The 51,825-nt window shown below is 53.0% G+C and overlaps 4 protein-coding genes and 2 non-coding genes across 6 annotated transcripts; 2 read left to right on the top strand and 4 right to left on the bottom strand.

Annotated features, from left to right (window-relative positions):
- The first annotated feature begins 12,794 nt into the window (after positions 1-12,794).
- Positions 12,795-20,281, top strand: DIPK1B (divergent protein kinase domain 1B). The gene is made up of 5 exons (XM_074161197.1): positions 12,795-12,857; positions 16,003-16,137; positions 18,246-18,353; positions 18,461-18,637; positions 19,469-20,281. Exons 1-5 carry the CDS (start codon positions 12,795-12,797, stop codon positions 20,279-20,281), a joined length of 1,296 nt encoding a protein of 431 aa, XP_074017298.1.
- A 5,800-nt stretch (positions 20,282-26,081) lies between these two features.
- Positions 26,082-26,215, bottom strand: LOC141473811 (small nucleolar RNA SNORA17). Its single transcript, XR_012463602.1, has one exon. It is a non-coding gene; the product is annotated as a small nucleolar RNA SNORA17 (small nucleolar RNA).
- A 579-nt stretch (positions 26,216-26,794) lies between these two features.
- On the bottom strand, positions 26,795-26,927 carry LOC141473810 (small nucleolar RNA SNORA17). The gene has a single exon (XR_012463601.1). It is a non-coding gene; the product is annotated as a small nucleolar RNA SNORA17 (small nucleolar RNA).
- Positions 26,928-28,412: 1,485 nt separating this feature from the next.
- MRPS2 (mitochondrial ribosomal protein S2) lies at positions 28,413-30,309 on the bottom strand. The gene is made up of 4 exons (XM_074161194.1): positions 30,213-30,309; positions 30,058-30,114; positions 29,689-29,818; positions 28,413-29,313 (listed from the first exon to the last, which is right to left on the bottom strand). The coding sequence occupies exons 1-4, from the start codon at positions 30,238-30,240 to the stop codon at positions 28,770-28,772; spliced, it is 759 nt and encodes a 252-aa protein (XP_074017295.1). The 5' UTR covers positions 30,241-30,309; the 3' UTR covers positions 28,413-28,769.
- A 10-nt stretch (positions 30,310-30,319) lies between these two features.
- On the top strand, positions 30,320-33,179 carry PIERCE1 (piercer of microtubule wall 1). Its single transcript, XM_074161195.1, has 3 exons — positions 30,320-30,522; positions 30,625-30,703; positions 31,623-33,179. The coding sequence occupies exons 1-3, from the start codon at positions 30,410-30,412 to the stop codon at positions 31,806-31,808; spliced, it is 378 nt and encodes a 125-aa protein (XP_074017296.1). The 5' UTR covers positions 30,320-30,409; the 3' UTR covers positions 31,809-33,179.
- Positions 33,180-37,855: 4,676 nt separating this feature from the next.
- On the bottom strand, positions 37,856-43,035 carry PPP1R26 (protein phosphatase 1 regulatory subunit 26). The gene has a single exon (XM_074161243.1). It carries the CDS (start codon positions 43,033-43,035, stop codon positions 39,001-39,003), a length of 4,035 nt encoding a protein of 1,344 aa, XP_074017344.1. The 3' UTR covers positions 37,856-39,000.
- Between the last annotated feature and the right edge of the window lie 8,790 nt (positions 43,036-51,825).

Genomic DNA, 51,825 nt, shown 5'->3' with positions numbered 1-51,825 from the left:
TTGGGGTCCCCTCATGGTGCTGCGTGGGTCTGGGTCCCCTCATGGCATGGTGAGGAGGACTGTATGGTCCCTTGTGGGGACCCTAAACGTTTGGGGTCCCCTCATGGTGCTGCGTGGGTGTGGGTCCCCTCATGGCGTGGTGAGGAGGACTGTGGGGTCCCGCAGGGGGACCCTGAGGGCTTGGGCTCCCCTCATGGTGTTGTGTGGGTCTGGCTCCCCTTATGGTGTGGTGGGAGGATGTGGGGTCCCGCAGGGGGACCCCTGAGGGCTTGGGGTCCCCTCATGGTCCTGCGTGGGTCTGGGTCCCCTCATGGCATAGTGAGGAGGGCGTTTGGTTCCCTCATGATGCCATGAGGGAGCTTTGAGTCCCTCAAAGTGCCATATTGGGTCTTTGGGGGTCCCTCATGGTGCCATGTGGGGGGTTTCACTCCCTTCATGGTGCCATGTCAGGTCTTTGGGGTCCTCTCATGATGCTATGTGGGTCTGGGTCCTCTCGTGGTGTGGTGGAAGGACCGTGGGGTCCCTCATAGGGACCCTGAGGGCTTGGGGTCCCCTCATGGCGTGATGAGAGGACCTTGGGGTCCCTCATGGGGGCCTTTGGGTCTGTCAGGAAAATTCGCAACTGACCAAGGTGAGCATCGGTCAGTTTCCAATTTTTGTGACAGATCCCCGCTCCCCAGGTCTCCTTGCCCCTCCTCTCACCCTCGTTCTCCGCTGGTGCTTGATGTTGGTTTTCTACCGGCACAAACGAGCTGAGCGGGATGGAGCGTTCCCTGCTGGCGCTGGGGTTAGGTCAGGATCAGGCCCAACGGCTTTGTGGGCGCGAAGCTGGCAGGGGGAATGAAAGCGTGTCTGCTGGAACCGACACGAACCCTTTCACTGGCCTCAGCAGGTTTTTGCAACACTTTTTATAGCAAAACCCCAGTCCCGCGCGTGGTGGTGACTTTACTGGGGTAAGATGTGACCCCGGCGCTGAGGTCCCAAGCATCCTCTTGGTATCCACAGCTTTGCAGCTCCTGGAAAACACAAGGAAAAGCGACGATCCCTTGCCATATAACCCTTGTTCCCTCGGCTCTCCCTAGACAGGGGTGGCGGCTGTTCCCAAATGAGGTGTCACCAAAACTGGGTGGAGGGGGAGGTCTCACCGCATTTTCACGACCCCTCAGCAACTTTAATGGTTGAAGCAGGAGAAAAACTCCTTCTCTCCGCCAGAGAGCTCAAGGCTGGCGCTCCCTATGGCTGCCAGGCAATGACATCTCAGCGTCGGTCTCATGATTGCTGCTAATGCCACAAAGAACCCTTATTGTATTAGCATCTCGACGCAGCATTAGACTAATCCCTCCGGCCCGCGTCGTGCAGGCTGTTCCGAGAGCCTTGCTCCAGCGCCCTGCCAGCCAGCATATGCCGGGGAAGTCAACGAGACCTTTTCAGCTTGAACATACGCTTGGCCCGGAGCGATTCTGCATTATCCTCGTGACTCTGGCTTTTGTTGACAGGGGGAGAAAGTCGCCGGTGATCTGTCACTGGGGCATCGTGCGAGCTGATCCGCTCCGCTCCCCGATGCCGGCTGATGTTAGGGAACTGAAATGTGAATTCCAGCACAGCCACGGGCGCTGCTGGCAAACGGCATGAGGAGACATGGCGTGGTGGGGATGGCGGTTGTGCGTTGGCTTCACGCGGGGGCTCCTAAAGGAGCTGGGCTGTAATTCCCTTCTCCCCACCCTCTCCAGCAGATTATCTGGAGTAATGCAAATGCAACGTTTAATATTAGTCTGTAGCTCAAGGAAAGGGAGTGATTTCTGATGCCAGATTAGAAGCCAGACATGGGCCTGCCTGCGAGCGAGCAGAGCTGTCACGCTGGGTTATTTCACAAGGCAAGCGGTTCTGCTGCCAGATGACGACAGCCTGTGCATTAACATCACCATAACAAAACTGCCTGATGGAAGAGGGCCCGTCGGCCCCAGCGCGCTGCGGGACGCCACCGCCATCGCATCATCACCCCTGAAAGGCGGCCGTTTTGGGCAGAGGCAAAGGCAGCCCCCTCCTTGCCCTCCCAAGCTCCAGAAGCCGGAACGAAGCAGTTCCAATTTTTTTGTTTTGTTTTGTTTTTAAAATACCCAGCTTACTGGATTGCGCTGCGTGTTTTGCATATTTAAACTACTGGCTGAATTATTTAGAGGTGTTGCGAGTGTCGCCTGCAGGTAGTCTCGCTGAGCGGAGTCCGGAGACGGCAGCAGGAGCGAGCACCCGGCACTGGATTCCCTGCCCCGTTGAGGGTGCGTGGGGCATCCCAGGGACCTCAAAAACCTGCCTTGAAAAAACACCTCCAAAAGGTAAAAAGGGCACTAATGGCAAAGCCCGGTGAGCAGAAGGGTCCGCACAGCGTTGCTGGTGGCAGGATTTCTGTGGGTGGGTCCGTGAAAAGTCATAAAGCCCAGAATGTAACCTTTGGCCTTAGATTTCTGATGTCTTATAATAACCTGGCTGTGTTTTTTTATCTTTTTATTTTCCTTAATTTATTGCTTCCCTTGGAAACAACATGTGACCTCACTTTTGATGACTAGCTTCTGACTGGAAAAGGAGCGGAGCTGGAGGAGAACATCTCCCACACGTGCGGGGAGAAGGTGAGCGGAGGAGGGAAGAGAGGGAAAGAGAGACGCGTCCGTCGCCGTGCAGGGCTGAGCTGGGTGTGGGGGCTCCAGGGTGCTTGGGAAGGCCCCCCCAGAGCTGTGGGCTGTGCTGAGGGGGGGTCAGGTCTGTCTCCCTCCCCACTGCCTCGCCGTGTCTCTGCCCTTGACTTTGGCAGCTCTACCCGGTGGCTTCTTTCCCTTCACCTCCTGCCAAGGGACATGTGTTGAAAGCAGCAGCTGGGTTTGGTGACATTAAAAGCAGGGAGGGAGGAGGAAGCAACCAGCCAAGCTTCTTCATTTTTGGCCATGTTGAGGCACGCATGTGCGTGGCGTGTGAGCCCTCCCAGGAAAGGCTGATAGTGCCGGCAGCAGGAAGTCCCGGGTTGCTCAAGCTCCGAGACAGCAGCCCCTGCTGCTGGGTGCTGCAAAGCAGCCTCGATTGTCAGTGACTCGGGGACAATAAGATGATCCATGCATCTGATATAACTTCTTCCAGACCTCTGTCAGTCTATCCATCCATCCACTGATCCATCCTCTTCCCTCTTTACCTGTCTCAACTAGCAGCTGGCTTTCAGGATGCCTCGGACCCTGGTGTCACCTCTGTGTAGCTCGGGGTACGTAAAACAGCCCAGCACCACGACACAGCTGTAGTTATGCTGCTGTAGCTTGATCACACACAGGGCTACAGACCAGTAACCTGGACCATCTTTGCATCGGTAAGCGAGGCTGCCCTGCGGGCTGGAGGGTGGCATCACTGGAATCTCCTCCTGAAGGCACAGACAGCGGAGAGGTCTGGCCTGGGCTGTGCTGTATCTGCTGCTCGGCAGGACGAGGATGGTGGCTGAGAGGGGTTTGTGCAAAGGATGTGGGTGAATCCTCTTTCCACCTCACTTTTTTCAGCCCAAAAAGGGCACCAGGGCGAAGCCCTCCCTGCCCTCCTCATGTGGCTGCTGTGGAAGCCCTTGCCGCCTGCCCCACGGAAAAGCCCACGGTGGCACGGGCAGAGCTTCAGGCTGACCCCAGATGCCGCGGTGGCTCCTGCTGCCCCGTGGTCCCTTCGGTTGCCGTGCTTGTCAGTAATAACACGTCAGCGCTCTCGTGACAGGGGAGCAAACCCTCGGGAGGAACCCGGCTGTTGACTCAGCGCGGTTTGAAGGCGGGCGCTGCCGGTGCCCGCGGGACTGCGTAGCAACAGGGTTGCACAAAAACCAGAAGCATGAGATTGCTGAACTGCCCCGGTGCCGGGGTTCTGCGTGTGTAGCCTCCACCGGTCACTGGAAAGAGAAAGATCTGGGAGTTTGACTCAGGGAACACGTAATTAAGACAGAAACACGTAATTAAGACAGAAACACGTTGCAGAAGCTATCAGATAATTGGAGCTTTCCTCCCTGTAACCTTTGCTCACCTACAAATAGCTATTGAGAAAGTAACTGCCTTATCTGCTCGGATGTTCACTCCAGCCAGCGATGGTTTTATGGTCCCATTTGTGGGGGGCTGGAGCACTTTTCAGGTCTCAGGCCCCCACCAGCCCCCACAGAACACCCCTCTGCCTGCCGGTGCTGGGGGACACCCAGCCCTGCAGCTCCTGACACACCTACAACCATTCCTCAGCTGTGCTTTTTAAAGACCTGCTTTCTCTGAGCTTGCCTTGCCTCTGCTTCGAAACAAACCCCCAACCAATTATTTAAATCCACGTAAGAGACAAGGCTGGTTTGGCACCGTGCTTATCCGCATGAGGAACGCCACACGAGCGGTGTGCCAGGGCACTGCTCCTCCGGCTGTCGGTGGGTCTGGAAATCGGTGTTTGCAGAGTCAATGCCCCACCAGTTAAGGATCACTGCTGGGGCTTAAACCCCACCATACCCCCCCCCAGCACTCAGTTTTATTTATTTATTTATTTATTTATTTATTTATTTATTTATTCTCCTGGCAGACTTTGCCAAAAGCAGGAGGCAGCGAAAATAATGAGGCTGCAAGATCTTACTGTTGCATTTGCATTTGTACAGGTGGGCTGGAAATCCCCCTGCGCCTGATGTTCTCTGCAAGACATGGCACCATCCGTCCCATGCCGGACCCTGAGTGAAAACGAGAGCGAACCGAGCACAGGACCCAGCCTGGGAAACAGCATCTCCTCTGGCTGCAGCTCTCCAGCTCCTCCGGGCCCAAGGCTCTCATGTTGGAATTGCTTTCTTTTCTTTTTTTTTTTTTTTTTTTTTTTTTTTTCCCAGTTGCAATGGGATTAGGCTTTTTCTCAAATGTCATGCCTAAATAAAGGAAATCAAATTGTTCCTAATGGATTTTGTGCTGGTGGAAGGGGCTGCGTGGCTGACCTGGAGACCGATGGAGTGAGGAGGGAAGGCAAAGCCGTTAGCCAAGGGCTTCTCCTGAAGGGCAGCCTGGGGCTGAAGAGGGGTTTGCTGTATCTCCCATGTCACAGACTCTCACCTCAGGGAGCCACCAGCCAGCAGCAGCAGAACTTGCCCCATCTCGGGTGGATTGGGGTGATGGTGCTGAGCTCTGTGTGTGTGTTCTCAGGGCCGTGACTGTCAGGTGCTTATGGCCAGCCTGTGTCTGAGCGTGCTGGCCACCAGTGCAACCTGCTTCTGCGGCAGCGAGCTCCTCATCCCCCTCTTTCCTGCTCCCTCTGATGCCTTCACTGTGGACGTGTAGCTGTAATTACAGCGAAGATGAAGATCCTGTGTCCCCAGAGAGCCGCAGTAATTACCAGTGCCCGGTGGCCCATGAGAGGTGGAGCGGCGGGAGGCTGGGGCTTTGGGAGTCGAGACAAGATGCGCCCCAGAGGGGAAAGGGAAGCTGATCTCCATCGGGATCTCCATCCCTGCCTCCGAAAGGGCATTTTCCTTATTCCAAAGCATCACTTGGTACCTGCCTGGTGCAGGCCCTGTTAGCAGGAGCCGTGCTCTCTCCCGTGCTCCCTGCAGCGAGCAGCGTGCTCAGTGTGGCGTTCCCAGGTTGCCAGACCTGCTGATGCGGTGCCAGCGGCCCCGGGATGCAGCAGTTCCAAAGGGCCTTTGGGCTAAACTCTGCAAGTGCAATAAAATACCAGCTCAGCTTGTGTGTCACAGGCTGTTTCCCCAAGCCGAGCTCAGCCCACCCGGGAGCCTGCGGCACTTCCACGGCCTGAGCTTGCCCCGGGGCCAGCACACATCGCTCCCAGTCACCTTTGAAGGCCATCCCATTCTCCTCCTCCTGAGCTCATCTCCAGCTCCCTTCTCCGGCTCTCCAAGGGAAAATGGGCTCCAGCACCTGCACCGACACTTGCTGGGGCTGAGCGCGGGAGCTGTGTGAGAAGAAAACTGGGTGTTGCCGCCGTAGAGCGATGGAAATGTACTGATAGGGCTGGGGCAGGGCAGAGGGAGCAGTGCAGCCTGGGGCGCCTTCAGCACAAAGATCGTTTTTCTCTTGCGAACAGCTCCAGTCTTGCCACAGGAATGAATTCTCCCTTTGCCTACACCAGCAGCACCTACAGCGGGCTGAGCTCAAACAGGGGGCTGGGCCGCTGGACAAGGGGCCGGGATCCATCAAACCCCGGCCGGTAGGCAACTGGATTTAGCAGAAGCACTTCGTGAAACCAGTACCAAGCATTTTGGGCGCGTGAAATTAGTACCCAGTACTTTGGGCATATGAAATCAGCACCCGGCTCTTCCTGGGGTTCCTGCGTGGGAACAGAGGGTCTGGGAGATTTGGGGTGCTGGGTGGGATGCTGGGATACCTGGAATTGGACACCACCAACTCCCCAGCTGGTCCCCTCTCGTTGCACAGCCTAGCCAGGGCTGCCAGGGTGTTGCAACCGGCTCAGGATCTCCTCCAAGTGCCAGAGTCCAGCACAAGGTGATTTCTTGTCCTGGCAGGCCTCCCTGGCTGCTGGAAATAAAACCTGTGCACCTCAGCGGGCTAAGATCCACATGGGGAATATGTCTCCATGAAACAAACAGTTTTTCTCTCTCTGTTTCCCCTGTTATTGATTAAAGCCTCTTAATGACTCCAGCTAAAAAAAAAAATAATCTTGTAGTTGCCGCCTGTCACGGAAGATCAATGGAGCAGCATCAGCGAGAGATATAGAGGCAAACTGTCCCGGGCGAGTTCCCTGCAAAAGCCATCTCTGGGAGCAGCACCGCCGCCTGCTCAATCAATAGTTCATCATGACCTCTCCCTCTTGCTTGCTTTTTTTCCCCTCGAGCTCGCTGGGCAGCAAAGGCTGCTCCAAGCTTTCACAAGGACTAGATTATAACTATCCTGATTGATCTGATATGTAAAGAATAAAGGGGCCTCTTAAGCCAGCTGTCTGCACTGGAAAAACTCAAGTGGCTGCGCGGACAGGGTCAGGCCCTCATTAATTCCTGGATGCTCGGGATCCCGCTCACGCGACGCGTGAAACCTGTACCGCAGCGCCGGAGGGAGTCAATTAGTCATGACAAATCCAATCCGACTTGTCCCCGGAGCTTTCCCAGGCAGCTGCCCGTGCTGCTGGGGCTGTTTCCCGAGTCCCTCACCATCGCAGCCGCCATGCCCTGTCCCTCCCGGCTCCCTTTTCGTCATACCTCCTTGCTTCCCCTATTTCCCTTTCTCCAGAAATCGCGGTGTGTTGGGGAGGGGGGGGGAAGCCCTTTGCTGCTTCCCACGTGCCCACCAGCACACGGTGCCCTAAGATGCTGGGGGGAGCTGGCGAGTGGTCCAGGTGAAGCGTGGCCGTGCACGGGGGCCCTGGGCAGAGGAGGTGAGGGGGGTGGGGGGTGGGGGGGGAGGTCTCCTTTGCTCAGGCAGCCGCTGACCTTCCTGAAAAACCTGTGCCTTTTTGCACATCAAGCCTCCAAACCAGAGCCTCTCTCCTGCAGCCACCTGAGGTTAATAAACAGGGAGCACCTGGAAGATGAAGGCTGATTTAGAAACCCAAGAGCTGTGTGTGTTTTCTCCCAGCACAGCACCACTTAGAGATGCTGTGGTATTTCACAGCTCAGACAGACAAGTCCAGGCTGAAGCTCTGGATAAAATTTGTTTCCCGCTCCATACTGGTGCTGCTGTGTTGCACCAGTGCCGTGGGTTGCTCAATGTGGTTCTGAAATTGGCTGGGAGACCCCAGCCCCTTATTAACACATCATTCCACTGGGCACAGCTCCAGGAGGCTGCATGGGGGTCTGTGAGCATCTCAATGGCAGTTGTGGGATGAGGGACCACCAGCCTTTGCCTGGCCTGTGCCACCCTGTGCTGCCACCGGCTCCTGTTTGCCGGGGACAGGAGCGCTGAATGTCCAGTTTGGAGCCAGCGCAGGTTTGGACACCATCCCTCTCTGAGGGACAGGACACCGTGCATCCACACACACGGTGGCCTGCTCATCCCTCCTCCACACGTCCGTCTGCTCCGTGGCCAGCTGAGCCCCGTGCCTGCTTCCGAGGGACAGCCCCCCCGGCCAAGCCTGACTTTGGGAGCCAAACACCCAGGGAGAAAGCCGCGTCCTGGCCCCCACAGCACCAGGAGCGCTCCGGCCGCGGTGGAGGGGGTCCGTGCGGAGGAACTGGGGGCTGGCAGGGGCTGTCTGCGGGCACCGGCGAGGGAGGAATCCCCAGGGTTGTGTCTCCTCGTGCAAGCCCTGGCGATGAATAACTCCGTAACCGGCTAAGCCTGTGCGGGGATCTGCTTGCTCAGCCTCCTTGTCCACGCTCCTTTGCAAGCTCCTTTTCCTCCTCGGCTGGGAAGAGCCTGTGGGTGGCACATGACAGAAATCCTAATGAGAACAGAAATCCTAATGAGCGGCTCCCCCTCCAGAGCCACTGGGCTGGTGGAGCCGCAGGGCTCCCGACCACAGCCACCACCCTTTGCCTTGAACCCCAGCGCCGCCTTGGGCTGCCCCTCTTCCACCCCATGGCCCAGTGCTGGGGCTCTTGGTGAGGACCAGGGGGGTCCCTGGGGGTCCCGTCTGGTAGTGAATGGAGTGGGAGACCCCCAGACCATCCCCAGCAAGCCAGGAGCCCTGTGGGGGCTGCCCGCCTGGCCCAAAACACGCAATGAGCCCCAGCTTTTGACACCCCCCCCCCCGCCTTAATTCTGTAGTGCTTAATTACAAGTAGCAGGGATTTGGAGAGGAAGCGGAGGGGGCGAGCACGGGACAGATTGGAGGGAAGATTGTGCTGGGGGTGGCAGGGCTGTCAAGCCAGAAACACAAGAGCTGATTAGCATTTCTAATTATAACCGCTGCGCTCAGCCCCATCAGGGCCCGCCAGGCAGGCAGAGGCAGCTGCCGCCGTTGTGCAGAGCCAGCTGTGGATGCCACGCAGGAAGCGCGGGCGATCGGCCCCAAATCCTTAAAGGATGCACAGAAAAGAGCATTAGAGCCCGGATCCATCATCTCCTGAGCTGCGGCGGTGCCTGGGAATTAACGTCGGGCGCCATCGCAGCCCCAGGGGCAGGAACCCCCCTGGTTGGTGACCACGGGGCTGATCCCGACGGCGCTGCTCGGAGAGGGGAGAGCGTGGGCAGAGGGTGAGCATGTGCCCCTCTTTGGGTTGTGGGTCCTGCATCCCCCTGCCAAGCAGCAGCTCTGGGCACGGCAGGCGATGCCATCAGGTTGCGATGGCATTGGGTTGTGCCGTCCCTGGCTGTCACCCACCGCTGGCATCCCACCCCGAGGAAGGCGGGCGGCAAAGGGGACGAAGGGACGGGCAGGTGGAGGTCCTTGCTCACAAGCCAGGGCTGCTCTGCGCTTTGCTGTTAGCACTAGCTGGCAAGAGAATTTATTGAATAACATTATCATGTAATCGGGTAAATATTATGGGCCAGCGGATGGCCGTTACAGGGCTGTGGGTGCCCCGAGAGCTCCCGGTGGCACAGGGCTCCCGGGGACGTGCCCGTGGAGCCACCCCTTGGCTGGGAAGTGATCAGAGGTGAGCGTGCCACACGCTGCGGGTTTAGCGGAGATTAGCAGGGCTTTCCTGGGCCTGAGCGACCCGGGAGAAACTGAGGAGACTTAATCAAGGGAGAGAGTGAAAGATTCCCAGGGACAAGATCAACATCCATGGATTTTGGTGGTTTCTGGATGCTGACAGGTCCTGGGGGACCACCTTTCCCACCTCCACGCCACATGGAGCAGCTCCAGACCCCTGCCTGCTGCCCGTAGCCCAGCCTGGCAGTGCTGGGGGACTTTTGGAGAGGGGAGAGACCCCTTGCACAGGGGTAGCCCTCGCGGGGGTGGCAAAATGGGCATCTCCGGTGCCAGGTGCCATCTCCACGTGCCTGGGATATAAATCTCTCACAGGGAGAGGTCCCGCTGCCATTGCGCATTGGATATAAGATATAATCACACCTGCAGAATTTTTATTACTCTTTTGATTGGATTAATTAATCATTCAGTGATAACTGCTCATTAGGCATTCCAACGATCAATACTAATCACTTAATTACTCGGCGTATTACAGCTCGGGAAGGTCTGCTCGTTCCTAATTAGATTCTCCGGCCAATTCACCCCTGAGCATTGCAGAGCCACGCAGCAGAGATTTCGTGGCGTTTCGAGACTCTCTCGGCTTTGGCCCAGGCGTCTCGTTTCCCATCTCCGACGAGGGTTTCATTCTGCCCGCACGCGCCGCGCTCGGCCCCCCAAAACTCGGGCTTGAGGTGCGGGGAACTGCCGCGGGAAGGTGAGATGGGGGATGCTCATGGGTACCTGGGGATGCTGCTGAGGCCAGGCAGCGGGAATGACTTCGTGGCACAGAGGGGACTTCGTCACAGGCAGCAGCCCTGGCAGGACATAAACCAAAAATCATCTCTGTGCTTAACCCTGCGGAGTCTCCGCAGGCAGGAGTCGGGGCGGAGGTGAGGGGCTTCAGATGGGCAAGGGCTTATTCCCTGCCTGCCGCTGCCCAGCCTCCTGAGACAGCACAGAGGGCGGTGGGAGACAAAGCCCGCCGAGGAGGGCTCAGGCGAGTGTGAAAATAACCATTTCAGGTTGGGAGGGAAATAAGGAATTTATTGCTGCTTGAGTAGCGGAGCTGTTTCCCTGTAGCTGCGAAGGAAAGCAGCGTGTGGCAGCACCAGGACCCTCCTCATCCTCACAGCTGGCTCAGCTACCGGGCATCCAGCAATGCATCCTCCTGTCTCCGCTGCTTCCCAAATTACCAACCCCGCCATAAAAAAAAATATATATATATAAAAAATAAAAAATCACAAAGGCTCTCTCTTTTACTAGGCTAATTAAAACTAAAAATAAGCCGTGTAAGCTCCAGAGAGCCATCCTGGCTTCAGGAGGATGTGAAACCCTGCAGGTAGGAGAGCTGTGGGCAGACAGGGAGGTGTGAACCCGGTGCCGGTACCGGGGGGACGCCGCGGGCCGTGTCTGCTGGCAGGGAGGTGAGCATGGAGGTCACGGCGCGGGGCTGGCCCTGCACGGCGCGGGAGCAGCGGGGACCTCGTCGGTGCCAACAGAAGGCAGCAAACAAGCCGCGGGATTCGGGTGTTTGGGGTCAGTTTTGTTGCGATGCTCGTTATTTACCACCGCTGGTCGGATGAGGCCAGCACAGGCATTTGTTAGTTGGTCCCCAGGCGCCCGGTGCTTGACACCGAGTAGGAACCACCGGCTATGAAGCGACCAGCTTGTTTCCAAAGGTCATTTTGAGCCAAATTCAGATGGAAGGAAGCAATCTGAACCGCGAAAAAGGGACAAATGGACAATCTGAAGATTTACTAATAGCGAGCGAGGAATTATTTTAACAATGGCCTCACGATTGACCCTCCTGGACCATTTTCCATCATATTTTTGTCTCTCTCTCCCCCTTGCTCTAGCTTCCCTCCGTACACTGCATCCCCCTGGGCGAGAGGCTGTCCCTGGGCGAGAGGCTGTCCCTGGCCTGTCTGCTCGCTGCCTGACACAAAGCAGCCCCTGTCTCTCCTGGAGGTTTCCCTGCCCAGACGCAATGCAAACAGGGAGGACGGCCGCTGCTGCCGCTGCTCGAGTTTAAGATTCAGAAGGGAGAGAGCCAGGAGGCGAGTGAGCAGGGGCCATGGCCGGTCTCAGCCCTGGGGGGCACACAGCCCCGGGGCCGTGCTCACAGATTGCTTGCTGCAAACTCGGGGAGCTCATCCAGGCTGCCACCCGAAATAGCTGTAAATAAAACCTGAGCTGCTGCGAGTGCTGGGGGGTCAGCACTTCCATGAAACCCCCTCTACCAGGGTCACCAACCAGCCCCAGGGCTGGGAGACCCTGTGTGGGACCCCCGGGTGGTGGGGTGAACCTAAGGGTGGGATCCCTCGAGGGGTGGGATCACCAGGTGTGTGGGAACCCTATGCCGTGGGGTGGGACCCCCGGGTGGGACCCTTGGGCGGGTGAGACTCCCGTGCTGTGGAGTGGGACCCCCATGCTGTGGGGTGGGACCCCCGGGTGGGATCCTCGGGTGGATGGGACTCTCCTGCTGTGGGGTGGGACCCCCGGGTGGGATCCCTGGGTGGGTGAGACTCCCGTGCTGTGGAATGGGTCCTCTGGGTGGGATCCTCGCGTGGATGGGACTCCCATGCTGTGGGGTTGGACCATCGTGCTGTGGGGTGGGACCCCCGGGTGGGATCCCCGGGTGGGTGAGACCCCTGTGCTGCGGAGTGAGGCTCCTGGGTGGGATCCCCGGCAGGGTGGGACCCCCGTGCTGTGGGATGGGATCCCCGGGTGGGTGAGACACCCGTGCTGCGGGGCGGGACCCCTGGCCGGGATCCCCGGCTGTGTGTGACCCCCGTATTGTGGGGTGGGACCCTCGGGGCGGGGCTGGGGGGGGGGGGTGTGTGGGACCCCCGTACTGTGGGGCGGGACCCCCGGCTGGCATCCCCATCCCTGGGGTTGGGCTGACCCGGCGTGGGTGGCACCCGGCGGCGGGTGAGGTGGGGGCCGTGCCGGGCTGCAGCCCCCCGCCTCCCCGGGCTGCGGCGGAGCTGCGTGCGCCGCCCCGCGCCGCGCCGAGCCGAGCCGGGCGGAGCCGCGCTGAGCCCCGCCGGGCCGGGCCGGGCCGGGCGCGCTGCGGCGGTGCGAGCGGGCGGACCACCATCCCCCCCCCCCCCCCCATCCCGCTCCCCGCCCCCCCCCCTCCCCCGGGCCCCGGCGGAGAGGAGGGGGCCGCGGCCGCCCCGGCCATGCCCCCCGGAGCCTGAGGCCCGCGGCCGCGGGGCGCCCGCAGCATGCGGAGGATCCGGCGGCTGGTGCATCTGGTGCTGTTCTGCCCCCTCTCCAAGGGCCTGCAGGTACCGGGGCGGGGGGGGGGATGCAATGGGCCGGGGGGGGGAGATGCACCGGGCCGGGGGGGGGATGCGCCGGACCGGGAGATGATGAGCCGGGCTGTGGGGGGGATGCGCCGGGCCGGGGGGGGGATGCGCCGGGCCGGGGGGGGGATGCACCGGACCGGGAGATGATGAGCCGGGCCGTGGGGGGGATGCGCCGGGCCGGGGGGGGGATGCGCCGGACCGGGAGATGATGAGCCGGGCTGTGGGGGGGATGCGCCGGGCCGGGGGGGGATGCTCCAGGCCGGAGGGGGGGCTCGGTGATGCCCGTCTCCGCATCCCGGCACCGGCCGTGCACAAAGGGACGCTCCGCCGCCGTTCCCCCCGCCGGCCGGTGCAAGGGGCTGAGGGGCCGGGGACCGGCACCGGCGGGACCTGGAGCGGTACTGGGAGGATCTGGAGCGGTACTGGGAGGACCTGGAGCGGCACCGGGAGCTGCAGGCGGTTGCACAACCCGCACTCCGCGGTGCTAGGGGGGGCCGCACCGGCCGTGCAGCACCGGGGCAGCCCATCCGTCATCAGGGAATGGAGAAGCCGGTGCAGCGGTGTGGGGAAGGTGATTCCTTCCCTCTTTTTCTTTCTTTTCGTTGTTTTATCCCCCCTTCCCATCCCTGAGATGCCGGGGGTGAGGGGGTTGGGTACCCATCTCAGCGCTCCAGGGACCCGGCAGTGATGGGGCTGGAGATGCTGGCCTGGGTGTCTTCTCTGCAGCAATGAGATGAGAAACCCTGGCTCTGGTGAAGGTCCTGGACCAGAGAGGTTATCCCGCTGGAGGGGAGAAGGGGAGACGTGGGAGGGGGTGTCTGGTGGGCCGAGGATGCCGGCAGGAGGTGGGCGCAGAGCTGGGGCAAAGCCCCTGGGCTGACTGGGTGCAGGAAGGGGTGCACGGCCAAGGGGGGCATTTAGAGGGGTGGCTCTGTGGGTCCGCAGAGCAGCCGAGAGCCGGATGGGTGCTGTGGCTCCGCTCCCAGGGGAGATGGGCCTTTGGCTGCTGAGCCGCCCCCACAGACTCTCTTCTTCCAAGACAAAAGGCCTGAGGAGCAGTGGTGTGGGGCCGTGGCGGTGGGCAGGGGCTGGGGACTGGGTCTGGCAGCGAGGGAGAAGCTGGGTGTGGAGTGAAGGTGGGTGGGAGCTGGGGCCAGCCCTTGTGTTGGGGTCACCTGCACAGATATTCCATGGGAGGGGGGGGTGACAGCCACACCAAGCTGTTCCTGGGAGCACGGCCAGCCCTGGCACGGTCCTCATCATGAGACCTGCTGTGAAACAACCCCCATGTCCCCCGGGAGCTGCAGGGGAAGCACAGGGATGGAGCAGGATTTTGTGCTGCTGCATCCATTTTGCCTTTGAAGTGAGGTCAGGCCCAAAGTCACTTCCAGGTCCCCCAAAGTCACCCTAAAACTAAACACAGCGACTCACACAAGCGAAGGTATCACCCTTTGGTGCCGGCTGACAGCTGAGGTGATGGGCAGGGAAGACCTTGTGCCTGGAGACTCATGTCCTGGAAGAAACCTCAGCACCGGCTACGAATCCAAAATTACCACAGCCCAGTGGAAGTTCCCATTGCAGTGCATCCCTCACCTCCGCCTTTCTTTCCACCGTTTGGAGGGACGGTGAAGCCAGGGCTCCCCACACCGCAGTCATGACCCCCCTTCTGCCCCAGGAACATGATGGATTCTTGGTCTGAATAAGCAAAAAGGGACATTTTGGCAGTTCCAGGGCTTTCCTAGGATGTGTCTCTAGTGGGAAGTCCATGGAAAGGGCCCCTTTGCTGAGGGCAGGGTCCTGATGGGTCACGTACCCACCACTGGGTGTTTTTTTGGAGGGGCTGTGCTGCTGGGGAGGGTCTCAGGGGTCGCAGTGGCGTATGTGTGACTTCAGGGACCTGAGCTGGTTTTCAGCTCGCGGGAGCAGCCACCCGGCCTTTGTCTTTGCCGAGTCCTCGCCGTGGTCAGCTTCTCTTTAACAGGCGTTAATTAGCGGTGCCGTTGCTCGACAAGGCAAAGGGGGCATCGTGGCCCGCTTCACACTTCGGCATTTCCAATTAACATGGAAAATGTCATGATCTCAGGGCAGACCTGCCTGCTTTCACCCTCGCCTGCCGGTTCCCGTGAAGCCCGTTGGTCGGGGCCGGTTGAGCCAGAGCGGCAGGAGGGTGGGAGGCTCCGCCACCCCTGGTTATTGCCGCGGGGCAGAGCCCTGACAGCGCTCGGTGAGGGGCCAGGGAGGTGACATTCTGGAGGTGGAAGCGGTTTTGGGCTACAAGATCCAAGCGAGGATCCCTGGAAGGTTTTTAACGGTGCCGCATCCGCTCGGATCCAGCCCTATCCCAGCTGCGGGTCGTGGTCTCACCGGCTGATGCGGTGCAAGGACAGAGGGGGGTTTGGAGGTGGCCACTGGCCAAGGGCTCTCTTGGCCTAGCGTGAAGCAGGAATTATCTATAGGAAGCGCAGGGAATGGGGTGTTTGACGGAAGGATTAATTCCCTGCCCTTGGGGATCTGCACCGTGTTATAGGGGTCAGGTGAAGGGCCTCTGATGCGGGGAGGCCAGATGGCAGCAGCGCTGCTGTCCCAGGGGCAGAGGGGAAGAGACGAAGCCAGGAAAAGAAAATCACGGCCCCAGCCTCCGAGACGTTTGCACCGAGTATTATCCCTGCGCTTCCAGCTCCGTTACTCGCCCGCTCCCATGCAGGAGCTGGCGGTGGCAGCCTCCCCTGCCCCTGGGGCTTTGTGAGGGGGGGGTCTCTGCCAAGAAGGGTCTCCCCAGGGCAGGAGTGGAGCCTCTCACAGCCCTGACGGTGAACCCCAGGGGTTGCAGAGGGCGGCAGGCTCTGCCTTCGTGCTGGGGAGAGCCACAGCTCCCAGGCTTGGGATGCACAGCATCCAGCTCCTTGCAGCCCAGAGCCGTAATCCCCCTGCTTTTAGGGAATTTTAAGTGACCTACTTGCAGCAGGAGTTGCATAATAGTGAATATATATATATATATAAAAAAGGCTGAAGGTTTCAGCAATGCTCAGTTCGGTTTGTATAGAAGTAGTTGTCCTTGTCCAGCCGCCGCCGACCTGTGCGGAGCCTTGGTTTTCTTTTTACCCGCGTTTTCTTTTCCTTCCAGAGTCGCCTCCCGGGCATCAAGGTGAAATACCTGCTGGTGGTGTGGCTGGGCATCTTTGTGGGCAGCTGGGTGGCCTACATGCATTATTCCTCCTACTCCGAGCTCTGCCGCGGCCACATCTGCCGGATGATAATTGTGAGTGGTGGCCAGCAGCCCCCGCGGCTGCGCCGGTCCCCGTTTGGGGTGTCGGGGTGAGCGGGAGCCCCATTTCCAACCCCCCCCCCTCCCCGCCCCGAGCCCTGTGGGGGGATTTGCAGCTGGGCGGGCAGCGCCGGGGCAGCATCTGGGCTGAGGAGCTCTGCTGGCAGCCGCTTCCCCGGCACCATCCCTGGCGTCATGCGGAGCCCGGAGCGGGAGAGGTGACCTTATCCTGCCGGGGCGACGGTGACACGATTTAATGAGATGTCGGAGGGAAGCGGGCCAGGGCAGATTAACGTCTGTGGAGATGAAGTTGCAATGTCAGCGCAGGATCTGAGGGCAGGGAGAACATCACACCAGCCTCCCCCACCCCCCCCCACTGCTGCAGAGCCAGAGAAAAACGGGGGGGGGGCAGCCAGTCCGTGGGTACATCTGTAACTTCTGGTGTGCCCCAAAGAAAGCACCAGCCTGCACAAAGAGTAGATCCCTCATAGGGGTTTGGCTTGATGCGTTTTGCCCCCAGCTGGGGTTTGCAGTGGGGCGCAGCCGGCTCCCCACAGCATCCCTGGGGCCCCCCCCAAGGACGGCTGTGCCTGCCCCACAGCAGGGGAGCAGGTCGCCCACCCAGCCCAGGAGAGGAGGGGGACACCAGGCTCTGGCTGAAAACGCCTCGCTCATCAGTCCTTCAGCGGAGAAGGGAGGCAGGAATTGCCATAACAACAGCGACGATCGTTTAATTTGATTTTCTGCATGACTCTGACCACGGGGTCTCGAGCGCTAATTCCTGCTCTGAGCTGGGGGTTTAAGACGCCGTGTCCCCCGTCAGCAGGTCCGAGGGTTAATGCCCATCCGTGTCAGGGGGGGAAAAAAAAAGAGGGACAAGATGCAGTGAATTTTTGCAGCTCCCGTTTCCAGCCCTGAGGTTGTTGTGCCCTTGCTGTGAAGCTGCAGCTTCTCCTGATGCCTCCAGCTCCCGACTGAGCTGCCCGGCTTGAGGATCAGAGCCACCGTCTGTCCCTGTCCCTGCCACCGCCTGGACCAGGGCCAGCCCATTTCATAGGCAGCCTCAGCCCCTCCATCCTCATCCTCGCCCGGCTCCATGTGCCCTCCCCTCCAGCCCTGGCAGCTCCCCGAGCCCCTGGCCTTGCAGCAGGAGCAAATCCCCTGTGGTCCCTCCAGCAGCATGGGGGGGTCCCTGCCAGCCCAGCCCCACTTGCCCCCACTGCCTGCAGCTGGGGGGGTTCTGCCCACAGCTGCTGCCCGTTTGGCCAGGGCTCAGCCTCAGGTGCACCTACACACTCCTCTCCCCATGTCTCCCCCATTAAAGTCCCTGCTCTGGGGCCAGTAGAAATATTTGGGTCTCGGAGCAGAGATTTTGGGCAGGGATTTCTTTGGAAGACACAGAGTGGGGAGTTTGGGGGGGAGCTGGAAGGGGCTGGACTCTGAGCAACTGGCATTGCCTCTCCCCAGCGAAGGTCTGAGGACAAGGTGCTCCCCTCCCTCCCAGACACCTTGAACTGGCCAAAATGGCTACCAAGATGCAGATGATGCCCAAAGCCACCTGCATGCTCTGCGGCACGGCTGGGGTCCCCTGTGGCTGGTGGCACCTCACAGGCTGCCAAACCCAAGGTCAAAGTGACCCCGAGCAGCCCTTCTGTGACCAAGAACCTCAAAATCCCAGGAAAGAAGAAATTGTTGGCAGTTGGAGATACCGTTCCTGCCTCCAAACAGCCTGTGTGGCTTTAAAATCAGATGTGCTTCTTTTAAGAGGTGTTTTTCTCTTCTGTAAGAGACTTGCATGAACTTAGAGGGCTCACCAGGGACACGATGTAAAGGTAAGGTACACAGGGTAAATTGAAAAAAACCCGAAGTTCTGGCCAAAGTGCTGCTGCAGGAACGGGGGATGAGGAGTTTGGGCACGGCAGGTGATGGGCACAGGGCTGGTGGCAGCACAGGAGGCTGAGAGGGCTCGCACACCCCCAGCTTGTGTCCTTGGGGGTGCCCCAGATCATGAGCTGTGGGACTGAGCCTGGATCCATCAGGCGTCTTTGGGCAAACAGGGAGCTGCCCCCGCTGAGCTCCTCTCTCTACCTTCCTCTCCCCAGTGTGACCAGTACAAGAAAGGAATCATTTCTGGCTCCACGTGCAAAGACCTGTGTGAGGAGCGCAGCCTCCTCTTCCAGCACTGCCTCTCCTCCTCTCCCACCCAGCAGGTAGGTCTCCGCCCCAGGATCCCATCTGCTCCTCACCCCATCCCAAACAGAACCAAAACCCCCTTCTCTGCACTTGCTGTTGTTTCCCTCCCTCTCCTTTGCTGTAGGTTTACAGTGGGCTCTGGAGAGAGAGGGAGGTGATCATCAAATGCGGCATCGAAGAAGCCTTGAGGGCAGACAGCCACCCAGACTCTGTGCCCAGGAGGGACGTGGTCCTCTTTGACAAACCGACCCGAGGGACGTCGATGGATGAGTTCAAAGAAATGCTCCTCAACTTCCTGAAGGTCAGTGTGGAGGGTTCCTCTGGGATCTTGTGGCCCCAAGATGCCACTTGGGAGTCAGAAGGACTAATTGTGTCTCCCCTTCCCCTTAAACGAGAGCTCCTCTGGCCCACGCTCCCCCATCAGCTGCTGGGTGCCGACCCGGCTCCTTACCCTCACTGCAGAGCAAGTACTGGATTAGCCCGGAAAACCCTCCGTTCTCACACAGGAATTCTTATTTACAAGATGTTAGGAGCCGCAGCCCTCACTGCACCGCGGCCGTGGGTGGTGTCTGTGCTGGGCAGAGCTTATTCACAAGCCCACGGGCAGGGACACCTCCCACCAGACCAGGTTACTCAAAGTCCCATCCAACCTGGCCTTGAACCCCTCCAGGGATGGGGCAGCCACAGCTTCTCTGGGCAACCTGGGCCAGGCTCTCACCACCCTCAGAGTAAAACATTTCTTCCTGACATCTCATCTCAATCTCCCCTCTTTCAGTTTAAAACCCTTCCCCCTCGTCCTATGGCTCCTCTCCCTCATCAAGAGTCCCTCCCCATCTCTCCTGGAGCCCCTTCAGATACTGGAAGAGGCTCTAAGGTCTCCCCGGAGCCTTCTCTTCTCCAGGCTGAAACCCCCCAGCTCTCTCAGCCTGTCCTCACAGCAGAGGGGCTCCAGCCCTCAGAGCATCATCCTTCCAACCACACACAATGCTACAGCACTGGATTTGCTCGAGCGGGGTGTCTGTTTCCTCCTCTCCCGAGCTCAGTTCTTTGCTTCCCCAGCTCAGTTTCATGATGTGAAGCCCAAACACAGAGAACTACAAGGGTCTCATGCCGCTTCTTGTTCTGTTCACAGTCCAACCTGGGGGATCAGCCTTCTCTTGCAGCCCTGGTGGGCCGGATCATCGCCATGGCAGATGTGAACCGGGATGGGAAAGTGTCTTTAGCAGAGGCCAAGTCCATCTGGGCACTACTTCAGCTCAATGAGTTTCTTCTCATGCTCTCCTTGCACGAGAAAGAGCACACTTCCAAACTGCTGGGGCACTGCGGGGACCTCTTCGTCACTGAGAAGATCCCCCACACCTCCCTCTACGGCGTGGACGTCCCCCCCTTCCTCCAGTCGCTGCTGCCTTCGGTTGTCCACCAAATCATCCACCAGTGGTTTGCACCAGCCTGGCCCCGGCGGGCAAAGATTGCCATCGGCCTCCTGGAGTTTGTGGAGGAGATATTCCACGGGACCTACGGCAACTTCTACATCTGCGAGACCGGCTTTAAGAACGTGGGCTACAACGACAAATACGACTTCAAAATGGTCAACCTGCGGAAGGTGGCGACGGAGATGACAATCCGAGGGTTCCTCAAGGGCCGTCACTGTGAGCAGAATGTGGACTGCACCTACGGGAAGGACTGCACGGCGACCTGCGACAAGCTCCTGAAGCAGTGCAAGAGCGAGGTGGTGCAGCCCAACCTGGCCAAGGTCTGCGGGTTGCTGCAGGACTACCTGCTCTACGGGGCGCCGCTGGAGCTGAGAGAGGACCTGCAGAAACAGCTCCGAACTTGCATGACCCTCAGCGGCCTGGCCAGCCAGATGGAAGTCCACCACTCCCTCGTGCTCAACAACCTCAAGACCTTGCTCTGGAAGAAGATTTCAAACACCAAATATTCCTAACGGGGGGTGGGTGGGAAGCACAGCCTGGGAGTTCAGAATCCTCACTCTTGGAGTAAATCCAAGGGCTGAAGGCCTGTTTCTTCCATCTTTTCCCCTCCCGCCAGGAAAAATACACCCTGCCCAGGGAGTTGAGCACATCTGCAGCCCCTTCTCCTTCATGGAAATCCAAGCTTCACGACTTCCACTGCCCAGCAGGACCATCGCTAGTCGGGAAGAGCGTGCTGCGGAGCTGGGACACCGGGAGCCGGGATGGATGAGCAGGCGTGGGGGGAGGAAGACGACACGGGAAGCGAGAAGGAAGCAGAGCCCAGCTGGACGCATCCAACTCTTTCTTGATTACCAGGCAAGCCGTGCAGAGAGACGGGAATGAATCATTCATGCTGTACTTGTCACATCTTCTTTTGATGAACGGCTCTGATGTAAATAAATAGCTTTTACGTGAATCACACCCGTACATCGATAGCGAAACGGCAGCCTTTAAAGTACCAGCTTGCTTGTGATCTAAAAAAGGAGAAAAAGGTAGATTTCCCTATTCAAAAGTCTCTCCTTAAGCGTCTGAGTCACCCGCCGTCAGATCCAGCTGGAACTTAGGAAAGAGATAAGCGGAGAATCCTGGTGGTTCTGTCATTCCCCTTTTTTTAAGTGCCTGACCCCCGACAGTGATGCCGTGGCTCGTGCTGAAATGGGCAGTGGGGGCCATTCCCTCTCACGTGGCGGCTCCGGAAGCACCTAAGGCCAAGGATAATTTAAAGGAAAAGGGCTAAACGTGAACAATTCCGACGGGTTAACGCGTGTGCTCCGCGCATTGCTGCCCACAGCGGGGATAAAGCCAACTTCTTGGGTTAATTCTCCTAAAAACTAAGCTGGGCTTGTGCTGCAGAGGTTGGAGATTTAACACCAGAAAAATCCAGTGCTTCTCCCGTTATTAAAAGGAATTTCCAGGCGAGCTTTCCGCAGCGTTTCAAGACATTTGTTTGGCTGTGTAAATAAGACCAGGTCTCCAACTACAGTCTGTTTCCTTTAAGTACACAATTACAGCAACCTTTTCAAAACTATGGGTAAGGAGGAAGAGTTTGTGTCAGCCCCCCCGAGCTTGCCCTGTTCCCGGCACAGTCGTATTCCTGCCGACGGAGCGTGCACCAGTGCTTTTGCCAACCATCGCTCAGTGGAGTGTGTGTCTCAAGTACAATCACCGAGAAAAAAAACCACATCTGGGAGTACATACGGCCCGCGAAGGTGATGGGTAGTGTCGTGGCTGTGAATTTATGGGCCCTCTGGAGCAGAGATATGAGTGTTTCCTCCTATTAGTTCTACAGGATCATCGTTCCCTCTCTCTGTTATTTATGGAGGGGACGGTTTGGTGTCACCACCGCTCTAAATCCAGCGCCGCTCGCTTCCTGCCAAGGAGTTGGGCTTCCCAGTATAATTCACTGGTGGGAAGGTGGAGAATTGGTGAGGTTTGCGTGTTTGAAGGATGACGAGTTCCTCAGCCACTCGGAGCCACCCTTCATTGGGTCCCAACACCGCAGAGCTGGCCAAGGCCCCACACTGGTGTGGCACTGGTGCGTACTGGTGCAGGTTCACCTGCGTGGGAGCTGTCAGGAGAGCGAAGGGGAGGACTGGAACTGGGAAAGGAGGCCCTGTGCAGCTGCCCCGGCTCCTCCGCTCTTGTCCTGCATTCCCATGGCAACCAGTGCCACCCACAAAATTAATTTTCTTCTGCTATTAGAGAAAGGAAGCCAACGACGGTGCCAAACTCTCTCCTCAGGTTCTCAGGAAAGCCATTTTTCACCCTCCCCTCTCTCTTTGTAATTTATTAGTAAATTTTGCCTCGATAAGCATCATTCCCACCACACTTACTCCCTGCTGCTCCCAAAGCAGCGTTAAGTAACGCAGCGGGTCAGCACCTAAAAAAGAGGAAAACCACATTTCTTGCTTATCCGCATAAATATCAGAATCTCTGTATGAATTTATGATGAAGTTCAAGGAGAGACACCCCCTGTACTTAAAAAAAAAACCCTAGCCAAAACAGCTCTATTATTCAAATAAAGACACTTCTGACAAGAACTGTCACGTCACCGCATTATTGACCCGCACACCCCAGGGGACACTCCTAGGAATCGTTTATGACTCACAGCCCCGAGAGAACTGGGTTTTCTTCATCGCTAATAAAAAGCCCAAGTGTTTTCAGACACGTGCTCCTGGTTTACAGGCTGCACTACAACACGGGAGAAAAATGACTAAAGGCAAAGCTATTTTGCACTCGGGCCTTCCCCAGATTTCCCACATTAGCCGGAAAAAGAGGAAAACCCACAACACTGAGAGACCAACGATCTGATCTCACCAGATGCTTCAGCAGCAGATTTGTGCTACAAGGGGGTGGGGATGAGCAGCAAGATTTCTGCCCTTCATCGTTTGAAGTAAAAACCCATCCCAGTCCTCATAGCCACAAGTAAAAGTCTTAAATCCTAGCATGGTTAAAAATATTACTTGGGGTGCTATAAATACACAGGTATAGTCATTTCAGGCTTATTGTAGGTAGCATCTTTATTTAAGTTTTGGGGGTTATTTTTTAAAAAAAAATCCTTCATAACCACGTAGGGAAAACAGGGACTGAAGCAGCAGTGATTTAGGATATGGCTGTGAAAGCGGCATGTTCACTGAGCTGGCAGGGAGAAGGGCAGGGTTACAGCTCCCACAGCTACTCAGGAGCTCAGCAAACGCAGGACGGACTCTCTGAGCAGAACAGCTGTAATTTTTTTATATTATACATAAATACAGTATACATTTGAGTGCCCAGGGTGCAGAGAACGTTCAGAACCACAAGCAGCATGGCATGGACTTTGGCTGCGGGTGTGTGGGAACCCCCGCGGGAGAACAGGTAAAGCAGGAATCTTCAAACACAGACACCACTAACCATTCCTTCTGCTGGAGCCACGTTTGCTGGAAATTCTAAAACTCACAGCACAATCTGCAAATAAGAAGAGGCCCAGGATGTTAGGCAACTTCAAATACAGCCAGCAATAGTTAGCAATAAATGTCAATCCTAAACGGCTAATTAATCCATAATGTCCAGCCTCCAGGTCACTCTGAGCTAAGGCACTGCAGCTGGTGGGGACAGAGAATTGCTTTTAAATTCAGAGGCAACACTTTCAGCTGATCCATTAATTACATTGGGTTTGTCTTGGGACTGTCCAAAGTTTTTTCATATCCTATAGGGGAAAAAAAAGAGAAAGCTTCATAAAATGAGACCAAACTTTAGGGTAGTTACGGCTGGGCTCAGTGTTGATGATTCACAGGGAAACTCGTGTGGATCAGGACCTGAAGTAGTAACAGAAGCAGATGGAACTCATAAATTAGACCAATTTGGGAAAGGTTCTTTGCCACTGGACCAGAAAGGTTTTGAAAAAAAAATAAAAATCTTCTGGGTAGGCAGAGTGCACTCTGGCAAGTGGAGGAAAGGGGTAATTTAACAGCATGAGAGCTGGAGCTCGCTCTTGGTTACTCTTTCACTCCCTAAAAAAAATAAAAAAAAAAATAAAAATCAAAGGCTAGTTTGCCAACCCCAGTGCAGAGACAAGCTATTAATAGTGCCAAGAAAGAAAAGCTGGGCTTATTCACGTGCTCAAAGCCAAGGCATAAACTAGTTCTAAATGGTGAAGGGCTAAGTTACAGTGCAGAAAAATTTTTGATTTCTCTCAAAACCACTTTAATAGAAAAATATTCATCTTTTCCACAGCTGAGATCCAGGTGATTCTTTCAGTAAAGCGATATTCGAAGCCTTGGGAAGACGGTTAACAGCAAATGCTATTAGGAGAATTTTAACAGCCACCCCATAGCTCACACAGTGAAGTTCTAAAGAGAGCATCATTAGGCACTCACTACTCCATAGGACCCTTGATGGGAGCAAAGTCTGATGAAAAAAACCCTCAAATATGTATTTCAGGGTTAAAAGTAGTCAGGAAATTTAAATGGAAGAGTCTCTTCTTCAGGCATGCCTCTTTGCATAACTGTATCCCCAAAAACCTTATTAGCATTCTTTTCCAAAGCCACTGCTGGTAGCCAGTGACTTTTCCCAATTAAACGGCTCATTTTGCAGCCAGCAGTTCCCCACGTGGTTAATGGCGCCTTTGGCCCTCATAATGCCCATTTAATGAGGACATTTTCCACCATTTAGAACTGCCAGGTTTTGTCAAGCCGTTAGTCACCCACAAAGCCTCTCCAGAGTTTCACAACAGCATCCATCTGCATCCAGAGCTTCTCTCCCCACTTGTTTCAGTGACAGCAGCGGCTCACGTGCACCATGTCACCCCAGAGAGGACAGTGACACCCACAGCTATTTCGATATATTGATACCTGTTGCCTTTTATATTTTTTTTTCATTATGCCTAAGACACAATCTCGTTATCTTGCACATCTGTGACACAAAAATGTTTTTCAGTAGCGTTTGGGATCAGCCTGGAGCAGTATCAGAGCCTGTTCTGTTATCACAGGCACTCAAATATACATCAGAGTGTGAGCTCTCAACATAAGTGTCTTGTTCTGACTCCCAGCTGCCCTTAAAAAGATGCACTTTGGGAGCTGAGAAAGGCAGTTTGAGGAAGGGAAGTAAAAAGTTAATCAGAAGACTGTTTAAGATTGCTTACGAAAATTACTGCATTAATGAAACAGAGGAACCTGAAAGCGCTCCACCTGAAGTAGAGGTATGTCAGCAAAAAAGTTTTTTTTTCTGCATGTATGCACTAGTAGAATTTAATTTTATTTTTATTTGCCCATGTTCCACAAAAATTCAGGAGGGACAAGACTGTACCAACCCAGTGGCTTCTACCCAGACACTGACTGTTTTAGAAACACGCTGAGGTTTAGCACGTTTCCAAGAAATGACTAATACCCACCTTCAACATCTGAAGCAAGTTTTCCAGAACTCAGTCCCGTTCTCAAAAGTAACTGTAAGAAGAAAAAAAGATCTTCAGTTTGGGTTTTTTGGGGAAGGGGGTGGTTTGTTTGGTTGTTTTTCCTCCCCCCTCTCCCCCACCAGCACGATTACAAAGCTGCATTTCAGAAGACTGATGATTGCACCTTCTGGTCCAACTACTCCACTCCCTTGGAAGTCAAGATGTTGTTGGCTGAGTTTTTTATTAATGCTGGGAACAGGGTGCAATTTTCTCCACATGCTAAATCCACACCTAACTATTTACTTGTATATAAACAGAATTTAAGAATAGAGCTGTCACTTCTATTTGTCCTTGCAAACAAAACAAAACAAAAGATCTTTCCCCAATGCAGTTAAAATTGGCATTTTAACTGCTTTCCAAAGGAAATCTGCTCCATCTTCCACCGAGTCTCTAGAGAAGGAGGTGCACATGGAAACAGTGTCAAGCTACTCGTCTCTGAGCAGCTACATGTTTCAGGCACAGGAAGCACCTTTATCTCTGACCTCTAATGACATTAATATGTCAGGAGAGCAAATCTCCAAGGATTATTAGAATAAATAACTATTCTATTAGAATAAATAATACTGGAATTTGCCATTCTTCCGTAACAATAAAAGATACGATACGCAAGAAACATGAATTAGCTTTTAACATTGCGTGTGAGTAAAACATAAAAGTTTTACTTCTAAAATGTTGAATGCGACAGCAGGAAAGTCAGTCATAGCTCTTATCTGTTGCATAAACAAGGTATTCATTAAGAGAATGACTGTCACCCTGTACCTTCTGTACCCTGTCCATCGTTCACAATTTAAGATTAACAAAAAGGGAAAAAAAAAAAAACCACAAAACAGGAAAAGGAAGAAATAATTGTCAGGTTACTCATCATTCCTGAGTGCCCACAGGTTCCAGAGCACTAGCAAAGACGTTGCCTTTTCCTCTCTGCCACCTAATGACACAAACATGGCACTGCAGCCACATCTGCAACACGAGCTGGGGCAGGGAGCTGTTCCACAGCAGAACTTCCATCCACTGTTGCTCACCTCGGGTCTCTGAGAACCTCCTGGGTCCACCACGTCACATGGCCTCCTTTGGAAAAGCGGCAGAAAACATACACAGCATTAATTTTATACATTTAGACACACAAAGCCTGGTTATATGGTTACTTGTTCACTGATGACAGATATTTGAAATGTCCAGTAAGAGAGGAAAACTAAAGATATAAACGCAAAGTGCAGGTGTGTTTTTACTTTCAGAGAGGAAAAGGGTCGTAGCCACCAGCATGTGACTCCCAGGCCATGCTCCCAGTGATGCCACCAACGTGGCACGTGGCTTTACAACAGATCACTCCGAGTCATTCTTCTGTAATACAAGTCTACGTTCCAACGGGATCCTACCGTTTTCAAGGCCAAATAATCAGAAAGCCACACCCAGCCTTCCTGCTGCAAACCCACCGCAGGCCAAACACAACCCCTTTCTCTTCCGTTTCATACAGATCTCGCGTTTAAGGCAATTAAAACCAAAACAAAACGGGAAGGCTTCGTTTCTCAAGCGTCTCCTATTAACCAACCTATTTATAAATAGTGTCAGGCTATCAATCACTCTGAGTGCTCACGGGCTGCAGAGCAAACGAGCGTAGAACATAGCCTGTCTCTCTCTGCCACCTAATGACACAAAGATGCCACCGCAGCCACCTTTGCAACGCCTGTGGCAGGTTGAAAAAAAAAAACAAAAAACCAAAACAAAACAAAAAACCCCACCAACCTAAAGACTGAGAAATGTGATAATTACACCTATTTGTAAGAACACGATGAGATCACCTGCTCAGAAAGTAGTATTAAAGCTCTCCTCTGCGTTAAGCACCGCTTACCCGTGACTTTTCACGATGCGTGATCTTTTTCACTTCACCCTTTGTCTTCTGCCAGGCTGAAAAAAAGACAAATAAAAAAAGAACGGGAGAAGGATACAGTTAAAAACAAGTTGTTTAGCTGATTGCGTAATAATCTTCTTGTATTAACTACACCACTTAACAGAAAACCAGAAGACTAAAACGAAATTTAAAAAAAAAAAACCCAATATACCTTTTGCTGAATGGATACACTCAAAAGATTCACCTGAAAAGGCAGCGGCCCTCAACTTTCTCCCCTCTTTTAATGGAATCGCGGCCGTATTTACCTTAATATTAGTCTATTCCTATAGATCAGTTTATAATACAGCCCATCTACACCGAACACAGTTCGCCTGGAGCAGAGAGCACCGGACAGGGCCCCGGGGGTCCCCTCCGGGCGGTGTCCGGCCATGGGGCTGAGCGGGGCACATTCTGTCCCCCCTGAGGCCCAGAAACCCGGGGAGGAGGAACAGACTAAACCCCGATTTTCCTGCGGGTCACCCAGACCGGTAAGACCAGTCTCACCCAGCCGGACACGGCAGCCCCCCCCCCGTACCTCCATCACGCCTTCCTCCCCCAGCACGGGGGGGAGACGAGGAGCAGCGGAACCGGCCGCCGCCATCAGGGCCCGGCCTGAAGAAGCTTCGCCGCAACATGGCGCGGGAAAAGGCGAGCGGCCGGGGCGACACGGGCCTTGCTCGGAAGGGCCCTCCTCGGCCGGCACCGACAGGGCCGGAGACGCTCCATGTGCCCTGCCAGGCCGGAGGGAGGCCGATGCGGCCCTGCGAGCCTCACCCCGCCGAGCGACCGCCGAAAAGACAGCGCGGCTCCCGCCTTCCGCTTATAAAGGGCGGGCGGGCGGAAGCGGCGCGGGGACAATCTGCGCAGCTCCTCCGCTGCCGCCAGCGCCCCCTGCTGGGCGGGAGGACGCAGGGAACGGCCGAGGGCACCGGAGCGGGACGAGGGACACGGACCGGGACACCGGGACACCGGGACACCGGGAGACCGGGACACCACCCCCCCAGCCCTAAACCCTCCCCGCAGAGACAGAAGGCGTGTTAAGGGCTGGGTTTCCCCTTTCTCAGGCGCACCCTGCAGCCTCCCACTCCCCGTGGTGGTGGCAGAGACCCTGGGACAAAACAAGGACCCTCCAACCCTGTGATGCATCAGGTGGCTTTGTGTCCCCTCCCACCCCTGGCCTGCGATGCCCCGAGGGTCCCCAGGCTGAGAACACCCTTCACCTCCACATCCTGAGACCACAAAAGTTGCCAGAGGCTCCCCTGTACCTCCCATTTCACAAGGGAAGAAAGGAAAAGGATCACAGTGACCTTTATTTGTCCTACCAAGAAGAAGCGCGAGATACAAGTGGTTTCAGGTGAGATCACAAGCTCAAGAACGGGAAGGCCACAGGACAAGAGACACCTCCTTCCAAAAGGGACAGGAGCTGGCTCTGCCCTGTCTCTGTCTCCCCTCACATCACTCCAGATAATTTTATTTTGAGCTGGATAGACCACCCTGGGACCTCTTTGTGGTGGCAGAGCTGCTGGGTCCCTTCCACAACCAGCCCAGCTCCACCAAAAGCCGGTGCTCTGGGTGCAGGGCCAGTGGGAGTGGAGCAGGACGCCCATCACCAAGCCTCTGGGCATGGCCCAGCCTGTCCCTCCGCTCCCTATTTGCCCTCTGCTTTGCTCCGCAGCTCATCGATGACCTCACTCTGCCTCCTCTTGTCCTTGGCACGGATGATGGCCATCCTGAAGAGCTTGCAGTAGAGCTCCATGGCAGTGGGGCTGTCATCGTTCCCAGGGATGGGGTAGGTGATCAAACAGGGGTTGCAGTTAGTGTCCACCACCCCCACCGTGGGGATGTTCATCTTGGCAGCATCCCGGATGGCCACGTGGGGCTCGAAGACGTTGTTGAGGCTGCTGAGGAAGATGATGAGGTCGGGCAGGCGGACGCCGGCCCCAAACTGGATGTGCGCGTTGGTGAGCAGGCCGCCCTGCCAGTAGCGGGTGTGGGCGTACTCCCCGCAATCCCGCGCCGTCCTCTCGACCAGGTGGCAGAACTGGCGCCGGCGGCTGATGAAGAGGATGATGCCCTTGCGGTAGGCGATGTGGGCGGTGAAGTTGAGAGCCAGCTGGAGGTGCTCCATCGTCTGATCCAAGTCGATGATGTCCTGGTCCAGGCGGCAGCCGAAGATGTAAGGCTCCATAAACCTGCGGGGACAGAGGGAGGGCGACACAAGGGGATACGGGGACGGGGTGCTACAGGCATCCAGCAGCGTTTCTGAATGTGGTGTGGCCCCATGGAAACGTTCCCGCATCCCAGCTCCCACCCAATATCAGAAGAGCTCTCTGCAGCATCCGTCCCAGCCAGGCTCCGGGGGGTGCCCATCCCATACCCCATCGGTGCCCATGCTGAGCAGGGTCCCTGCACTTCTGCAGGGCAGTAACTCTGCCCAGGATGAGTTGTGGGTCTGCAGGGGCAGTTCCAGCCCCACACTGACCCAGTGCAGCCCCCAAAGGCTCACACGCTGTGGGGAAACGCTCCTGATGTCAACGAGGGCCGGATCATGAAAAGGGGTCACTCACCGATGGCGACATCCCTTTTTGTGCCCCAGGTGCACCCGAGCATCGAAGAGATCTTTGAGGGTGAAGAGCTCCTTCACGTTGAAGAAGTCGGGGTGGCTGAGAGGCTCGGAGAGCAGCTTGTCATCCGCAGCTGAGGGAAGGGGGAAAAATAATAAATAAATCACTGTTCCCTCACTGTTCCCTGTTGTTGTGTTCGCAGGGGATGAGCCGGGACTGACTGGAGAAAGCCCCCTGATGAGTACAGCAAGGGCCTGGCGATGACAAGGACATTGCTCATCGTCTGGCCGCCGGTGCCGGGGGTCCGGCTCAGGGTCCCCCCTCCTCCCCCCCTTTCCCGGAGGGAAGGTGCCGGTGGGCGGCAGCACTCACCGTGGGGCCGGGCGGCCGGGGCCAGGGCCGGGACGCTGCTGTAGAGCCGCGGGGCTGCTGCGGGGAGAGAAACACGGGGCTCACACGGAGGGGCCGGGCCGGGCCGGGCCGGGCCGGGCTCGGCGGGACCGGGCTGGGCTCCACGACCCGCTCACCTGCCCGCAGGAGCCGCGGCACCGCCATGCTCCCTGCCCGGGCGAGCAGGAGCAGGAGGAGGAGGAGGAGCTGGAAGGTCAAGCGGCTCCTTCCGCTTCCTGCGGGGAGGAAGGGGCCGGGCCCGCTGCCATCGCTGCCCGCCCTCCGCGTCCCGTCGCCGGGCAACGCGCGTCCCCGCCGCCCGGTCCCCACCGCCATGTCCCGCCCGGAGGCTGCGGGCGGTCCCGCTCCCCGCACCAGCGACTGGTACCGCACCAGCCCCGGGTTGCCCGGCCGTTTCCAGCAGCCAGCCTGCTTCCGCGGCTACGGGTGAGACTGGCCACCGAGCCCCGGCGCCGGGCGAGCGCGGTCCCCGCCCCGCCGAGCCCCCCCCGCGGCAGCCCCGCTCCCCCTTGTGCTCTCCCCCCGCAGGAAGCCGGAGCCGCACCCCCTGTACCGGACCACCAACCAGACCTACGGCAGCAGAGCCCCCACGGTGCACGAAGTGCCGGTAAGGTTGGGGGTGCGGGGTGATGGAGGCACCCCCCGGGCTTCGGTCGGGGGTTTGGGAGACGGAGTCTCCGGGTTTTGGTCTTTGCAACAGACAATCAGCACAGTCTGGGAGGGAAGGGACCTTAAAGATCACCCAGTTCCACCCCCCTGCCCCGGGCAGGGACACCTCCCACCAGACCAGGTTGCTCAAAGCCCCGTCCAACCTGGCCTTGAACCCCCCCAGGGATGGGGCAGCCACAGCTTCTCTGGGCAACCTGGGCCAGGCTCTCACCACCCTCACAGCAAAGAATTTGTTCCTGAGAGCTCATCTCAATCTCCCCTCTTTCAGTTCAAAACTGTTCCCCCTCGTCCTATGGCTCCCCTCCCTCATCAAGAGTCCCTCCCCAGCTTTCCTGGAGCCCCTTGAGGGACTGGAAGGGGCTCTAAGGTCTCCCCAAAGCCTTTTCTTCTCCAGGCTGAACCCCCCCAACTCTCTCAGCCTGTCCTCACAGCAGAGGGGCTCCAGCCCTCCCAGCATCTCCATGGCCATTCCCTGGACCCGCTCCAACACATCCATGTCCTTCTGATGTTGGTGGCCCCAGAGCTGGAAGCAGCGCTGGTGGGGGGGGTCTCCCTAGAGTGGAGCAGAGGGGCAGAATCCCCCCACCTTGCCCTGCTGGCCACGCTGCTGGGGATGCAGCCCAGGATGCAGGGGGCTTTCTCGGCTGCCAGTGCACATTGCTGGGTCATGTCTAGCTTTTCATCCACCAGCACCCCCAAGTCCTTCTCAGCAGAGCTGCTCTCCATCCCTCCATCCCCCTGGCTACGAACTCCCTGAAGCAGATGAAGTGCCCTTCTCATTGCATCCAGGCTTCTGCACACAGCAGGGGCTCTTGGTGCGTTAAAACCATCTGCCTCCCCTTTTCTCGCTCCCGCAGACCTCCTTCCACGTCACCTCACACGCCTTTTCCAACACGCTGGGGCAGTGCGGCATGTACAAAGACAACGGGCTCAACACCTCCCTGGAGAAGAGCCACGTCACCGGCCCAGACAACTTCATCACCGCTTATGACCACTTCAACTTCCATCCCAGCTACAACCCCAGCGGCCCGTCTTGCTGTTAGACCTGCACCAGTAACCATGACAACAGGAAGCCAGTTTACTGCTGGCTGCCTAGTTAAAAAACCCCCAAAATACAAAAAAAACCATGTATAAGCAAACAGCAGCACTGACCTTCTCCTAAATCTGTTGCTAAGTCTGACAGCATAAAAAGAGGCACCACGTAGTGGCTAAACAAGGTTATGGGTATTTCATCGAGAACAGCAATAACACTGCTTTTCAAAATGCCTTTGAGTGTATGGGAACAGCAAACCTGGGCAGCACACCTTCCCGTCACGCTGTGATGGTGACAGCAAACCTGGGCAGCACACCTTCCCGTCACGCTGTGATGGTGACAGCAAACCTGGGCAGCACACTGTCCTGTCACGCTGCTCCCCAAGGGCTTTGGGAATAACACCCAAATCAGTATTTTTGGATATTTCTCACCCAATATTGATTCTGTGAAGATAAGCGGGGAAAGGGCAATTAGTACCGGCTGATCACTGCCTCCTGCGGCACCAGCGGTGTGTCTGCTGTGAGGCGTCTGCACTACTCCAGAGATACTGAAAATGTGAGTTGTTATCATGGAGGAGAGTAAAATCGTACAGAGCGTCAGGAAAACTCCCAGGGCACAATAATCAGCCGTAGATCAACACGTGCTTCACACTATTAACCACCCAAGGCAGGATTCAATGAGCATTTTTCTCTTCAACACAGGAAAAAAATACCTTTCGGGTCGGTGATGTGGGACTTGCTCTTACAATGTGATGAACAGCTACAGAATCAGCCAGTTAAAGGTAGCAGTGCATTTCCAGGAGTAACCCCAAACCCAGACTGGTTTACCTATTCTTGTTTCTTTTTTAACAGGACTCCTCCCTAGTTCACAAGGTCACAAATTTAGCTTTGGGGGAAAAAAGCAGTGTAAATCTGTGTTAGCAAAACCGAGGTCAGTAATTTGTCGGGAAACATACACACAGCCACTTTGGTACTAGAGGAAAAGAACTAATTGATAGGACAAATGTTATGAGGAATAATATCTTAATTTAGAAAGATTTCACATGATTAAAGGTCAGTTAAACATCTCATATGAACCATTTTACTTCATTTATGGGCAGCACATAGTTGTAACTACCAGAACAACATACATTACATATATATATTGCCTTAAGCTCTTCTCTGTCACTAACGATCCTTTAAACACTTGGCTCATGTACCACATATCATTAAAAATTAAGAATTTAAAACCATTTCTGTACTATTTAATGAACAACCAAACTATGTATGTTTTCCAGGGATATTCACTAAGCCTTTGGATTTCTTGTAGAAAGCACGTTCATCTTTCTTACCTCTCAAAACCACCATGTTTTAAGAAATTATTCAAATAAAGACAACTAATCAAAAAGGAAATGTTTTCCGAAGTTTTATTGCAACAACTGTAGTTACACAGCCAGTGGAACTGCATCATTCAGACAGTATAACTGTGCTAAAAGGAAAACCTTAGTATATTTTGCTTAAAAACTAGTGTTGAAGAGAAACTAGTCTCCCTGTCCAGGGATGAGGAATGGTCCTACCTTACAGGTATAACATACTGATGGTGTATATTAAAAGCAAGCATAGTGCTGCTCCAGCTGTTTGCTAAAAAAATTAAAATTAAAAAAATGAGTGTAATAGTACGTCCAAATATCACTGCAAGTGATAGTCTTCACATGTTAGAAATATTCCCTATTTGTGTCATTTTTATATAGGCTTATAAACCGACGGGAAGCATGACTGATCTATTTAAACATACTTGCAAGGTAGAGGTATTATCTTTAGTTAATAATGTCACTAAGCAAAAACCTGAAGTCCAAAACTGGGCAGGTCTGGACTTGTGCTTTTTTTTAAACATTCAAACCCCAGCGTAGCTACACGTTCCTGGGCCCAGCAGCCAGATTTCTCTCGCGGCTACCAAACAATTCCAGTTCTCACCGCAATGCCTTCGCTCACCTCCAACAGAAAACCAGCCGGCTAAACCCGCCTTTGCTGAAAACACACCAATCCATCAGAACAAGTAAATATGCTAAGCAGAAATGGGCCTGAAAAGCTAACTTTTTAAATATTTAATGCGTGAAAACAAATAAGCAACCCTCTATTATTCACTGCTATGCTTCTATTAGACTCTAGATAGTACCTTGAGCTTCTCATAACTTCCCTTTCTTCTCCTGAAAGGAAAAATAACATAAAGCGCTGAATTAATACAAACAGTTGTGACAATTTTACATATATTTTTAACCACAGATTTTTCTGCAGGCGGAATAATTTAGGGATAAGACTACCTCTTAAAAATATAAATTTAGTGGATTTTGTCACATATTTTCCACTTGTTTTCATACTTCATCTAAAAACACCCACCTCTTTTCTTCTTTACCTTAATTTCTTCCCTTTTTTTATTCTTAACCTGAAACCAGTGCCTTTGAACAGTTTTGCAGGGAGCGTACCTTACATCACCCTCATATAGACTGTATCTTGAGATATGTTGGACCAAGTTTATCTAATTCACTTCCCCTGAGGTTCAAAGAGAGGGGAGCAACACATGAGCTTCAGTAGCAGTCAGCCCCAAGGCAACACATTGATTTGCTCCCATACTTATGCCAAAGACGTATTTTCCTTGTTTTTACTATCCTACATTTCCCTATTTCAGTGGGCTTAAGAAATAGTGACCTGTTTGTTCAGCTGTTACAGATGCAATACACTTTTTTAAAGAAATACCTGTACAAATTAAAAATATCATGCTAAAGATGGCAAATTTTACCATAGAGAATCGACCCAAAACAACCTCTTTCTACTCTGTATTTTGAAAGCGAGATTTTCACATTTGCAGATAGAATTATGTGAGGCTGCACTATCAAACCAAGACAAACTGCAGTTCTTTAAGGTTTGAAAAATTAAAAAGCATATACATTAATAAAAGAAACGGCGGCAGAAATGGCGTGTTCCTTCCTCTTATAAAAAGCAGCTACATGTCAAAACACATGTTCCCAAAATAGCAGCGAATATCTCTCTATAAAAAATTAAGGTAGTCCTTGTGGTCCCCTGAGGATCCTTGAAGACTGCCCTTCCTGAAGCACAGAAAAATAGTCGCTGTGATAAAAATAAAACAAAATACCTATTTTCAAAGTCCTGAGCGAGCACAGATGTATCTGAGAACTCCGGTATTGCAGTCAGGATGCTGTAACTTACCAGTGGCCATAATCAAATATACTGAGTAGTTTAGTAACTTACCATCCAAATCAGCAAATCTTGTGCTCTGACTGAAAAAAATCATCTTTGTGCATTTTAAAAAAATATAAACCAGCACTCATTTAAAAAACAAACAGAACAAAACAAAAAACTTGTTTACACGCTTGGGAAGACCTGAGTTCATGGTTCCACATGTGTATCTACTGCAGCAGATAAAGGATCAAATTAACTCTTCCGGAGGGTTGAACTAATGGAAAAAGGAGCTTGTTCTGGGCACTCACGAGAGCGGTGCTGGAGTGCTGAAAAGGGCCAGGAGGAGCATAGTCTGTGCCTGCTCTATGCTTGGCTGCCTGTTCTGATCAGTGTCAAAAAATCAGAGTAGATCAGAAATAAACATCAGAAAAAAATGCTCTTGGTACTGCACCTATCAAGATTCACCCTGGAGATTTGTATTGCAGCCCCACACTTGGGACCACATGCGTGGGACTCTTGCTCATGAACTTGTTCTCAATATAATCTTTCTGCTTCTCAGCTGTTCATCCTTTACTCTGTAACGTACGTGAGTAATTTCTTATTGCTCCAAGACACCAGGCTTCTCTTTTTCCAAGGAGAGATGGGAGCTGTACCCAGAATGACGATGCTGCCAGCAGAGCCATGGCACTCTTCTTATGGCTGCGGCACCAATGCCAGGGATGTTTGTTGACCCACATTCCCTCTGGGTACTTGCTCCTCCTTGGCAAACCAGCAATTCCCATAGGACAAACTCTGGAAAAATCACTTGCTGAGACCAAATATGACTTGCGGGTAGAAGGGAACACCCAGAGCGTGTTGGTACAGAAACACCAAGGGTGACAGGATGGTTTGGATATCAAACCAGCAGAATTCCTTCCCTCCCTCCCACCCTGAAGACTAGCTCAGTCTCCTTGCCTCCTAGCAGAACCTCAGTGCTGGGTGTCACAATGTCCCCCGTGAGCAAGAAAGCACATTCATCCCATCTCTGCACCATCAAGGGCTCCTACACTCGCTACCACAAATTCTCGACAGTAGGGCAGAAAGGATCGTGAGTTAATCCTGGAGGCTGCAGAAGCTGTGCTACAGAGGATGTCAGAGATACACTAAGTGCTTTCTAACTGAATCACGGATCTTATCTGCTAAACTCCACCTCAAAAATAAGGAAGCCCTTTCGCTAACCCTTGTGCTACTAATGGTGAGGGGCGAGCACAAGGAAAGACTCCGCTTCTCGACCACAAACACCAGGAAAGAAAACTGTTGTCAGGGTTTTGCTAAAATGACAAGCCCCGTTCTCACCCCCGAGAATATCCACAACTTTTTTGCTTATGTACTTTGTAGGTTCTCCTTCTTCATTTTTTAAGAACAACATTCCCTTAAACAGCCACATCTTTAAAGACCTAGATTCTGTTTCACAGCCACAAGGAAATCACAGGCTATTGTCACATCGGAGATCAGAGTCTCAGACAGCGGGTGGCTAAAGGCGATAAAAAGGCAAGAAGCAAAAGCAGCGGCTGAACTGAGATCCCGCTCCCAGGTTCAGGCAACGCAAACGCTGGGATCGTCTTCAAGGGATTGTCTTCACTCACAAATGATACTGGCACAAGCAAATTACATCTTCCGACTACAGTCAGGAGGGGAAAAAAAGATAACACAAAGATACTACTCACTAAAGACGATGACACAAACCATAGGAGGACTCTGGTTTCATGGTCCATGGTCAGAACCCCATTTATTAAACATTATAAACTTAGCAATGTACACCATTTCCTATATACAAATCAAGTTTATCAATTTTAAAAAAGTGCCATTTCAAATTAGGTTTTATTTAAAGCACAAGGTAATGGGAATTGCATCTTAACTGCAAGTGAATCAGTTCACAAGTAGCATTGAGAAAACACAGACACATCGACAGGGGCACAAGACACCTTTTAAGTCTTAATGTTGATTTACTGAAAACTTTTGAGGAGAAACATTCAGCTTACTTTATACAAACAGTACGTAGTGCTTCCATCATCTCTATTAAAATTAAGTATACAGTTTAATCCTTTTAAAGCAAGGTACTCTGAAAACTTCTATTTTAAAATATCAACCTATTTACCTATGCCAAACAAAAGGCCCAAATCCTGCAACTGAATCAAGGCAGATAAAAATGGATGCCTGTGTAGACGGGCTGCAGGCACGTGAGCTAAGTGAAAAAAACCAACACTTTTCCAAGGTATCCTACCACAAAAATGAGATGATCTAGCACACAGATCTCTTCAACCAACCATCCAGCCAAGCTAAGGCCTATGAAAAGGTGGATGGACAGTTAAGAAATGTCGTGACCACTATAAACATGTTTAAAATGTAACTGCACAACAGTATAAACACACAAAGGATGTCGGTTATTTCTCTACATGCCACAGTTACTTGTTCTACTCTATGCTACGCTGTAGTTTGCCAATGTTCTGCAAATGCGACCACACCAGGGGACACTATGCGATACTGGATCTGTTCTTGACTGCTTTTGCTCCATTTTGCACCATTAAGGCCAGTCTCCAGGAAGACTGTCGAAGTGACTGAGAAATAAAGTGACACCGAGTGGGAGTTTGGCTGAAAGAAGTTCTGTAGAAGATTAGATAAAGAGAACGTGGGATCAATTCACAGGGACAAGATGTAAGAACAAACTCCTCAAAGGACTTCACTACACACAAACGAAAAGGAAAGAACCAGCCAACAGCTTAAATCCACACTTCTTTGGATTTTTTTCAGCGAGACCAGCGTGGGGGCACTTTTTTTTTTTTCTGCAATATGAACGTGCTACTTCAATCCCATTTAAAGTCAGTACAAATAAAAAAGATAGTAATGAAAAAACCGCTTTATTCTGGCTGCTGGAAACGGAGGCAGAGAAAGCGCTACCAGTATGAAAGAACAGTGCTGAAAATATCCTTGGCGTTTACATTAGGGGCTTCCTACAGCAAACTTAGCTTTGTTCTATTGCACAAAAATTGTAAATGAAAAGAGAAGTTCACAGAAATGTAACATTTTAGAAACCACTTTTGAGAAAAGGAAAGTTAAGGGCACTCAATTCAAGAAAGTTCATTCAGGAAACCAAAAAAAGCCATTTCTGGGGTAACTGCAGGGCATCAAAGTTAGACTTGAGAATAGCGAGGAATTGTTTCAGCCTTGCAGGCCCAGCAGTACGTAAATCTAGTGAAATCCACAGAAATCACCTTGTCCCAACAGACACGCTCCTTCACTTTTCCTCAAACTGCAATTGTGCTTGGAATCATCCGCTAGCAGGAGGTTTCTGGGATTCCAAAGGTACTTTCAGCAGCTGCTGAGATCTTTTTTAACCACAGGATGTGCAGACAGACAGATCCACTTCATTTACCTGGATTTGCATTTGTATCTTCAAGGAGGGATCTCTCCCCCTCCAGCCACGCTGACTTCCTTGGAGTTCCACCAGCTGAACTCCCCCAACAGTCCTCGGGTGGGAGAACCGAGACCCCAGAGTAAAACCACAGCACGGGATTGTCCTAAGGCAGCTCGAATGTGAACAGATGTCGGATAATCTGCTTTGAAAGTCTAGCACAGCTATTAAATGCTGTGTTTTCCTCGGATCTCTTAACAGATTGCCAGATATATTCTGCACGCAAACAGGTTTCCTTTTGATGTATGATTAGAGGCCTCATAATTTAAAGCGTGATTAGCCAGTATCTTATCTACAGTAACCACAGCATCCTGTAGTAATGCAAGCCCTAAAAATCATTATAAAAAATATTTCCTTAGAGCACTTTAAATAATTTACAAAATTCTACAAAAACTATGTATGTTTATCATGATATCCCTGTTAAATAGAAGCATTTTTCACATTAGTGTGTATATGATATACAGGTATCAGTGTCTCCCACTGTCTCTCCTTTCACCTCTCAAGTTTTATAAAGGTAATTACAATGATAGTTATTTTCTAAAAAGACGGTTACTGTAAAAAAAAAAAAAGTGTACTTACATATTTGAAACCTTTCTTGTCAAGAGGGAATCTGGGCAGTCCCCTGCAGGTACGTCAGTAAGTTTTGCACAGGTTTTGTCTAAAACTTCCTGCCCTTGGCCCATTTCACAAGCCATTTCCCTATTCTGCAGGACAGGTATTTTTCCTTCCAAACTGGAGCTGGATCCCTGAATTTCTTCCTGCCTCTCACTTTCCTGGCAGATTACTTTTTCTTTCTTAATGCACACCTGCACACTGTTATCCATACATGCTCCTCCACTAGTTTTATCCACTGCTACTGCTGGCACGTTTAGTTCCCGCAGTGGGCAACCTAAACTTGGATCTGGGCTCCTGTCCTGCTGGTGGTCCTCTCCCTTGGTGCCTGCCTGTGCCCTCTGCTGGGATGTGTCTCTGCTAACGTTATCTGCTTTTACCACTGCCATACAGTGCTCAGGGCGTGGGGGATCTAAATTTGGATTGGCCCAGCTGCCTTTGTGGATATCTCCTTCCCCGATCCACATCTGTGTGTTCTCAGCTTTGGATGTTTCTCTGCAAACCTTATCTGCTTTTACTGCTGCTGCGCTCGGCTCCTGCGAGGGGAGACTCGAGCGTGAATCTGACCGGTCTCCTGGAGCATCAGCCTCTCTGCAACCCTCTGCTTCCTCTTTGATACACACAGGAGCAGCCTCCAGTCTTTCACAGGTTTGGGGACTTGACGCCTCCACAGTGAGCTTCTGAGAAGAGCTGGGTTCTTTTATTGCTGCCGTACACTCCCCACTAAATTCACCTTTCGGCAAGGGGGCTCCTCTTCCCTGGTGAAGTACGTCTGTGTCTTGGGAAGCTACCTCTGCTCCTAACGCACTGCTCTGGGCGAGCAAACGCTCTGCTTTCTGCCTTTTGTTCAAAAGCATGGATTTCTTCCTGTCCCGAGCATATTTCAGACCTGCAATAAATTTACTCGAAATTTTTAGGTGAAAGGTGTTCTTTCTTTTAGATCTCGACTTGGTATTCATTACCTTTTGTACTTTACAACCTTCATTTTTGCTGGTTTTAGGTGGAAGCAGTTTCTGCGCGGGCTCTGTGTTGGGGACATCCTTTTTACCTGCTGCATTGTCCGATAACTCAGCAGCAGCAATACCTTTAACCGCCGTCACTCCTTGCTTAGCTTTTGGCTGACCAGTAGTATGAAGATTAACATTCTCTGCTGAGGAAGCAGCTTTCCCGCTGCCCTGTAACATTGCACTTTTCCCTTCTGTTCTCTCAGAGTTCTTCGACTCCTCACTTTGCTGAGATACCTCAGTCTTTTCACTTTGACCCAGCACCGGGTCAATCTCATTTTCCACCAGCTGTTGCTTTGCTTTTCCTTTATTAGCACTTTGTTTGGTCACGTTCAACAGGTCCAGAGTCGCATCATCTTTTTGTACCTCTGAATTGCTTGCAGAGTCTTTAGCTTTTTCTGCCAAAAACTTCCTAATTTCTTGTTCGATGCTGTCATCGCTGTCCACTGAACTGCTGTCGTCAGCGTCTGACGCAGCTGTGAAAGTACATTTCCTATTTTTAGCTACCCGCAGGTTATTCTGGTTTGAAGTTGGTTTAGGTTTATATCCTGTTTTAAGCTGTAAGTTGAACTCCAAGCTCTTCATGGTTTCTGTTTTATCAGCAGCAAGTTTGTCAGGGGGATTTCTGATTGCCGTCTCTTTCACAGCTTTTCTAGGTTTTGAGAGGCAGCTTTTCAGTAGCTCGGGATTTTTACATTTCCACTCATTTTGTTGGAGGCCACTAAATTCATCTAGCAGCTGAGTTTCTGCCTCGCTAAATCTGACTCTCTTCTTGCACTGAGCTTTCTGGTCCTTGGACTTCTTCTTTAATTTTCTTTTAGACCGTAAAAGGTCCTTAATAGCACTATCAAGGTCCTCATCACTATCCAGAGAACTGCTCTCATCATCCGAACCATCCCTCTCCTGACTTAGGATGGTATTTTTTGTAAGTTTTCTTGCGCTACTTTGAACCTGCATAAAAGGGTTTACGGAGTCCAAGGCCACACATCTGCCAACAGATCCAGATAATGCGGAAGACACCAGTTGTGGCTGCCCAGTCTCTTTGCCACTGAGCCTTGAAGCATCACAGAGTTCCGCTGGGCTGCCCAGGACACACCCCTCTTGGAGCACAGGAAATTTGGAATAATTACCTGGCTGGAAAAGTCCTGTCTCTGTCTGTTCAGCTGGTTTCGATGCACCTTGTTTCACTATTCTGCCTTCCCTTTTAAGTCTCCTTTTACGACTCAGTGAGAGCTTCAGAGATTTGGGAAGAGAAGGCTCAAGGGTACCGCTGAGGCTTTTTTGATCAGAAGGCAAAGGCATCTGGATTGAGTGTGACAGGTTGGGTGGCTTTGTTCCGAGGCTTTCCGACTGTGCTTTCAGAGCCAAAAAAGCCCTGATTTCTTGCTCTATACTATCATCACTGTCCACGAGGCTGCTGTCACTTTCGCAATGGGAGGACGAGAGAAGCTGGGGAGAAAAGAAAGAGTCAGCAGCGAGGGATTTGTTGTCAGTTCCCATTTGGGATGGCATGATTGTTTTGGAAATATCAAGGATAGCTTCTGCACACATGAGCTCTGCAGATGTGTCTGCTCTGCAAGAGGCCTGCAACGTGAGCTCACAAGCAGCAATCTTGTTTTCTGGAGGTGCAAAATGTTTGGCTTTTTTCAGTGGTTTAAACAGCTTGTTGAATTCGTTGCTGGTGCTTTCCAATTCCATTGGCTTTGAATTAATTTCTTTTCTCTTGTTGCTTATAGGGCTTTTATGGATTTCTGGTGAGGCACTTTTTGTTGAGCTAATAGTCAAGCTGGCAGAAATGTCCGCCATCCCCTTTGTGTCAAACTGTTCCCTCTGCAAAGGGACACAGTCCGTCGTGCGACCTGCCTCTTTCCTGATTTTCTCCAGCTGATAAAGCTGAATGGCTTCTTCAATGCCATCGTCGCTACTGGAGTCAGACGCGTGCACGCTCTCCTTGGTAAGTGCTCCCCTCGTCTCCCAGTAATTAGCTCCACTTTCTTCATTTTGCTCCACTAGCCAGGGCTGGCTGGCAGTGGCCATTTCCAGGTACGCTTGGTTCACTTGGCTGAAGTCGCGAGGCTCTCCTTGGATTTTAGACTGCGAGTTCTTGGACTGCATGCTGGTTTTCTGGAGCTTGGGGTGGTGTCTCAAGAGCAGCGCATCGCAACCTCGCTTTATAGCACCACAGTTTGCTTTGTTTGTCGTTTCTTTGTTGCATTTTAGGACAGCTCTCACATGGGAATCTTTTTTATCCTTCCCGATTACACATTTACTAATTTCTTGCTGTTTCTTCTCATTCAAGAACTGCACTATTTCAGCTTGTATGCTTTGTTCAAAAGAGTCGTCGCTGCTGATGCTCTGAGGAGAAGGCGGCTGTAGCCTTTTACCAATTCCCAGGTGGTCAGACAGGTACTCTTCCGAGAGCATCTCAGCTTTAAATTTCACAGGGAGAAGGCTACCAGCCATTTCGTTCTGGGAGAATTCTCTCTTAAACCTTTTGTCTCTGCTTATATTTTCAGAACACTCTGCATTCCTTTGCAAGGACTGGTCACTTTTGCTTTTTGCTTTCAAGTACTCTTGAATGGCTTCCTCTATACCTCGGTCAACGGAATCATCGCTATCGGAATCGAGCAAGAGTGTCCCAAACCCCACATTCTCCTCTGCTTCAGCATCATCCAAATCAGCAGGGCAACCACATTTGGGATATTGCGGATGCTTCTGTAGCAACGCTGTATTAGATGCGACTCTGTTACTACTGCCCTTTTCTCCCTTTGGTTTCTTCTGCATAATACAATCATACTCATTGTTCATACCCAGGGGAGACTCTTGGCTTTGCAGGTTGTTTATGATCATCTGAACTTTTGCGCTTACAGAGGTTCTCGTGACGTCCCCTTCAGATTCGGAGAAGCAAACGGGGTATCTACAATTCCTTGCTGGTCCAAAGGACTCCCATTTCGTCTGAAGAGCTACCAAAGGAGAAGCATTCATAAGGAACATTCTAGCAGAGAACAGCAAAGTCCACAATGGAACAGTTCTTCAGACTGATCTCTCTTCCATCCTACAAATAAAAAAAAGGGGAAAATATTTTTTATTATCATCTAGAAGTTCAATGTAATAATATTGGTAACGTAAATTGTGAATTATTAACACTCAGACTTACTGTGCCAGATAATCACAAGAATTACTCCTCAACATCACTTTAACAGGTAAATCGGTCACTTGTGCCATTAAGGATAAGACCGAGCACTCATCCTTGGTGGTTTTCAGCATTTTCTGGCACAACCATAATCTCATTCATGTAATTACCTTCACTTCCTAAACTCTTCCTGCCCTTTTCATCGAAGGTCACACTCTGTTTTGCACCCGCTCCTAAATAACCAGGTATTTCAAAACACACAAAGAATCACTCTGATGACACTTCAGTGCACAGACGTGTGCAATCCCCTTCTGCACTAAGATCACCTGAATACTTTTGCAATGAACTTTGTGGCAAGAGAGAAGGAACAATTTTAAGGGAATCTTTCATAACAAAGTGGAATTGGTGGGAGTGGAGAACCCTGCAAAATGTTCTGCTCCCTGTGTTTCCTTTGGCATAATTGCCCTTTTTAAAGAACGCCCGCCACGCAGAGCTCAGCTTTTCAGTTTTACAATGAAAACAATGCTGGCTGTGTCCATGGGCGGATGTGGAGCAAGCTTGTCCATGGTCTGAGATGGTGGAACACAAACCAGCTCTTATCCAAAGCGCAGAGTAACTCTGTTAGCATCATGCCTGAACTCACAAACTAGCCCGAGACAGCTTTTACTAGTTCTGGCTTGACATTAAACACACACAACTGAGGGACCTGGGGCAGCTCAAAAAGAAGGAAAGGGAGCTTATTTCTTCCTGAAACATACTATACAGCAATAACCCTGAGACATCAAGCATTCTGGCATCATTGCAGGGTAAAAGCTCTCGGTAAACACAAATCTTTTGGAGTTTGCAAAAGTAGGATGAAGATTGTGAACTATTCTTTGTATTTTAGTAGAAAACCCAGAGAGAATGAAGCCCTGTTTCCCAGAATAGTGGAAAATGCCATCCAGAAAATGCCAGATAACACCCCGAAGAGTTCACAACTTCCACGTGGTCCCATGAGGGCTGAAGGTCTCCCCTGCAGCATCACTTGGTGGGATGAAAGCAGTGTCTGGCTGACATGAAGCATACAGCAACCCCGACAAGAAGCTACAGCAGCTGAGTGGTTCTTCAAGCCCAATTCGCAGTGTCCCACACAAACCCAGTGAGCCCCAACTGCAGGGTGGTCCCAGACTCAACCAACCTACAGACACGCTGCTGCCTCGGAAGCCTCTCCCACCTTGCCCTTGTCAATTATTCTCTAGTCCTGGTTTCAAATTAATCAGTGACAACAAAAATTTTAAAGAATTAATGGTTCTGAGCTCTTTAAAACTTATATTTATTTGCTACAGAGAATGAGATAACAGACAACGAGGGAAGACAATTCTTTATCACTTTTAGAAAGAGCACGGTGCTCCAACAAAGAACATCGTATAACACAACAAAGTGCTTTGGTCAGAGTTATTCTGGGACCTGTGCTCAGGGAGCAGTTTTATTGCCATCTTGTTAGTAGACTAGAACGTTCTTGAAATCTTATTGCCCAAGGCAGGGTCAGCCTGAACCTGCCTTACACGACGCCTGCAGAGCGGTCAGCTCAGAACACACCACTGATAATGCTTTTGCCTCTTCTTTTGCTCGTTCTCTGCCACAGAACATCTTAGCAGAATACATTTTAACCCAAGGTCTGGGCAGCCGTTTCTGACTTTTTTTTCCCTCAGCGGTGACGACTTTCAAAACATCGTTCCTGCAGAATTCAAAGTTTTAAGCGCAGCAATCAAGAACATCCCTCCTCGCTAGCTGGTACCTGCAGCAACCCCACACACACTGTTTAAACTTCCACTTTTCAGTGAATTGAAGACAGTTTAGTCTGATTTCTGCTAATAATAAAGGACAGCGCTCCCGACCGGGCGTTTATTCGGCCATGAACTAACCGGGGAAGCACCAACCAGCCCGACACGACGCGGGTCTGAACCCCAACTTTAGAAACATGTGAATGAACACACCGATTTCTAAAGCTGCCCCCAACACATTCACTAGGGCGAACATAAATTAAAAACATTTTTCCTCGGAATAGGCAGCTAAGGATCAAAAAGACAGAAATTAGCATACCTAATTATCTTTGAAGAAACGCAATTAACACACTTAAGCTCCCAGCTTCATTAAAAAAAAAAACACAACCCAAACTTATTTCCTATTAACCTCTTTCCACAGTTTCCAGGAAAGGGGCAGGTGCCTTCACTACAACACACTGGGATTGCTGTCACCCTGCGAGGATGACAGGGGGTGGGATGAACCTTCCCGCCCCAGCACCATCCCAGGCCGGGGCACCCACCCTGGGGTGTGGGGGGGCACCCATGGGGGGGGGGGCGTAAGGGGGCACCCAGGGACACCTGGAGGCTGTGTGAGGGGGGACGTGAGGGGAGACAAACCACGGGATGCCCACAGAGGGTGTGAGGGGACACTCACCTGGGGGACACCCACAAAGGGTGTGCGACGGGACATGAGGGGACACCCACCTTGGGGGCACCCACAGAGGGGCTTTGAGGAGACACCCACCCGGGGGGCACCCACAGAGGGGCTGTGAGAGGACACGAGGGGACAACCCCCCATGGGACACCCACAGAGGGTCTGTGAGGGGACACCCACCTGGGGAGCGTCCACAGAAGGTGTGTGAGGGGATACATGAGGACACCCACCTGGGAGACACCTACAGGGGATGCGTGTGGGGGATACTAACGGACAGCCAGCCGGGGGGCACCCACAGGGTGAGTGTGAGGGGACACCCCCCCGGGAGGCACTTACAGAGGGTCTGTGAGGGGACACGAGGGGACACCCCACCGAGGGGCGCCCACAGAGGGCCTGTGAGGGGACATGAGGCGACAACCCCCGGGGGGGCACCCACAGAGGGTCTATGAGGGGACACCCACCCGACGGAGACGCCCGGAGGCGGCGTACGCGGTGCCCCCGCCGCGGGGCGCTCCGCCCGCTGCCCGCGGCCGGCCGGGCCCTGCCCGCGCCGCCATGGCTTCCCCTTCCCGCCTTCCACCGCCCTCGCCCGGCCGCGCCGGGCCCGGACCTGGGCCTCGGCCTCAGCTCTTCAGCCTCGGCGGGGCCCCACCGCCCCGCCCCGCCCGCCCCCCCGGCGCTCACCTGCCGCCGCCGCCGCCGCGGGGGGAGGCCGAGAGGGGCTGCCGGTGGCGGTGGTGGTTGGGGGCGGCCGGCCCGGGCTCGCCGCTCCGCCGGGCTCCGCTCCACCGCTGCCCGCCGCGCTGGTGCAGGCAGGGGCGGGCGGCGCTTCCTTCCCTGCCCCCGGGGAGCGGGAGGCATGCGCCGCAGGGCTCCGCCGGGGAGGCGGGGGCGACCGACCGGCTATCGGCGGCCGCCGGCTTCTGCCCGCGGGAGCGGCGGGGCGGGGAGGGGCCGGGCCGGGCCGGGCCGACCCGCCGCCGGGGCACAAAGACAGGCGCGGCCGCCCCGGGGCCTTCCCGGAGCGGAGGGAGGCTGGAGCCCGTTCAACGATCGGTAGCGGAAGGTCCGCTGGGGATGGAGGACGAACACCTCGGCGGCCCAGTGCAGTTTTGGGGGGGGCGGTTTGCAGACCCCGGGCAAGATTTGGGCCCCAAACCCCCATCCTGCAAACGCTGAGCGGCTCTGTCCCGGCAGGGACTTTGAAAACACGCTTTGCCGGGTGTTTTTCACCGTTTACTTTTGAGACAAGGCGAGTCCAATGCACGGGAGGAGAGTAGTTCCTCACGCTCCTTTCAGGGGTGCAACAGGGGCTGCCAAAGGTGGGGAAAACTCAAAACGCGGGCAAAACGCACCAATGGTTGCCCCAAACCCAAAGTTTGGGGATGCAGAACTAGAACTGGGGTTAAGGGAGCTGAGGCCTGTTTTTTTTTCAGAAGCTGGAGGGGTTGGTGCTTTGGCTCCTGGAATTACCAGGGTGTTGGAGATTCCACGTAGAGAAACAGCGAAGTTTTAGTGCTCCGTTTCTTCTTGGCGAGCATGTTTTCCCCAAGGATATGCTGCCAGCTTTGTCCTGTGGTCCTTGTGCTTCCAGGCTCCTTTCGGGACACCCGTTTCAACCTGCTCATTCACTGAACAGCACAGAGTGACTCATAACTCTCGGTTTGTAAACCTTCCCAAGCATTTCCAGTCTTAGTTTCTGGCAGATGAAAACCTGGTGCCTCAACCCAAAGTACTGCCTATTTTCACTTTGCCAGTGCATTTTTTTTTTTTTTTCCCCATGGTGCTTGAACACCTGTGATGTTACAGAGGAAACCAGCATCTTTTGGCTGGGTGTTGCCAGAATCGCAGGGAAAATGCTCAGATGAGGAAGTGTCAAGTGAAAAGCAATAGGGAACAGCAGGTATGAAGGGTCCCAGGCTGAAAAATGGGGTGACAGCTCGTGACAGTGCAGACCGGGCACCATACTGACACCCCACTGGGCTCCTCTGCTGTAAGGAGGATTGTTGCCAGAGCACGAGAATGTGGTGGATGGCAGAATCAGGCCTGTTACCCTTAATAGGTGCATCACATACAATTAATCATCTTCTGTGTCACTTTTCCAGAGGAGCATCATGAAGATCCTCTGAGGGTTGGAGCCCCTCTGCTGTGAGGACAGGCTGAGAGAGTTGGGGGTGTTCAGCCTGGAGAAGAGAAGGCTCCAGGGAGACCTTAGAGCACCTTCCACTCCCTGAAGGGACTCCAGGAAAGCTGGGGAGGGACTCTTGATCAAGGAAGGGAGCCACAGGACAAGGGGGAATGGTTTTAAACTGAAAGAGGGGAGGTTGAGATGAGCTCTCAGGAAGAAATTCTTTGCTGTGAGGGTGGTGAGACCCTGGCCCAGGTTGCCCAGAGAAGCTGTGGCTGCTCCATCCCTGGCCAGGTTGGACGGGGCTTGGAGCAATCTGGTGTAGTTGAAGATGTCCCTGCCCAGGGCGGGGAATTGGAACTGGATGTCTTTAAGGTCCCTTTCAATTCTAACCATTCTATGATTTGTTCAAAGCTCCAGACACTTTGCTTGACTGATGTTGCCGTTTCTGCTGCAACTTTGACAACACGTCACAGCACCGCAGCGCAGCTTGGAAAAAGTTTAACTCAAGAATTAGAGGGCAGTTTCCCAGTGCACTATTGAACACCGGTGAGAATTTAGCCAGGCTCTGAGGTGAATCCATTCTGTCCTTGCAGAAAGAAGGTGCTGCTGGAGCTGGCAACGTGGCTAGACTAAATCTGCCCTGTCCCTATCCCCGGTATTGGTGCAGGGCACGTGCCGGACGCTGTGGCTCTGAGCTGCAAGGCTCTTCAGATGTTTTTTGTGCCTGCTCTGTGGCAACACATCGCAAGATGTGGGTCTGACCTATGCCGAGTGCTCTGGAACAGATTTCCACCTGCCTTCACCCCAGAGATGCTTGTTTTGGGAGCACACCTATTTTTATTCCCTGAGGAATTGTACCCTTTCCTGGACTCCAACCTCGCGTCCTAATTTTTTCTTTTTCCAGGAGTCTGCTACCCACCAAACCAGGTCTGACCCTGGGGGTGTGGGACAGGAACATGTTTAAAACTGTCAGACACAGTTATAGGCTCATACTAATTTATCTCCTGCTCTTACAATAGATAAAACAGAGCCAATAAGACATTTTGCCTGTGTGTTCTTGTCCCTGGGATATGTGATATGCTTTTATATTCCGAAATGGCTCGCTTGAACAAGGCTGCTGAAAACAGCACAGCCAGCATCTGTGTGCAGAAGGAAACAATGAACTTGCTTTTCCTGAGCTGCAGAATTGCAGCCCGGAGGTGAGGAAACTTTGCTCCTTTCACCATGTTCCTCCTAATGCCACTCCAGAGGAAAGAAAGGGCTCTTGTGTTCATGTATCCTCTCGGGCCAAGTCAATTTACATGTGAATGCACTTTAAAAATAAAATGAAAGTCAAAGCTATGGCCAGGAGCCTGATAAATGTTCTTGTGCACATGCGGTTGCTTGGAAGGGGGAGGCTGGCTGCTGCCGGAGAGCTCGGAGGGGGCATTTTATGGCTCTGCAGAGCAGGTTGCCTCCATGTGCAGCCTTCGACTTGAAAAGAGAGCAGAGCCTCTCCCCAAGGTCCCATTAGGGATGATTTGTCTTCCTGATCCCTGATCTTTGCGGAAATGAGAGCAGTGGTCCCCGGCCCCGTGTCCCTGCTGGACGGATGACAAAGTCACGAGCGCTAATTGGACCCCTTGTTAGGATGGTCGGGATGGCAGGGAAACATTCATGTTTTCACAATGAAACATCTTCCCCGACCTCAGGATCTGCTCATCCCATTTGCAGCTTATTGCGGGGGGTAGGAACAGGCGCTCATTATAGGTGGCTCTGGGTACATTAGAGGCAAAAGCTGCTGGGGGTTATCAGAGGCTGAAACTGTGGCTCAGGTGATGGTTTTTTTTTTTTTTTCTCTCCAGCAAGAAAAAGGACAAGATTAAAAACAAAATAGTAGGAATAAAAGGCCTCACCTTGCAGATCTTCTTGTTGTCAGGTCACCTGTGGCTTCGTGGCCAATTACAGCTCCTATGTGCAGCCGTGTTAAAACACCAGGCATTTCTGCTGTGCTGTTGTTTCGTTGGGAATATGAGTCACACCTGGTGCTGGCTGAGGGCAGGACACGTGGGAAGTCCATTGCCTCAGGTTCTGCAAACCCTTTCCTCTGCTGGTGGCAGTTTTGCATTCCCCAAGCACGTCTTTGGGGCAAAACCAATCCGTAAAAGTGAAATCCTGTTGTGACCATTGAGTTTTAGGTGGAATTTGCTCGTGCCATGAGCTGCAGTGAGTGCTGGGCACATTCTGGGTGGCAGCAGGTCTTGTGGAGCAGCAGGTCATGGTGGTGGCCCTGCTCCTACGTCCTCCTACCTCCATCAACTCCTCCGGTCTGATCGCAGGTGACGTATTAGATGGAGTGTAACTGGATCATGTAGTAACATGGGAAATTGAAGAGTTTAGTTGTTATTTAATAAATGCCAAGGAGACTCATGAGGCCTTGAAGTTATAAGAGAAAGATCCAATTTAGAAAAAAGGGAACAGAGATGCCTGAGAAGGCTGCCAGTGAACAGCGCTGGATATTGAACATTTCTATTCACCCTCTGAATGGAGCGGGGATGGTGTGAGCTTCCTTACAGCAGGGCTGGGTGCTGCCCAGGGAAGCGGTGTCTGGGGCAGGAGGAGGTCATAGAATCACAGAATGGTTAGAGTTGGAAGGGACCTTAAAGATCATCGAGTTCCAATCCCCCTGCCATGGGCAGGGACACCTCCACTAGAGCAGGTTGCTCAAAGCCCCATCCAGCCTGGCCTTAAACACTTCCAGGGATGGGGCAGCCACAACCTCCCTGGGCAACCTGTTCCAGTGCCTCATCACCCTCACAGTAAAGAATTTCCTCCTAATATCTAATCTAAATCTCCCCTCTTCCAATTTAAAACCGTTACCCCTTGTCCTGTCGCTACGTTTCCTGACAAAGAGTCCCTCTCCAGCTCTCCTGTAGGCTCCCTTCAGATATTGGAAGGCTGCTATGAGGTCTCCCCGGAGCCTTCTCTTCTCCAGGCTGAACAACCCCAGCTCTCTCAGACTGTCAGGTCCAGGGACAGAAAGAGGTCCAAGGGGCAGGAGGAGGTCCAGGGGCAGGAGGCGGCCCGGGGGTGGTTCTCAGTGGAGCTCGGTCCCATGAAACTCCACTGTGTCTTGCCTTAGAAAACATCTTTGCTGTAAATCGCCTCTGGATGCCAGATTTTTTTCAGAAAAGAGACCCACCAGCTCCATGAAATGCATCCAGTGGAAAGAATAGCACAGAGGCACAGTTACGGAATACACTTAATGTTTTTGAGTCAAATCCTGGTTAACTTCCCGTTCATTACTGACCGTTATACAAAATGTAGCTGCAACCGTCTGGTTTTGAAGGCATCCCTTTTCCGTAGCAACTCCCAGTGTGTCTGGCATGAGAATACAACCTGAGAAATACAATTTAGCGCCAATTGGTTTGATTGCAACCCTGACCTTTTCTTGCTGTCGTATGGCAGAGACCTGTAAAACTGCGAAGGAAATGATGGCACCTCTCTCCTACTCTGTACCTGGAACCTTTTAACAGTTTTCATACAGCTCATTCCTATCTAGGTTAAATTATAAGTTTTTCATGTTTACAAACATGGAATTGTGCCGTATGGGCTCTTAAGAGTTTTCTTTACGCAAGTCTTCCCTTTCTGTCCAGCTCTGTGGGCTTTGCTGTGAGACAACACTGTCTATATTCCCATGAGGAATATTTCCAACCAGATCCTGTTCTTGTCACGATTCTTCTTGTGCCCATTAGGTGTCAGACTCTTATCGGCACAGTTTCTTCCAGTTTCTGGGGCTTCGCAGAGAAGAGAGGAAGAGTATGAGAAGTCAAGAGCCAGTGTGGCTTGTCTAGGGTCATGGTGACCCATGCTCGCCTATGGGTCCTGGGTGGTGTGGTGCTCATTGGGCCACCAAATAGGGACTTTTTGCTAGCCCAGGCTTTACCAGCTGTGGTTCTTCTGAAGCCAGCTCATCCCAGGGTTGCAGGCTGAGCATTCACAGGTGGCAGCTCCTGCCCCAATATTGCAGGGTTTTGCAGTGTCTTTATTTTTTAGATCATGTGTAATTGCATTCCTCAGATCAGCTCTTCATATCGCAATG

Source organism: Numenius arquata, chromosome 19 (genome assembly GCF_964106895.1).
Source record: "Numenius arquata chromosome 19, bNumArq3.hap1.1, whole genome shotgun sequence".
Lineage (NCBI taxonomy): Eukaryota > Metazoa > Chordata > Aves > Charadriiformes > Scolopacidae > Numenius > Numenius arquata.
The sequence above is the reverse complement of the archived record's forward strand: the minus strand, read 5'-3'. Positions and strand labels throughout refer to the sequence as shown.

What these genes read in the sequence shown, in the direction of transcription:
- DIPK1B (XM_074161197.1), top strand. Translation starts at nt 12,795, where the DNA reads ATGCGGAGGATCCGGCGGCTGGTGCATCTGGTGCTGTTCTGCCCCCTC. An exon ending in CCCTCTCCAAGGGCCTGCAG is followed by an intron (nt 12,858 to 16,002) that starts GTACCGGGGCGG and finishes TTTTCCTTCCAG; the next exon opens with AGTCGCCTCCCGGGCATCAA. An exon ending in ACATCTGCCGGATGATAATT is followed by an intron (nt 16,138 to 18,245) that starts GTGAGTGGTGGC and finishes TCCTCTCCCCAG; the next exon opens with TGTGACCAGTACAAGAAAGG.
- MRPS2 (XM_074161194.1), bottom strand. Translation starts at nt 30,240, where the DNA reads ATGGCGGTGCCGCGGCTCCTGCGGGCAG. An exon ending in GCCGCGGCTCCTGCGGGCAG is followed by an intron (nt 30,115 to 30,212) that starts GTGAGCGGGTCG and finishes CTCTCCCCGCAG; the next exon opens with CAGCCCCGCGGCTCTACAGC. An exon ending in AAAAAGGGATGTCGCCATCG is followed by an intron (nt 29,314 to 29,688) that starts GTGAGTGACCCC and finishes CTGTCCCCGCAG; the next exon opens with GTTTATGGAGCCTTACATCT.
- PIERCE1 (XM_074161195.1), top strand. Translation starts at nt 30,410, where the DNA reads ATGTCCCGCCCGGAGGCTGCGGGCGGTCCCGCTCCCCGCACCAGCGAC. An exon ending in GCCTGCTTCCGCGGCTACGG is followed by an intron (nt 30,523 to 30,624) that starts GTGAGACTGGCC and finishes CTCCCCCCGCAG; the next exon opens with GAAGCCGGAGCCGCACCCCC. An exon ending in CCACGGTGCACGAAGTGCCG is followed by an intron (nt 30,704 to 31,622) that starts GTAAGGTTGGGG and finishes TCGCTCCCGCAG; the next exon opens with ACCTCCTTCCACGTCACCTC.
- PPP1R26 (XM_074161243.1), bottom strand. Translation starts at nt 43,035, where the DNA reads ATGTTCCTTATGAATGCTTCTCCTTTGGTAGCTCTTCAGACGAAATGG.